Genomic DNA, 53,555 nt, shown 5'->3' on the forward strand with positions numbered 1-53,555 from the left:
CCCCCCATGGCCTCCTCTGTCCCAGGCAATGGGATCTTCCCAAGTTCCTCTCTCTCCATATCGGGGTTCATCATCCCTCCTCGGCCGCCGATAGCCATTTCCCCTCGCGCCCCCGCCATGGTGGTTTATGAATCCCCCATGGCCGGTCCACTGGGTCGGGCCTCCGCGACGCTGAATCATCCTCTCTTTCTTCCTGAAGTCTCTCCTTCTTTCATGCTCTTCTCGCCTGATGGACCTCTGCCCATGCCAACCATTTTACCCACATTTGATATATCTGATAATAGCATTGAAGATAAATTTTCACACTACGATTGACAATCTCTGTCTATTCATCCGTCTAAGGATGATAAGCATTGCTCCTTTTTAGACAGTTTGTTATGCCGGTCCAGCCTGGACCGGCTCAACTTGGACCGGCCCAGCCGGTCCAGGTTTACTCGCGGCGGAAGCGGCACAGGGAATAGGCGGAAGAGAGAATTGGGGTTGGGGTGGGGTCCACTTGCTTTTCAAACTTGGTTTAAGTGTTTTTGGAGGGAGATGGAAGGGTAGAGAAGTCCTTTTGCTTTTAATTTGAATTAGATTGTATTAATAGGGAGTTATGAGGGGATTAGGGTTTCACCTGGATTTTGAAAAGAGTTTTGTGTTCTAGGTTTTCTTGCTTGGGCTCTCGGCGTTGCCGGAGATTGTGGGAGAGTTGTTCTTCCTCTCGAATTGAAGAACATTGTATCTTGCTTTGGTTTTGATCGTCTACTAGTGGGATACAATTGTTTGCTATTGTTTTCCAAACGTTTTCTCCCTATTCTCTCAAATTTTCCACTGTTTGGTGGCTGTTTTCTATTGAAAACAGTGGAATATTTGTGTTTTGGCGAAGATCCGATAGGAATCACTTGGAATAATCAAGTGGTACCTATCACAGTCCCATGGTGAGATTATTTTGGAACTATTTTGATTCCTCTTTAAAGAGTTGAGAGACCAAAATGATTATTTAATATAGTTGGGGACTGCTTTGATCTTTCATAAAGAGTCAAGAGATCATTTTGATCATTTTCTCAATTACATGTGTTTAATCAACTTAGGTTCGGGTGCTTTGCAATTAATTTTTTTTTTTAATTCTCGTACAACAGTACAACATTGTCGCATTATGTTTCTGAGCATTGCGGCATTGTATAATTTGCTTAAAATAAGATAGAGAGTGGTATTACGAAGCTCCAGACCCTGGCGCTGCGATGCTATTAGGCAGACTGGAGATCTAGTGGAGGGCCTCAGCGCTCCAAATCTGGCATTTAGGCGCTACGAGGTGGGCTGGGTAGTTTTCTTTCTTATTTTTCATTAAGGGTTGCATCCCTTGGTGTTAGGTTTGTTTTCTCTTTGTTTGTTCTTGTGAGAGAATAGTGCAAGGGTGAAGAGAGACAAGGAGAAAGCGAAAGATGAGGTATTTATACTATTTCTCTGAAATTTTTATAGTGAAGTTCTTGGTGTAGTGTAGCTCCGTGTTTTTTTCCGCTTTCATATTTTTCCACAGAAAATCCTGGCGTAATTTTTTCTACTGCATTTTTTCTTTCTTATTTGTGTTCGCTGCGTGGTTTACTCCCCAATAGTTGGATCCATGCTTGATCTACTCCTACTAGTCAAATCCATGCCTCTATCACCGAATCTACTTCTCAACTATTAGATCTAGTCTTTGCTATCAAATTAAGCTCTCAACAACTAGGTCTACACTTCCACCACCATAGCTATTAATTAAGTTATTTATAATTTTTGTTTTTTCAAAAAGTATCTATTCTTTAGTTATTTATATTTTATTGGGTTTCGAGTATCAAACACATACGCGGTACCTACAAAACTGGGTATGATATTTATTTATTTTCACTACCAATCAGTTTTTGGTATTGTGGTACAATTTCCGGCCTTATGCATTATCATTGTAGATACTCCCATCCTAAAAAAAAATAACTTCTCTTCTTCATCATTATCTATTGAAATTGCGATTGATTTCTATCAAATCAGCAACAATCTGATTTCTTTTCTATGCACAAAATTTTTTGCCTAAGCGGTTTTCTTGACTTTTAATTATCATTAGAAAGCTAAAATATTGTCACTTGAATTGTATTTTAACTGTTTTTTATTCTCATTATACATAATAAAAATAATGATTTAGGATTAATAGATTTCTTTCCCACTAAAATTGTACGTTTGTTATGTTGATTGATCATATCTAAATCTATTAAATATTTTGGATATGTATTAGAAATTATTGACCCTAGAATGTTCTTCATATCATAAACTGCTTGAAAACGCATCACTTGTGAATCTTTCAATTTATTCAAATTTATTCTATAATCAGCCGGTAAATTAGGCAACTAGCAAAATTGTACAACTCAAAATTCTAAGACATGGTCTACTAAAATTATATTTCTTGCACTTATATGCTTCTTTGGATTGCGAATTTATGAATAAACAATTCCTTCTAACTGCAAGCCATCCTTATCCAATGCTTCTCAAATTAAAAGGTGGTTTCCTTTGTTCTTCCGGGGATGTTTGCATGGTAATGCTGTAATGAAGTTACTGAGGAATTGTGACGGATGTACATAGTTATGAAGGAAAGGAAAGGATGTCTACCTTTCTTATAGGCTGCTTCAAAATAAATTTCTCCTGAAGTTAGGTTAATGATTTAAGACTGTGAGGTCCGCTAGGATACTGGATAATGTATTGCAGTAAGAATTTTAATGACTGAGTCAACTAATCAAACAAAATATTCTCAAATTAGGAATCAATGAGCAATACAAACAATAGATATTTCAGATCATCCTTTTGAATTGATGGTTAGGATCTTATATTTGACAGTTTTTGGCTAGTGGATTTGAACCGGGAATGATATGCGCTAGGTTACTGTACTGTAAAAAAATATTGAGTTGTCATGTCAATGTACTTTAATAGCTATTAAGAATAATAAGACTAGTGAGTATATAATTAAAAAGCCTATTAAGTAGAAATCCTAGCTTTTTTGTCTGAAAAGTTGCTCCCATTATTAAATGGAAAATGTGCACATGTTTTTTTTTTTTTTTTCAATGTTGTTATGCTGTCCACATACCACCGGTGATGATCACTTTTAGCATTTTGTTAACTTATATAACGCATTGTCAACTTTTTCATTTATTTAGACCGTTATGTTTCCTGTTGTAGAGCAGGCCAGCTGTCATTTCTATTTTCACCATTTTCATATAGTGAAATTTTCATTTTTATTTCATTGTACTAACATACATTTTAGCTGAATATAACTAGGATGCTTGAGCATGTAGTATTTCTAATCGCCATTTGTACTTAAACCGATAGGTCAACTAATTTAGATTCATGGAGTCCTGAGCAGCTGCGGATGATGGCTTTTGGGGGCAACAATCGCGCACAAGTTTTCTTCAAGTAGACATGGTTTTACAGATGGTGGTAAAAATGAGGCAAAGTATGCATCAAGGGATGCTGAATTATATCGGCAAATACTTTCTAAAGAAGTTGCTAAAATCATGGCAGAAGATTCCATGTTACCTTCATCATCAGTTACGGCAGCATCGGTACATGAGACTGCCAATGGTTTTAGGAAGCTTAAGGTTGCCCATATGTTGGAGCAAAATCCAGAGGACAAGCATGAAGTTCCAGAGATTACTTATCCACCTAAAGCAACTCAGTCACCAGTGACCAGATTTGTTAAAAGGCCAATTAGCGCTAAAAAGTTGGAATCAAGAGTGGTGGCCTTGGTGTAAGAAAACTTACCACAAAGGTAAGATGTTTGCCTTTTTCCTTTGTGGAAGTTCAACGAATAAAGTGTGAACTATTCATGTATGCGTATTAGTAGATTTGGGTTTCCATGACTCTTCTATCCTTTTTACTTTGAGAGGATCCCAAAGAATTCTGTTGAATTTTTCTCTTTCTTCTTTCACCATAGACATCCATTTTGCTGGGCCTCCACTCATTGCTTCGTAATTTTTTGGCTGAAATATCATAAAATTTTTTTAATCTACTTGTACGGATGATGGGAAAAGCTGCTTATACTCAGTAAATGCTTTTGGTTGCAGCAAAATGAAAGTCTGTACGACCAGAAGCCTGAAAAGCTAGAGTCTGCAGCATCATCCATGGGTAGTTTTACCAAAACAACTGGATTATCCTTGTCCTCTTTATTAGAATATGTTGAAAACATGCTTACTGCTGAAACCATTTCTGAAGACCCCAAAGTAATTGGACATGTAGCCCCTCCAAAATCTTCAAGTTTCTTTGAAGAATTTGGAATGGATGGTGAATATCAGAAAAAACTAAACTCTACTTCATCAAAAATTGAGGTATATTTTATTTCTTTGATCGTTTAGTAATTTTTGTTCTTCATATAAGATTTTTAGGCATGTTTTTTTGTCATTATACTTAGATTCAGGCATTAATATAATGCACTTAATAAATAGGAGCCAATAATCTTACATGTAAATGATTTGAAGGGCTCTTATGGTAGTTGTTGCAATGTATTGCATCAGAAGCCACAATTGAGGAGTTGAGGTGCTTGCTGTTGTTGTAATGGGTTCCAAAACTTTCTCTTTGAGCCGCAATAGTGGAATTAAGATCTAAAAAGAGAGGTATAGAAATTAGAAACCTACAAAATAAATCAAAATTAAAAGTTCGACTTTTTGCACTAACATAAATAGACAACATATTAAATAAAAACTTTGTTAATAAGGATAACCTATAAAGAAAAATAATAATAATAACATTATGGTTAGGCATCTTAAATTGTTCCAAATACTTTTTCATTGCATCAGAATCATCATCCATTGATTCTATCCAAAATTCATTGTAATACCTTCTCAATATATGTTTTCAATGAACTTGCATGAAAATAAACTTCCATTTTATTTTGCAACCAGTGTTGAAATGTTAAAAAGGTAAGTTTAATTGTTGTAGTCGAAATAGGTTGACTTAAGATAACCGAATCAATCGATAAATGAGAGGATATTGATTGATTTTTTTCATCTTCTCAACATTTGACATAGATATAAAATTGCAGAGAGATTTTAAAAATTTTGATTTTGACGAGCTTCAATTTTAATATGCTTCAATGAAATCTTTTTTTTTTATCTGTAGTCCTTAGAGTAAAACTTACAAGGTGACAAATTCATCAATTTTAAATGATTGTTAGTCATCTCGAGGATCTATGATTGAACAAAGAATCAACAGTTTTACAACATATTTTTCATTTCTTATAATTGTGTACTTGAAGTACATATGAAAATATTAACTTCATAATGATGTTACATTGTAACAGTGTCCTTTCTATGAGGAGGGCCTCCTTGACATCCTAAGTAAGGGGCATTCATATTTTGGTTTTAACTAAATAACACCATTATTTGGAGCAAAGAATTCGCCCTCTCTCTTAACTTTTGAAGGAGCTATTTAGTTACTGATACCAAATTGCATTGCATTAAAGATGTCATTTGACTTTATTTGTAATACTTGACAAAGAGCATTAATAATTTTTAAAATATTTATCATATGATGCAAATTAACAATAAAGCAAAGTGAAGTCATTACATCATAAGCTCTACTAGCTTCACTTTGACTTGAGGAGTTTTTTTTCTTAATTTTTTTGTAAAATAATATAAGTAGCATCATACATGCTAACTAAATTATGGAGAGATTTCAAATGTGACTCCCAATATATATCTCCGACATACTTTAAGGTGCCTATTTGATTTATATTTATTAATCTCTAGATTATCAATATGATCATTGATATAATTTTAATTAATTGAGTAATTTCTAAATTGGGCCCAAATGCAATGTTAAATAGGCAAGGGTTCCCACATCATAGCTGGATGTGGGCAAATAAGCTAGCCCATGAAACTAAAATTATGATGTGAACTTGTAATCTAGGTTCTCTTATAGGCAAATTAATGGAATTAATAGATGTTATAATTCATAGGAAGATAAATATTCTATGCATCCAGGAAACTAAATGGGTTAGAGGAAGTCTAAGGAGATTGATAGTTTATGATTTAAACTATAGTATTCTAGAAGAAGTCATATTAGAAATAGTGTATGTGTGATTATAGATAAGAGTTTGAAGGATGAAGATCAAAAAGTACTTTTATGTAAAGAAGATATTTAACAAAGGTGGATGACATATTTTGCTAAACTTTTCAATGAATATTATGAGAATGTGATTGACTTTAGAAACCATAACATCCTAAATGAAAATAAAAATTTTTGTTTTTATCGACGTATTTGTAATATCGAAGTTAAAGAGGCTTTAAAGAAAATGAAGTGTGGAAAACTATTGGACCTAATGATATTCCAATAGATGTGTGGAAATGCTTAGAAGATGAAGGAATTTCTTGGCTTACTAAACTTTTTAATATTATTTTGAAGACAAAAAAAATGTCAGATGAGTGGAGAATGAGTGTGTTGATTCCCATTTTTAAGAATAAAGGTGATGCACAATATTGTGTGAATTATAGAGGAATTAAGTTAATGTGTCATACTTTAAAACTATGGGAAAGAGTTATGGAGCACGGCTTGCGGCATGTCACTAATATTTCTCAAAATTAATTTGGATTCATGTTAGGTAGGTCTACTATGGAAGTTATACATTTATTGAGATGTTTCATGGAGAAGTATAGAGAGAATAAGGAGAATCTACATATGATTTTTATTAATTTAGATAAAGCATATGATAAAGTTCCAAGAGAAGTGCTATGGAGAGTTCTACATATGAAGGGGGTTAATAATGCTTATATTCAAGTCATTAAGGATATGTATGCAGGAGCTTTTACTTGTGTTCAAACACATGGTGGTTTGACCAACTATTTTCCAATTTCAGTTGGATTACATCTACTTTTATTTGGCTCATCTCTCATTCAAAATGCTCTTCCAAAATATCTACCTTCTTGGTCGCCATCAAAATTTTGAATTTTGATCCAAAAATCATCGAGGTTCCTTCCTCTGGATGAATTTTTGCCTCTAAAATTTCAAAAAATCAGCCACCGATGGTCCCAAGACTTGCACTGATACCAATTGATAGGAAATACTTGAGTATTTCAAGTAAACTCTAAGTAGATTGATGAAAACAGCGAGAAAATCTCAATATCTCCAATGAAAACAATCTAAAACAGTAGATAGTATTATAGGAACCGAAACAAAAGCAATAACAAGCAAAAATATAATTGATACTCAATTCGAGAGGAGGATTATTCTCTCCCAATCTCTAGACGATGAATCTAGAGCCCAAAACACCCAAAAGAACTCCAAGAGATTACCATAATAAGCATAACCCTAACCCTAGACAACTCCTCATATTTAATACAAAACTTCCCTAATTTCAAATCCCGAATTCAAAATTTCTCTTACTCTCCTAGCCACCCCTTACTTCCTTCCCTATTGGATTGCCTAGTGGGCCTACTAGGCTTGGGCGGTAGTTTTCCCCTCTAAGGGGTTCCGCCTCCTGTAGCAGAGAACTGGCCCTGTAAGGGTCGGTTGAGGTTGGGCCGGTTTAGCCTGAACCGGACTAACATATTCCAACCCATCATAACCCATAATCATAGTGGTCATACTAAGTTGAATCACGATGATGATTTGCTCAAGTTTTATATTATCCAGTTTTTTACAATACAAAATCATTAATTTATTAAATTATAGTAATAATAAAATTGAAGTTGTCATCCAATATTCAGATATATATATATATAAACAATTCATTCAAATAGTCATGGACGATAATCATAGTTTTTCAATAAATCAATAAAATATATTGATCTCACGCTTATAAAAAGATTCATCCATAACACCAAAAGTGTTATCTTTATTAGCATAAATCATGATCCAACTTTACTAGGTTTTACGCTTCCCTCACTACCAAAAAATGGGGCTACTGCAGCACTATTTTGGACCTATCCCAGTGGTTTTAACCCCTACTATTTTTCTTGCAGCGGTTCTAAAACCGCTACATATCCGCTGCAATTGCAATACGCTGCAATGACATTCCGCAGCAGTTCAAGGACCGGCGGGGTAGAATTGCTGACTGTAGCAGCGGTTATAACCGGTGCAAATCTCTAGAATAGTGCCAGTTATAACCGCTACAAGTAATGAAAAAAAAAACGATATCCAGTATGGTGGCGGTTTTAACCGGTACGATTCTGGAATGTAGTAGCGGTTAAAACCGTTACTAAGTTCCATAATTTTTTTCTTTTTAAAAGCGAAACCCGAATGTCCACCGAAAACAAATATAATACATTCACCAAACCGAAACCGAAACCCACATAAATAGGAGATGTAACTGAAACAAAAATACTAGTGAAATCATAGAGATTCACAACAACAACAAGATAATATTGAACTATATATATAATTGAGTCACATGACTCAAACAAGAGAACATGAAAAACTTTGACATAAGATGAAAGAAGTGCGCTTCTATGCTTTTATTTATACTACAAACTTTAAAAATTAATTGAAATAGTTGGTCCTAAACGGTAGAAGAATTATATAAACACAAACAAACCAAATTGAGAGATAAAATCAATGGAGTTGTCCATTATTCATTGAAAAGTTTGATTCTATGAGTTTGATCAAGGGCGGAACTACTGAGCTTAGGGGGGGCAATTGCCCCTCAAAAAAAAAAAAAAATTTTAAAGAGATAAAAACAAAAAAAAAAACAATATAAGATGAGTAAAAAAAATTGCCCTCCTAAATTTTTTTTTTGCCCCCCTAAAAAACTCTTTTGTTCTAATTTGCCCTAAAATATATATATTTTTTCACTTTTAGTTAATATATTCTCTTTAATATTTTTCATGATATTTAATTACACCTTTTTTTTCTTGCTAATTTTTTTTAAAATTTTTTCGTAATATATAATATATAATTTTTTTTGTTTTTTTTGCTCCCCTCAAAATTGAAAGTTGGTTCACCCCTGAGTTGATATTGATACCATGCTAAGAGTTTGCATAATTGGAAATAGTAGGCATAATGAATTGACTTGCTGTCAACAAGGGCTTTAGGAATATTGATAATGTATCTTATATTATTTTCTCTTTAAATAAAAAACTATGATAATTTGATTGTTTAATGAATAAATTTCTTTCAAAAAGAAATAATATGAACATATTCTTAAAAAAACAGTAATTTATTTTTGAGAAATTAAATTGGAAATAAAAACATCCAAATGTAAAAAATAACAAATAAAAACTAAAGATAAGAACAGATTTGTGGTTTGCCCCCTAAAAAACAAATAACAAATGTAGAATCATCTCTGCTTAAATTTCCAAATCCGCCTAAAAAAATACTTCAAATGCTTGTCTGGAGTATGTTGATTAGAATGAGAAGAAGAAGAAGAGGAAGAAGAAGAGGAGACACAGTCGCGTGAGGAGAATACCGAGAGTTTGATCCTCTCCGAGATCCGCTTGAGTCGCGCGCAGGAGGGAGAAGAGAGATCGGAGACGAACTCCCACTTGAGTCGCGCGTAGAAGGAGAAGAGGGATCGGCGGAGATGAACTTGGAATGCTCTGCTCGAGTCGCGCGCAGGAGGATTAGGGCTTTAGCGGAGAATTAGTTTCGCGCGCATGAATTTAGGGCTTTATGTTAAAAGAGGATTGGCATCGGTTAAAAGCACCCGTTAAAACCGGTGCTAAAAGAGACTTTTAGAAGCGGTTCTAAAACCGCTCCTAACAAGTGGTGCGAAAAATCTACTTTTCTAGTAGTGCCTAAAAGCAACACTCATAGATAAAGTAGGAGTGAGCAATAATGGCATATTAGATTATTTGAAACCTACAACTGTATTTAAAACACAATTAAAAAATAATACCTATCTTATTAATCTGCATCAGGAACAATAAATATGTGAGTAAATTTAAATGCTATTACTCATGTGCAAGTATTGTGTACAAAATGAAGTTCATGACTAAAGTAAATCATATAGTACTCAGTGTATGAAAGGAAAAGTAATATATGTGCTAGTATAATATCATTTGGATAATAGAATATGCTTCAAGTACATTATAAGTATCAAAATTAGTATCAATAGTAGTCTATGTTAGGAGTAACAAAAAAAATCTCTCTTTAACATGTAAGCATGAGTAAAATAATATAATATGAAATAAAATTTAAATATCTATTTTAGAACATTTTAAATTTTTTTTGCCCTTTAAAACTCCACTTCTATCATTCCTCTAATTGTTCATATTTCATTCGCCCCTTATACCTCAGTTTCCCCTTATATCACCATTTATTTACAATTGTTCATGCATCTCGCTGGCACAATTTTATAATGATTTTGGTTTATGTATTTGTATATCTACATTCGGGTGCATATAAAGTACAACAAACCAATCACCTTCATTTCCCCCCCTTTTTCTTCGCTTTGCATGATATTTTTGATACATATGTATAGAAATATTAATAGTTTCAACGTATACGAACATTATTGAACATGTTTAGAAATTTATAAAAATCTCAATATACACTACTACTATATACAACAAAGTAGTAGTGTTTACATAGTAAATTAAACATACATAAATTGTAAAAGGTGAATCATAATAAATTTACTTGTCCTTTATTTTATACTAGTATGCTAAGATGAAATTTTAGGATAATTCCTTACAACTCAAATTTAGACATGTGATTCAAAAAATAAAAAATGCCTTGTAAAAATTCAACATGATTTTGTCAATATATGTAGAATACATGAGAATAACATATTAAAAGTTATACTCTAAAAATTTTTAAAATATCGAGATATCTTAAAATTTGTAGGTTTTAATCAAATTAAAATTGAGAGATCACACAAAGAGGAAAATTAATGAAAACAAAAGTAGGGTAATTGTAGCTTTCCTCGAGGTGAATAGTTTTTCCAACAAGCTCATCTGGCGGAAATGACCCTAGGCTCTCAAACCCTAACTCTTTCTCTCGTCTCTTCCTTTCCATCCTTCGCCCTTCTCCATGGTATAAGAGATATAAAATAAGCTAAATTGAGAGCTCTAGAAAAGTATTTGGGCTTTATTAAAAGATTAATAACTTTGGTATTTTGTTATTATAGAAAATGTTTACTTTTAAGCTTAAAATTCATATAAAATTTACTATTCTTGTTTAGATATTTAAAAATTATGAAAAAATAATTATAAAATAATTCATTATGTCTAAAATGCTCTGGTAAAATAGTTTGCAAAGTGGATACTAAATGATTATAGAAAACTCACTTATACTAATATATGTCAATTTCTTAAAAAGTTTTACGCTTCATTTGGGATAGCTTTCTTAATGCTTTCCAAAAAAGCTTTTTAATTAAAAAATTTCTTGAATTAGAAATTTTTGTACAAGAAAGTTATTTTAGAAAGCAATAAAAAAGCTGTCCCAAACAAAGCCTCAGTTGAATAAACATCTTCCTATTTTCATACATACAATGCTCATAATAAATAGGAAAAAAAATTTGTAAACTAAAGTTACAATCCTCTATAATGCGATGAACATGGTTTGTACATTGGACTTGTAATAGATTCAGAAAAAAATATTTGAAGGTTGTAGGTTAAATTTTAACTTATAGAAATTCAATTGATTGTATCATTGTTTCTTAGTCAAATGGTTATAAAATTATTCAAAGACAAATAAATTGATGATACATTTTAATAGACATATCATATTATCATATTAATTAAACATGTATTAATGTAAATATACAAGCAAACAGACACTGGAGAGTATTATGGTGGGTTCTTGAATTTTATTGCACCTATTGACCAAATTTATGTTGTTCATTTAAGATTGGCCTACGTCCACTAGGTGATGAGGAACAAATATCCACTATCACATATGGATGAGTTCAAAATAATAATGTTATGCATCAAATAGTCTTCATAGAAAGCTAACAAGGATGAAACTGAAGATTTGACCAAAAAGCTAAGCCAACCTTCACCCTAGTTTAACTCAAATTATTTTCTTTATCTTTTTCATTTGTTGACACATAGTATACAAGTTTAAGCCTGAAACAAATCAAATAGTTTTCTTAGCTAACCTCAACCAATTTGATTAGCCCCTATTAAAGGCTTGCCTTAGTTTAAGCCCCAGCCAAATAAGTATTCACATTGTTTGAACTTAAAATTAAGGATTATGCCTTGGTAAGTCTGGGCAAGACCTTCCTCTCTAAATTCTTCATATAAAAATTATGCCTTCAAGATTTGGACTATTTTCTCTCTCTTTATTTATGTGTGTGTAGGATTTTCATGTAAGCTAAAGATGTATTTATCAATTTCTATTGTTTTTCCCAGCCCTGTTGTTGATGCTTTACAAGATATTATATTATCTATGCTTTTTTCTTTGTTTAGTTCCTGAAAATATTATTTTGAACTTGGCTTCTTATAGAAATCAATTTGTTGTTTCTTATAGAAAATAGAAATCTTTTGACACGAAACTTCTAGAATTACTTTTTTTCTTTTAAATCTTCCTTCACCTACATGATGAGACACGATACACTTCCAGGAAAGCAATGAAGCAAGACTGAAATTTTCTAATGCAAAGTCTATTTCATCGGCACAATTTTTTGGAGAGCAGAATAACAAAATTGATAAGGAGGATCAGATCGTTTTGCAGAAATTCACGGTATGTCCTTTTTGGTTTTTTTTTGTGTGCTTATTATGAGACTATGAGTGCATTATATTTATTTTTAAAACTATCTTAAAAAAAAAAAGATACTATGAGTGTAAACTGGCGGCATTTTATATTGAGAACAAATAACCTCATAAGCTGGGTAGGCGAAACCATACACGTCACCTTTTAAAGAGGGTGTTAACCTTCAAGGCTTCAACCTTCTACTTTCATTTTGATCTATGATGAACAGCATAATTTTATTTTATTAAAGCTACGCTGGATGAAAGTGAAGTAATGTTTTTATATAAATTTTTTATTCAAGCTGCGAACAAGCGTTTAAACTTGAAACTCCCTTTTGGTTTCATTTCACTCATTTCCCGGTCCAAAAACAGCCTGAGATTTCATGTCATGTTTTTTTTTTTATCATGTCTAATTAGTATACTCACAGTTATTTTTGACTAGGAGCGTACATAAGTCAAGTTGAGCTTGTGCTACTTTCGGCTTGAGCTTGTACTTGGTTAATTAATTGTGCTCAAGCTTAAGCTCCAACTTAATTATAGAGTTCGAGCCGGCTCATTTAGTATGAAAGAGAAAATAATTTTGATTTATATAGATGTGATAAAATTATAGAATGAATGAAAAATTAGATAATAAATAATAAGAAATCAAAGAAGTGAGGTATAATTTCAAATATTTTTCAACAATATACTTAAACTTTTGAATTCCGATTTATTTTAAGTGTATTTTATATTAATTTTTTTTAACGAGCTGGCTAACAAGCTAACAAGTCGAATCAAGGAAAGCTTAAACTTGGCTTATTAGTTCATCAAGCTCAGTTTACTAGACATTTATCGAGGCATGCCTAAGTTGGCTCATGAGCCAGTTACACCCGTAAATTTGGCCATATCGAACATTGGGATAAAGTCAAGGCTATAAATGGGCGAATTAAGGTAATTATTGCCCTTCTTAAACTTGTTTATGTATTTTATCATCAATTTAGAGTTAGGGCTACAAATGAATCAATACACTCGAGAAGCAACTTGTAGCTTGACTTGATTAGAGCTCATTCATGATCATTTAATTACCTAATAGAACAAGCTTCAACACTTGTAAAAATATTAGATTAATAAGTGAACAAACTTGAATAACTTGATGTTTGATTCATTTCTGATTATAAACTATATCATTTAAAGTTTATGAACAAGCTCATTATAAAGCTTGATTAAGGCTCAATACTATGCTCATTTTAAGACCCAACTATAAATTTATACAATTTGTGATTATGTGAGTCTTATTCTTTTCTATATTAGATAGCTTTTGTTCATGAACCCAATCCACTTGTTTATGCCAGTTAAAATACTTGTTCTTTAGTAGAACATTCAATTAAAGTCTCATTTTCGTATTCAATAGGCTGCTCATTAATTGGTTTGATAAGGTTTGTTCAGATAACTAATAAACTGCTCAATAGTGTTGCTTGTTAATAGGCTTGATAAAGCTTGTTTGATTAGTTAACGAGCTAAGCTTAAATCATGTTCAAATAATCATAATTTTAAACGAATCGAGCTTGAATACTATTACAAATACTCGAATCAAGCTCGAGCTCGAGCTCGGTTTTGGCAAACAACTCCAAGCTTAAGCCAGTTCCTACTTGCCTCAACTCGGCTTGGTTCATTTGAAGCCTATTTGGAGCTTGAGCTTGACTATAACCCGAGTATAGTAATCCTAATCAAATTTATTTATTTATTTTATTGACCTTGACCTCTTAGTGAGCTTCAATCAAGCTTTATATAATATGTGGTGTGCTCATATTTACACCTAAAACCTACGTATATAGCACTAACGTAAAGACAATTATTCAAAAGAAATTTGCATATTTTAACTTGTATTTTCTTGATACTTGATATTTATATATTAATAAAAAAAAGTAGAGTTATTATAATAATTTGATTATAATGAGTGCCCATTAATGAGCATGTGAGTTGTTAAATTAGTTCAATTCGCATAAATAGGCCTTTAATGAGTGTCGGCCTCTTCATCTATTATATTGTTGCATTTACAAATCTAAATAAATGCCTGACAAGGAGGATTAGCTGATACTATCATTTAACATATTTGTGTATTGGGTGCAACATCCATTTCTAGTGCAGATATTTTTGGGCATGGTGGTGGCGATTCTCATCTAGATCTGGCTGCAGCTGACCTTATCAATCGGCTCTCCTTCCAGGTGATAAAAACAGTTCTTATATTCTTTTAGACAGTTTTGGCTATAGAATTTTCCTTTTTTTCTCCATGTTGGTCATTTTTCGTTTCAAAAACCAGTCTTGTTGAGTCACAGTCAACATAGTAATACAAAATGTCAAATTCAGAATCTTATTTCTAGCTTTCTGATGTTTTGTTTGGACGGCTTTCTTTCTGTTTCTTAAAGCAATTTTTTAGTACAAAAATATTTAATTTTGTACTGGAGAACTGTTTTAAAAAACATAAAGAAAGCCGTCCCAAAATAAAGCTTAAACTGCTAAAGGATTTATTTAAGATCTTTGTTATTCCTTTAGGCATCTCAAGATATATCTTCTCTTAAGAACATGGATGATGAGACTGGAAAGAAGCTGACTTCTCTAGCTTCTAATTTTATGAGTAACTTGCAAGATAGAATCCTTTGAGAATTCAAATGTAAATTCGCTTTATATTATTTTTCTTAAGAGTCGCTATTTATTGAATTGTTTATTTCAAAATCATTGATTTTCAAAAGTGAGAGTTCTTTTAAAAAATTTGTTGAAGTTGCCTCCTCTATTCCTCTCACGATGGCATTGGTTAATCTTCATGATTGATCTGCATCTGCTCTTTTCCCTTGTGTTTGTTTTGTTGGAACTGCAATCAAACCGGTGGAGAGCTAGCGCATTCTAGTGGTAATGAAAGTAATATTGTTTATATGTACTTTTATGTAAAATGTGCATATGTATAATTTGCTTAGCACAAGTCGTCACACCAAATTTGATTCTTTTAATGAGGGCTCCAATTTGGGTTTAGCTAAACTTAAAATCTTCAAATTTGAGTAAATAGGTTTGTAATTTAGGTAAATAAGAAGCAACTCATCATGGTCTGTTGGTTGGGAATTTTGATTATTGATTTAGAAGTCTTGAGTTCGAGTCTCGCATATGTGATATGTGTGAGTTTGTTTTAATTGGTCTGAATGTTCCAAAAAAATAAAATAATAAATAAGCTTTTATTTTGGGAAATTAAAGTTAGTGCTTGATATATCATGCAAAAATTATCTTGATCGGGCACAAATCTCGAGGCAAATCAAATTGGAAGCTTCAAAAATTAAATTTGGGATCATCTGAACTCCGATTTCAGCAAAATTATAGTCGAACTGAACGTCTCGGAAATACGAATCCAAAGACACCAAATTTGACTCAATCCGAGCCCAAATGAGTCCAAATTAAGGACCCAAAGCACTCTTGGAAAGTTCAACCATAATTTGAGTTACCAAACGGTTTCCAAACATAACCTGCTTATAGTTGAATCGAGCGGCTCAACGAGACGAATCCAACAAGCCCAAGATCTCCAAATTCTGACATCATTTAGACCTCTAAATGTTTGACGAACAATACAAGATCAAGGTATTCAATATCGACCGTCCATCCAATCACTCCCCATTTACCCTTGATCTCTCACCTATTTACGGGCCATGCCACTCCAAAAATCTATAAATATACCTCTCATTTCACCTGAAAGGGGACCCAAGCAAAAAGAAGAAGAAGAGATGAAAAAGAACTAAAAAGAAGAAGAATATGAGAGAAGAAACTCCTCCTCGACCATCGCCGGAATTCTGCCCAACTTCCAAATGACGCCGGAATTCTGCTTGACTTCCAAGTGACGCCGAAATTCTGCCCGACTTCCAAGCGACGTCGAAATTCTGCCCGACTTCCAAACGATGCCAGAATTCTATCCGACTTCTAAGCGATGCTGGAATTCTATCTGATCTCCAAGTAACGTCGGAACTCCGCCCGACGTTGTAACTGGATTTCAATTCAGAAGTGATTCATTGTAATATGATCGTCCTAAATTTTAAGGATGAGTCAGCCTCTTGTATCTCAAGCAAACACTAGTGAAACTTTTTTAACTGGGCCTGACCCCGTAGTTTTTTCCCTTTCTAGGGTTTCCACATAAAAATCCTTGTATTTTTATTTATCTTCTGTTTGTGTGCTGGATATCCGTACAACGCTGAGACTGATACTTTCTTACTCCATCGCCGCACATATTCTATCCCGCAACAGTGCTCAAACACACATAATACATAAGTGAGACTCGAACCCAAAATCTCTCAGCTCGGAGCTAAACTTCCAACCAAGAAACCAATGAGAGCTTGGATGGATAAATAAGCTCAAAAGAAAAAGAAATGGAAGCCTTATGAAAGATTTGGTTGATGGAGAGATGGTGGGGATGGTCCACAGAGGGCTCGCTGGCATTCACTTCTCTTCTGTGCTGGTTGAGCTCATGACGTGTTTAAGTTGTGCTTTTTCTGGAGAGCATATTGGCCAACCTGCACTATTTTTGCCTTCACCTAATTATTAGCCATTAATAATGTAGAGGCGACACTTTTTTGTTTCATTAAGTCAAATTATCACATAAATTTAGGTTTTTGTTTTTTTTTTTCAAAAGCCAAGCAATACAAATTATGAATAATTTGCGCAAAAAAAAAAAAAATCTTTATTCGATTGAAATCGGAAGAGTATTGAAGCAATTTGTGGAGAGAACAATTAGGAGAAGATATATTAATTAACTAAAATCTAATTAATCATAATGAGCTTAAACATTTTTTGCATTTATTTTGATATAAATACAGTATAAAAGTTAATTAATTTTTCAAATAGTACATATGTATCAAAATAAATTAAAAAATTAAAATTCATATTACTCATCCTTAATTACCAAAACTTGATCAGAATATTAAAACTAAATTTTCCCCATTATGCAATCAGCGCGTAACTGTAATAAACCACTAATCTCATTAATTAAAAAAAAAAGTTCAGAAAAAGGTTAGAATATCGTCATATAAATTGTACCATGATAGATCTTAAAGATTATTCGATTTATTTTTGTATTAGTGATTTATATTAATTTCAAAATGAATTAAACTATTTTCTTTAGCATAGGATTTAATATTTGTTTATCTATTTATTACTTCATTGAAATCACCCTTCATGATTTTTATTTATTTATTTTAAAAGCTACTATTATTTGAAATTTTTTATTTTATATGCCTTTTAATATCCTAAATTGAAAAAAAATATATCGGCTATTTTTTTTTTCTTAAAGGAAAATATACCCAAAAGTTTTATATTATTTAAGACAATCATCCATCTTGTATTCATGAACTGTATTTTGAAACCCATATCGAGGAAAGAATAATCCAAATTTGTTCAAATTTGTAGTTTAAATTGAAAATTAATTTAAACTCGATTCGAACACATTTGAAACAAGTTTAAACTTAGGTTAGTGAAGCAATGGAGTTGGCATATCATGACTCAAAATTTCATGACTAGAGATCGCTAGGGGCTCACGAATAGCACCGACGATCGGATGCTCATCGGCATCTTGGGATCAAAGAAACTCATTGGTGATATCATGCGTGAAGATAAATAATTACACAACATAACGGTGGAATATGAGAAGATTCTCGGAAGAGTATTGAAGCAATTTGTGGAGAGAACAATTAGGAGAAGATATATTAATTAACTAAAATCTAATTAATCATAATGAGCTTAAACATTTTTTGCATTTATTTTGATATAAATACAGTATAAAAGTTAATTAATTTTTCAAATAGTACATATATATCAAAATAAATTAAAAAATTAAAATTCATATTACTCATCCTTAATTACCAAAACTTGATCAGAATATTAAAACTAAATTTCTCCATTCTGCAATCAGCGCGTAACTGTAATAAACCACTAATCTCATTAATTAAAAAAAAAATTCAGAAAAAGGTTAGAATATCGTCATATAAATTGTACCATGATAGATCTTAAAGATTATTCGATTTATTTTTGTATTCGTGATGTATATGAATAATTTGTATTATATTAATTTCAAAATGAATTCAACTATTTTCTTTAGCATTGGATTTTATATTTGTTTATCTATTTACTTTATTGAAATCATCCTTCATGATTTTTATTTATTTATTTTAAAAGCTTCTATTATTTGAAATTTTTGATTTTATATGCCTTTTAATATCCTGAATTAAAAAAAAAATATCGGCTATTTTTTTCTTGAAGGAAAATATACCCAAAAGTTTTATATTATTTAAGACAATCATCCATCTTTTTTATTAAGCATTTCACATTTATAAAAAAAGAGGTAATTTGATCCAAAATAAATATTTGAGCATATTCAATAAAATATATTTTGATGTACAGTAATATTTTCTTTTTTCCATATAAATATAATTTAAGATCGCATTATTATTCAAATTTCTTTTTAAAATGTGAATAAAAGTATCATTATGTAACAATTTTTTTGTAGTTTATAATCACATTTTTCAAGAGTGTAATTATAGAGGTTGTAGCTAAAATATTTATGATTAAATATGACTCATTTAGCCACATTTTTTTATAAGAAAGAAGATATTTTTAGTTAGCCGTAAAATCACTAATCATATTAATTTTCCAATGGTGAACTATAACACAAGAGAATGTGAATAAAGATATTATTTGTTAAATTGCATGAAATATATAATAATTAACAAAAATATTTGTCAGTAATCCAAAAATTTTTAAAGATTTTGGGTGATAATTATGTCTATATTTTATTAAATATAAGCGGATTTTATCCATAAAAAGTTTAGCCTAACTTACCCATCATGTTCATAATTTAATCCCTTATTTTATGAATTATTTTGGGGTGAGATTGAAAGGGACGGTGCAAGCATGGGTGGATTCTCCTTGTAGTCAGGGTGAGCTATTATTCTGTGCAAACATCAGATGGTTCTCCCGTCCGGTTAAGTGCTCGGTACCGAGCTCTCTTACCGAGCTCGGTATCGAGCGCTGTATATTTTTTAGGTGACATTGCATATTTTTAGTAATCTCTGGACGCCCTATGGACTCCGCACAGAATAATAAATCTGTAGCCATGGTGGGGGAAGTGAATTAGAGGTTACTATGGCTAGCCATGAATCTTCATGACCTTTTTTAGTACAACATTCCCAATGCATGTGTGCATTCTACATCATATATTTATATTATGATACAAAAATATGAGCAGATAAAATCATGAAATAATTATATATGAACTACAAACTCATTACATATATGTGGTTCATGCTTCCTAGCATTTATTATTTATTTACTTATTACATGCATATTTATTAGGCAGCATAAAGAGAATATTGAACTTAAAATTTATGCATATATCATCTTTCATATTGGTTGACACATCTCTAAAATATTTATTCGATCAGCATTAATCTTGTTGTGGATTGGAATATTAATGGCGATAGAGAAATATAAAGTTTAATGTCCTAGCTTTATATGAATATTCAATACACAGACAAATAAATAGTTGGGGTGTAGCATTCATAAGAGACACTAGAGTTTTTACGTAGAAACCTCTAAAAATAGAAAAATGAAGGGACCTTACCCAGTTTAAATGAATCAACTAGAATTTGCATTTGATTACAAATGAGGCTCTTCCTAGGGAGAAAGGTCGTGGCTCGATGTAACAAATATACATCATATAGAGTGTATGACATGGTGGAAGTTAGAAGAATTAGTGTTGATATTTTCGTTTGGTCGGCAGGACCATAGTCGATGAGTGATGTAGGTCAAAAGGACCGTAGTAGAGCAACAGAGGTCAGAAAGATCATAGTTGGCGGATGATGGAGGTCAGAAAGATCATAGTTGGGTGACAGATGTTAGAAAGATCGTAGTCGGGTGATAGTGATCAAGGAGATAGTAGTCTATAGATGGTAGTCGAAGAGATTGTAGTCGATAGGAGACGGAGGTTGGAGAGACCGTATTTAGCGAGCGATGAAGGTCAAAATGACCGTAGTCGGGCGATGGTGGTTTGAAGGACCTTATCGACGGGCGATGATGGTCAGAAATAGCATTGTCTGGTGATGGAGGTCAAAAAGACCAAAGCCATGTGATAGTGATTAGAAGGATCATAGTCAAATGAAGTTAGTCGGGAGGAAATCAGGTGACAATCGGTGGTCGGGCATAAGTCCGACGATAATTGGTGATCAGGCGGAAGTCCGACGATGGTTGATGGATGGGTGAAAGTATGGTGATGGTCGATGGCTAAGCGTAAATCCTGCGTTAGTTGTTGGCCAGATAGAAGTCTGACGATGGTCGATGGTCGGGCTTAAATTCCACGTTAATTGGTGGTCGAGGCGAAAGTCTTATGACGGTCAATGGTCGGGCGGTGGTTAAGAAGTCTAGTGTCAAGAGAACTCTAAATTCTCTTCCATTCCTCTCTTCATTCTCTTCCTCCCTTCCTCCATCGTCCTCCCTCTTCCTCCCCTCAATCAAGATTGAGGGGTCTATTTATAATTTTTTGGGAGTGGTATGACGAGTAAATAGGGAGAATATCAAGGATATGTTGGGAGTGTTTTGAATGGACGACCGATATAGACTCCATTGATCATGGACCCATTTATCGAGCATTTAAGTGCCTTAATGAGGTTAGAATTTGACGATCTTGTGCTCGTTGGATTTTTCTTGTCCAGCCGCTTGATTTAATTGTAAGCATGTCACATTTGGATGTCATTTGTTTATCTAACTTATGGTTTGAACTGTCTATATATCAACTATATGTTTGCTAAAATTAGAATTTGGATGATACTGTATTTAATTTCAAAAGTTTTAAATTCAGATTTGCCTCGAAGGCAATGTTTAAATTGTAAACTTCCAAAATTAGACTCAATATCATTTTGTAATAAATGATTAATATGAATAATGGATTATTGAAAGCCACTTGTTCAAATAAATGATTAATATGAATAATGAAAATATATGATTGTCAGATAATGATTGATTGATTTGATTAATAGATAATATACGAAAGGATAAAAACACCACATTAAAACTGGATGATTTTTTTTATCTAAAATATTGACTACTATTATTTTTAATTTCTTTTCATTTTTTTTTAATTTCTTTCTTATTTTCAATAATTGACAACAGTCATTTACAACCATATAATTGACATCAAGAGCTGATTCATTGCATTATAGGAATTAAATAAACAATGAAAATGTAATTCACATTACTATATTAGTCAATATTTATAATCTATTTCTCAGATTTCAAAACGATATGTGCAATAGCCTTCATAGGCTACAAAAGAATATAAGTAAATTAGATGAACATAAAGAAAAATAAACTAGTAGTACATAAAAAAAACTATATATGCTATATGGATCCTCATATCATTGGATTCTTATATTTTTCTCAAAAATTATATAAAATCACGTAATGAGCATATATCCCGATAATAACTAAAATATTACAACTAAAATCAATGAAAGAAAAAAGAGAAACAATATATTATAAATTATAAAAGAAATATATGAATCAATATATGATATATGTATCAGTCACATGTGCCAAAATAAGTCATTTTGTCTTTATTATACAATCAATTTTATTCAACCATATCATTCTATCATTCTAGTTAGTCCATAAATGATAAAATATATTCTTGTATAAATGAGCAGAATGCTTGAGGCTTATATTCAAGAAATGAAATTTTTTAAAATTTATTGTTCACACAATTTTTTTATTATTTTTGAAAAATTAAAGCGAAGAAAAAGACCTAGCTAACTAGCTAATAACATATGTAATTTTTTTTCTGGAATAAAGAAGAAAAAATTACAATAAGTGACTCGAATCTATGCTTTCAAAGAAATAATCCTCAACAACATGGCAAATTATTACGTCAGGTGTCCGGATTCATCCGGACACTAATCCAGACGCGCCACATCACCCAAGTACATCGGGCCCCAATGTCTTTAGGTGACGTGGTGCGTCTAGATTGGATGTCCGAACGTCCGATGACCGGAAGTAATAATTCGCCCAACAACAGAGCCCTGAATCCTCTTACATCAACCCATGTACTTTGCCATGCATTCATGGCCAGCATACTAAGTGCCTGAATGTACATTACCAGCTTTGATCATGAGCTCGACACAATGGCTCCGTTATATGAAATATTTTATGTATTTTATGAGAAATTATTTTGTGCATATACTGGATCGTTCGGAGGCGAATCAGAATACGCCACATCATCAGGTACATGGCGATATACAACACAGATATACACGGAAAAAAAAGTTGCATGACCTGTCCTGATTTGCCTCTGGATGACGTCCGGTGTTCACATAAAATAATTTGTCCTACTTTATACCTTTAATTTGTTTCATTCCTATTGATCACAATACGAAATTCTTTTAATTTCGAAGACAAAGTTAATGGCCACTTACTTTAAATTCCACCGATACATCATGTCTGTCACCATATATATAATTATCTAAATTTCTCCAAAGTGGGTCCAATCCATGTGGCCTTTGTTGAAAATTGTTTTTGTTGTTGATGATGACTACAGTGCATTTATCACAGTATTTTGTTTGCAGTTCAAAAATGTTAAATAAGGAAATACTATAGGAAAGATTTCATGGCGGCCCTTTCGTTCAGAAAATGTTCTAAAAATTCGTAGGTAATGTCTGCCAGAACTATGTCGCTGGAAATCCGTCAGGAAAATTATCAGAACTATTTCGTCGGAAATTCATCAGAAATTTCTTTTAAAATCAGTGTTTTTTGGGTAGTGAATTATGAACTCCAACATTATATAATTAACGATTCAAAGTCCGAGCTCTTTGCATTTTGCATAAAGGGTTGAGAGTCTGGCGTTTGGTGAAAGCTCTTAGTTTTGGGTTATTTAATTTTTCCAAAAGATAGATCAGCTGCTCACTGACCAGTTGAAATCAGAGAAGAGAAAAGAAGAAAAAGGACAGGAGATATATATACTACAAAAAAAAAGGTTTTCGCAACACTAAATTTAAGCTTTCCCGGCGGTTATAACCCCCACTAAATTTCTTGCAGGGGTTCTAAAACTGCTAGAAAACCATCGTATTTGCTCTCCGCTGCAAAGATCTTCCATGGCGGTTTAAGACCGCTGGGGTAGATTTGTTATACAAGCGGTTTTAACAGCCAAAAAAAGCTATAATTTAAAAAAAAACAATATTTCTGTTGTTTTTGATTCTCACCGAATTAATATATAGACCATGTTTCAACAAAGTTAGAGCTGCTCACTATGCAACATTCTGATAAGAATTAATAGGAAGAAGAATAAATGACTTTTTCTAAAGCAACCTTCTAACTCTTATATTTATACTTTATTTAGAATAACTTTTTAATTGTTTTCTAATACAGTTTTTTAATGCATAAATTTTTTAAACTATAATTTTTTTACTAGAAAACTGCTTTAAAAATTCAATAAGAAAGAAAGCCATCTCAAACTAGATTAATTATTAAATGCGGACGCCGAATGTTATCCGGAGACCAATCAGAATGTGTCACATCACCTCTTTGCTCGGTGCTACTCAGTACCACTCGGTACCTCGACTCGGTACTGCTGATGTGACGGGTTCTGATTGGTCTCCGGACAGTGTTCTAAGTCCGGCCTCCCTACGAATTAATTTCTCCTCAACCTAAGCCTTAATACCATAAAAGCTTAAATTTTAAAAATCCTGAAACTTTGTACTGGAGCATGACAAACATCGTTCGTATAAGGTGACGTAATTTAAGTGGATAATGTGAATGCTTCCTGTAAAACTTAGGCTCCCTGCCTCCATCATAGTTCATAAAGTTTTTTTCTGATCCAGCTTGTATAGTATTTCGATCATGCATGATCTCCTCAAGATAAGCCAAAAGGATATATATGTATCATGATGAAGCAGTTGCAGCTAGTAATTTCAAACATTCCTTCTTTATGAGAGATTATTAGGTGCGGAGTGCGGACGGGGAGAACCGTCCGCACAAATCTTATTCCGCGCTAGGTACCAACACTCGATACACGTTGGATACCGCTGGGTACCGCTAGGTATCCATATTTATAAGAATGATACACACTCCACACCTAATAATTTTTCCTTCTTTATAGAGTCTCCACCAGCTGGAAGTGCAAAGATTCCTTCGTGCTGATCCAAGCAAAGGTCATGAGAAAACAATGGGTAACATGCATGCAAAAATGGGATGTGCGTTACAGCAGAAGCGCAGAAATAAAGGTGAGGGAGGAGGAATAGCTACGCGCCTACGCGTAGGGATTTCTTTTTGAGAGATTTTTTTTTTCTTTAGAAAAATATATTGATAAATGCTTTATTTGTTCACTGATCAAATTATTTTATATATTTTCTGTGCTCTTTTTATGATAATTGATATGTCATAGTAAAATTATTTTCATCGGGCATGAATCTCAATACAAATATGAGTAGGAAGTTTTCAAAATTAAATTAGAGATCATTCGAGTTATGATTTCAACAAGCTTATAGTTGAATTGAGCATCTCAAGGAGTCAAACCCAACACCACCAAATTTGATCTAATCCGAGCCCTTATGGGTCCAAATCAAATAACCACAAAGCATATTGGGAAGCTTCAGAGTATAATTGTATGATAAAATGGTATCCAAATGGTACATGCTTATAGTCAAATCGAGCTGCTCAACAAGACAAATTTAATGAGCTTAAGATCGTAAAATTCTTACATTATTAAGCACTTAAATGCTTGATAAACGATCCAAGATCGAGGGAGTTCATATATATCGATCGTCTATTGAAACAATACTCCCAACTTGTCATTTATCTTATACCTATTTACGAGGCATGTCATTCCAAAAAAATTATAGATAGACTCAGAATTTTTCACTTGAAAGAAAAGAAGCAGGAGAAAGAGGATAAGAGCTATGGATCTTGAAGAATCCTAGAGCTCCTACCAAGCACCAATACTGCCGATGAATTTGCGCCACTAGGCCACCGCTAATGAACCTCTGGCCGACAATGACCGCCTATACCCTCCATATGGAATCCACTAACGGTCCCTCTAACCTTCGTCATCCGTCGACTACAATCCCTTCGACCTCCACCGCCCGCCAACTATGATCCTTCCAACCTTCGTTGTCGCCCGTCGACTACGCAGTGCCCCTCTGATCGCCACCATGGCCTGCCGACTATTGTCCAATCTAACAACCATCGCTTGTCAATTATGACCCCTCTGACCTTCATCGATCCCCGACTATGATCCTTCCTAACACCGTAGCCCGACTACGACCTCTTTGACCTTTTTCGCTCGCCGATTACAGTCACTCCGACCTTCACCACCTAATTGCGATAATTCCAACTACAATTGTCCGACTATATTCCTTTCAACCATCATTGCTGGACTACAGTCCTTCCGGCCTCCCACTGGCTACGGTCCCTCTTACCACCATCCCTTGAGTACGGTCCTTTCGACCTGTGTTGCTCGTTGAATACCATCCCTCCGACCCCCATCATTAAACTATAATTCTTCTTACCTCTGTCACTTGCTAACTATGATCCATTCGACTTTTGTTGCATGACAACAACCCTACCAGCTAAACGAGCAGACCAACATTCTCTTAAGAGCAACTATGATATCATTTTCCAACTATGTAATGTGAGGTACATAATGTATATTTGTTATTGAGCCAATGCCCTCCTCCGAGGAGAGGCATTATGTAAAAATATTTGTGTCTCATATTAGTTTCACACCCCTCTCTGTTATATGTGTGTGTTGGATTTTCGTTTAATGATCAAATGTTAAACTCTTTATCTCTCTACTGTCGTAAATGTTTCAAATCACAACAATAATATTGACTTACAATTCTCTGTCTTATAATTATTTAAGAACGTGTTGATATGTGACGAGTGCAATGCATTGACATAAAATCTCATGCTGGCTTACAATGATAATGTGGCACATAGTATTCACTACTCGATCGCCAAGCAACCGCTTACAACGTATGTGGGATATGCCCATGGTGCTATTATTCTTACATGCAGCCCATGCATTATGTAAAATTGACCGATCATATATAGCTCTTATAAAAAAATCACGAAGCTCATTTTGATCTCTTAGGTGAACTGAACTTCATGACAATATTAACCTTATAATGACATGAAAGGTGGTTTGATTCTAATCCAATTGAGTCCAAATCATGCACATAAATATAGTTGAAAACTTCAAAATATTAATTTAATGAATTACAAACGATAACCAAATCTTAAATGCTTATAAATAAATCGTACAGCTCCACAAAATGAATCATTCAATTATGAGATCATTAGAGTAATTAAATGTTGAATAATCAATCCATTATTAAGGATTCAATAAGAGTTTTTTGATGGAATGTTATGATTTTTTATCAGATTGACAAAAAAAAATACAAAATGCTTATAGTCTATAGCAGTTTCATCCGGTGTTCGACGTCGTCGACGTATCACAACTACTCATTGCCATTGTCTGACTGATGTCGTCTAACCTTTTTATTTGTCCATCGTCTTTGGCTATTACAGTCCATTGATCCCCATCATCCAAACGTCATTGTCCAACCATCATCATCTGACTACTGTATTTAATATCATTGTCTTCGAACCAATTTTGCATGATTGATATAGTATGCTATTACCCATATAATACTTCTCTCATAATATAAACTGCAACTACTTGAGATCAAGCAAATGCTCCAAACTTTGGTCCTTGTAGGTAAAATGAATTTTCATAATTTTAAAAATATAGTAAATTATTTCTACTTTGATCAAATTTCATGATTTTTTATATTTCTGAAATTTTTGAAACTTATTTTTTAAATGAGTTTTAAAATATAGAAAAATTCAAATATTTTAATCGATTTAAATTATCATTATTTTTCATTTTTTTGTTGTTGCCATCAAAAAAATAGTGACTCAAATAAAAAAATATTATACCCGACCAAAACTTGCCCCATGGGCACACCACAATGCCTAACCATTCCATTTAAGCCAATTCAAGCAGTAAGAGCATATCTTTAGAGCTCCACTAAGCGGCTCTCAACTCTATAAATACCCAGCTCAACTCGCCTCCATTGTCCCAAGCTCAACAGCATCCACAAAGTCCTTCTCATGGCTTCTTCTAGGGTTCTTGTAGTTCCATTACTACTGCTTCTATGCTTGGTAGCCTGCTCTTCAGCGGCCAGGACCCTCTTTACACTAGAAGGACTACCCTACGGAACCGGCCATGGTGTTGGCGGCGGTTACGGTGCCGGTGGCGGAGCTGCTGGTGGAGGTGGAGGGGGCGGAGGCTCCGGCGGGGGATATGGATCCGCCGGAGAGCAATATGGCCCTGGCTATGGCATTAGCATTGGTGACCATGGCTCTGGCTATGGCGGAGGGAGCGGCGGCGGCTCAGGTGGTGGCTACGGTGGCGTGCCGGCACACGGTGGAGGGTCGGGTGGCGGTGGAGGAATCGGAGGTGGTGGTGGGTACGGCGCCGGTGGCGATCATGGAATTGGCTATGGTGGCGGAGGAGGAAGCGGAGGGGGAGGTGGTTATGGAGCCGGCGGCGATCACGGTGTTGGCTATGGAAGTGGAGGAGGGACCGGTGGGGGAGGCGGATATGGAGCTGGCAGCGATCACGGTGTCGGCTATGGGAGTGGAGGAGGTGCCGGTGAGGGCGGTGGGTACGGCGCCGGTGGCGACCATGGCGGAGGCTATGGAGGCGGAGGTGGTCATGGCGGCGGTGGCGGAAGCGGATATGGAGGGGAAAACGGAGGTGGAAATGGAAGTGGAGGAGGCTCAGGTGGCGGTGGTGGGTATGGTGGTGGCGCCGGCGGCGAACATGGAGGTGGGTATGGTGGTGGGGGTGGGAGCGGTGGTGGAGGGGGATATGGAGTTGGAGGAGATCATGGAGGAGGTTATGGCGGTGGTGGCGGCTCCGGAGGTGGAGCTGGTGGTGGCGGACACAGTGGTTCCGGCGGCGGCGGACTTGGCGGGGGCTATGGCGGCGGTGCGGGCGGCGGATATGGTGCTGCTGAGAAATACGCACCATGAGAAGCAAAAATTTCATAACTGAGGCTCCGTAGCTTCCACTACGTAATATTATTTCCGTAATGATATGCATTGTGCTCTATATATCTATGGTTTTATCGTCTCTGAAATATTATAATTACGTACCTTTGAGGAACTCCTAATTCGAGGCGTAACGGAGTTCCATATGGCTTTATGATTTTTATGATCATTTACTAATATAAGTCTCCTTTCTTAATATATTTAATGACTTGATCTGTTTTTTAATCACTACTATAATAGTATTTCATCTATAAACTTTACATATGATCTACATAAAATATTTGATAGAATTTCATTATAGTCGTGGGAGAATTGATCTAAGGTCTTTTAGTTGCACTACCAAAACTCTTGGTATGAGAAAGCACAACATAGCAGTGGTTTTTAAATTATCATTAAGGCTTCGTTTGGGACAATTTTATTTCTGCATCTTAAAGTAATTTTTTAGTATAAAAAATTCTATTTTTAAAATAGAAAGCTGTTTAAGAAAATAATATTATTAAATATTAAAACTTGCGGCAGTTTAAGGCTTAGTTTGAAACGGCTTTTTTATTTCTTCTTAAAATAGCTTTTTAGTTTAAAAATTAAAATTTTTATACTAAAAATCTACTTTAAGAAGAAGTAGAAAAGCCGTCCAAAACGAAATCTAAGATTCCATTTGGGACAACTTTTCTTAGGCTTCGTTTGGGATGGCTTTTTCATTGCTTCTGAAAACATAATTTTAGTTTAAAAATTAAAAAAATTTAAACTAAAACTCCCTTTTAAGAAGCAAGGAAAAAGCCGTCCCAAACGAAGCCTTAATGCTTTCTAAAGTAATTTTTTAGTTTTAAAATTTCAAGTTCAAAATGATTTATACTAACAAGTTGCTTTATAAAGTAGTAAGAAAACTATCCCAAGTAAAATTTAAATCATTATTTTGTTCAATATAGTGGTTTACGTTGTAACTAGACAACTCTTATAAAAAATATTTCGCAGCGAAAATCAAATACAGTGATATTTTGGTGGTTTGTAATTCATTGTAAGTATTTTTTTCAGCGATTTTAACAGCTGCTATAACTACAATTAAGCGCTCCAAAATCTCTAATTACTTGGTAGTGCTATGAAATCATTTATTTTAGAGGCATGCTATATATGCCCATGGGGAAGTCAATGTTTAAAAAGAGGTTGATTTTCTTGTTTATTATGTCCCCAAATTATCTGTAAAGAAAATAAAACGAATTTAATTTCGTATCTCCTTTGGGCTTAAATATCAAGAAATACTTATTATATATTTTGTCTTTTAACTAACGTATATTATTTATTAAATCTTTTTAATTAATTTGAAACTTTTAACTATGAGAGGGGAAGTGGAGTTAGGCTTGAGATGAAATAGACTTCTCAACATATTATGGCTTCGTTGGGAAATTTTTTAATTAAAAATGTATTAAGCGTCTAAATATGTGAAAAAAAATTAAAATTAAGCAAAGTCGATTTATACCTTAGTCAAACTATTGACGTAGCTTGATGACTTGGCAGGGTGTAAACTGCCTAATAAACGGGCCACTTTGACCTTGCTAAATGCAATCCAGTCAACCCCCCCTTTTTTTTTTTTTTGCAAATTTTTTGTGTTCTAGTGAGGTAAAATGAAATGTTGTTATTTTTGTGAGAAATTTTTTTTTTCATTTCTTTTATCGACATAGAAAGATGTTATGTTGGAAGTAATTTAGTAAATCTTGGCATTTTTGTTAGAAGTATTTTGGAAAAACAAAATTATGTTAGAATTAATTTTGTTTGAAGCGTTTTTGTTCTAATGATATAGAATTTCTTGTAAAAAAAATTTGATGGAGAATTTCTTTTAAAAATATTTCCCTAAAAGAAATGAAGAAAATTTTGTGAAATTTAATCAAAAAAATTTTGTTCTAGTGATGTTGATTTGTTATAGTGATGGACAATTTGTTATAAAAAAATCACTAAAATTAAATATATTTTTATTCAAATTGCTTTTCATGTCATTTTTATATTTTTAGAACCTAAATTTAATTTAATTTTTTTGTAGTAATGAGCATGATGTGTACGATTTGACCAATTTGTAGTAGCGAAATGGTCAACATTTAAATGAAAGTTTTAACTCGCACTGAAAATCTAGCCAGCTAGTCGTATCAAAAAAATTTCTGCTTGCACCTCCATTAGCATATGAATATATAATAGTAGGTTAATAAATACTCCTATAGAATATGAAGCCAAACTAATGAAATGTATGATGAAGAGGAAATAATTTATGTAGCACTTTTTAAAAAGTCCACTTAGCTTGCATTTTTGCGCTTGTTTGCATCATAAGGCTTGGTATTCAACTATTCATTATGTTATTGGACTTGTTAGTCACTACACAAAGAGTCCAACAAACACCTACTTAAATATCTTTAAGAGACCTTACACTCTATCAAAGGTACAAATGACTTTCACTTACTCCCTTATCTAACGATTTCAACCTTGTAGGATATAATGACAATGACTGAGCCAGAGACATGGATGATAGAGTACCATTGGGTTTGTGTTTTTCATGGCAGACATTGCTTTCACCTAGATGCAAAAGGGATAATTGATTGTTACTCTTTCTATTTTTAAAGTCTATGCAGTCATAATCTCATGTGTTTGTCATGTAATTTGACTTTGAAACTTGTTAAAGGAATAAATTTATCATAATATCAAGAGACAATAAAGATTCATATCGAGAGCAAGTCAACAATAGTGCCAGCTAAAAAAATAATTTTTAATCATAGAAACATGCACATCAATACATACTAGCACTACATTAGAGAATCCATCACAAGAAAAAAATATAAGTAGTGCATGTGAAGTTGCAAAATCAAGTAATAGATATTTTCATCAAATTACTTAAGGTTTTTTCATGTACAATGCTAGATTTAATAATTTCTAGATTTTTTTTCATTTTGATTCCAAAAATTGCAAGTTCTACTTTGGAAAAACCTTCATCACTAATACCTTCACTTTCTTCTCTTTTTTTTTTGGGACATTTAGGTCATTTAAGGCAAACTCACACACACAACGCATACGCATAGACTCGAATCTTGGACCTCTTAGTTGGAAGCCTAAGCTCTCAACCAATAGGCCAAGGAGAGTTGTGTACTTTCTTCTCATTCAATTGCATTAAAAGAATCTATAAAATACAAGCCGTACAATTATTATTAAAGAAATTCATATTTATTAATTAATTATAAATAATAGCACTACTATAAAATTAATATCATTATTATGAACTATTTCTTTAATTAATACATGAGTTATAAAAGGAGAGTAAAGTGACAAATGGCGTGAAAGGAGCTATATTGATTATTGATCTAAAACACGAAAATAGCATATTGGAAATACTTCCAACATAAAGTAAATTTAGGAAAGAAGAGAAGTGTAAGAGAAAATACGAGAAAACTAAAAGCAAGGATGTTGTTTTCATGGAGGACTTTGAGAGGCAAATATGTTTTAGAAGTTTTACTTTTCAAAAGATAAGATATTATTCTCCTGCCTTAGAATTCATGTAGTTTTTATCTTGCATGATGTTTTAGAAGATGACTGTGATGGAGAATAATGAAGAAAGAGAAGAGTACTGGCTACATTACAAGATAACCTATAGACTACATCCACGTTACCTATACAGAAATTACAAATACAGAAATATTTATTTAGTATGCTCTAATATACCCTTGCAAACTGATGGTGCTTGAGTAACCGTTAGTTTGGGTCGTAGTTGATGAAACCTTGGTGTAGAGAGATTTGGTGAAGTTGTCGGTCACTTGATCAATCGTACTGATAGGAAGAAGACGAATACTTTGAGTTTGCATGTGATTCTATATGAATTTCTGATCTATTTCAATATGCTTCGTACGCACATGAAAGCATGATTATTGGTTAAAGCTATTGCAGAGGTGTTGTAACAGTACATATATGTAGGAGAGTTTTATGGTATGCCAAATTATGTTAGAAGTCTTCAAATCCAAATGATATCCTAAGTTAAAGCTACAAGTGTACGATATTCAGATTCTGTTGAAGATCTAGACACGGTATGTTACTTTTTAACGGTCCATGAGATAATCGTTTCTCCCATAAAAGAACAGTAACCCGATGTTGATTTCTGAGATATAGGATTGCCGGCCCAGTCAGCATCTGAAAAGGATTTAAGGACAAGATTAATTTTAGTAATAGGTATACCATAGTCAAGCGTATCTTTAATGTAGCGTAGAAGTCTTTTGAGTAGAAAGAAATGTTGAGGGAGTGGATTGTGAATATGCTGAGATGATAAGTTGACGCTATAGGCAATATCCAGACGAGTAAGCGTCAAATATTGAAGAGATCCTATAAGTCGTCTGTAGATAGCAGGATTGGTAAGTATAGAGTCTTCCTTAAAGGTAACTGGGAGCTTTGTACATGTTGGATTTGATAGAGAATTGCAAATCGTGAGTTTTGCATGTTGGAGAATATATTTAGCATATTTTGTTGAGATAGAAAATATTGCTATTTGATGTGAGCTATTTTTATGCCGAGAAATTCATTTGCCTCTCCAAGATGTTTCATTATAAATTTATTGTCTAGTTGATCCAAGATTTTTGTGATGCCGTCTTGATTATTGTCTATTATTAGGATATCGTCAACATACATGAGTAAGAATATTTGAATATTTGATTGACGAAGGATTATAAGAGATTGATCTGATTGATTATGCGATAATCCCAATGACACCAGATATGAAGTAAATGTATGGTTGTATCATATAAACTGTTTGAAAAAGAGTTCCATGTAGAAAAGCATTTGCGACATCCAATTGCTGAACTGGCCAGTTATTATATAGTGCAATTGTCAAAAGTATATGAATTGTAAGTAATTTAGCAACTAGGTTGAATGTCTCTGAATAGTCCATGTCATATTCTTGATGATTTTCCTATGCGACTAGATGAGCTTTGTGAGTGGCAACCGAACCATTAGCGTGAATTTTTGTACGACATGTCCACCTGCAACCTAAAACAGATTAGTCAGAAGGTGGTTTGACAAGACTCAATGTTCCTTGCTTTTGGAGTGCAAGGAACTCATTTGCCATGGCTTTACACCATTCAAGGTGTTTCATGCCTTCTGTGTATGATGTAGGATCAAGAATTGAATCATGAGTATTTTGATGGTGAAACAGATTTAATATGATAGTAGGTTTACCCATCTTTTGCCTAGTAACCAACAGATGTGACGGTATGAGAGTTTGAGAGGGTAATAGAGGTGGCCCTGATTGAGTGAGAAGGTGAGAAGGTGAGAAGGTGATATGGTTTTATAATTGATGTGAACGAAGGACTTTATATTTTAGTTGAGTATATATATATTAATTTGTTGATTTAGGCTCTGTTTGTGACATTTTTCTTACTACTTAAAAAAAAACATTTTAGTTTTGTTGCATTCTGAAATATTTGTGGTTGTAGAGAGATATAAAGTTTAGCGTCCTAGATTTGTATGAAAATTTATCACATAGACATAATAGAGAATATGGGTGCAACATTCATAAGAGACACCAATATTTTTACATAGAAAATCCTGAAAAAGGGAAAAATTACAGGTCTTGCCTAGCTTGAATGAATCCACTAATGTTTGTAGTTACTTACAAATGATGCTCTTCCACATAGTAGGATAATGGTTTAATATAGTAAATACACATTATATAAAACATATTAAACATAACAATTGTACGTAAGAGAGTGTTGACATGTTTGTTTAGTTGGTAGGATCATAATCGGCAGGTGATAATGATCGGAAGGACTGTAGTAGATGTCGAAAGTGGTCGAAGAGACAGTTGTTGATGGACATTGATTGTTGTCCGAAGGATCATAATCGGTGCGTGGAGGTGGTTGGATGGACCGTAGTTGACGAACGATGGTGGTCGGAGGGACTGTAGTCAGTGAGTGACAGTGGTCGACAAGAATCGGCTGTAGCAGAGTCGGATGATGGGAGCAAGAGAGCTATTTAGTTTTCTCCTTTTTTCCTATGCTCCGGCTCCCCTCATGTGAAGAATGAGGGGTTATTTATAATTTGTTGGGAGTGACATTAGTAGTAAATATGGAGAAAATCAAGAGTAGGTTGAGAATGTTCCATCAGACAACTGATATTGTCTCCCTTTGTTATAAAGTATTTATAAAGCATTTAAGTGCCTTAATGATATCAGAATTAAGTGATCTTGGGCTTGCTGGATTTGTCTTGTCGAGCCGCTTGATTCGACTATAAGCATGACATATTTGAGTATCATATAGTCATCCAATTAATGCTTTGAAACTTCCAAGAATGCTTTGATCTTTTGGTTTGCGCTCATTTGGGCTCGGATTGAACTGAATTTTATGTCATTGGGTTTGTCTAATTGAGATGTTTAATTTGGCTATAAGTTTGTTAAAATCGGAGTTCAAATGTTCTCGAATTTTAATTTAAAAGTTTAGAATACAAGATTGCTTTGAGATTCGTGCCTGATCAAAACTACTTTTGGTGATGTATCATTATAAATTTTTATACAAACAAACTGCCTTAAAAAGCAGTAAAAAGTAGTCTCAAACAAAACCTTAATATGTCTCTATATATGATTATGATGATATGATTTTGAAGGAAAGACTAAGTGTTTATGGTGATATGAATGTTGATAAATAAAAAAAATGAATTATGTTTTTCTAATATTACTCGACCCCATCTTTGTGTAATCTACTAAAAAGCAAAGATTATGTAAGCTAGGATGTGAAGCTGGTGAAAGACCTCACTACGGAGATTGGAGACATTCGATGATTAAAAATGTTACAAATATCAAAAGGCCTTAATTTAAATATTTCTATCTTTTGAGTTTGAACCACATGATTAATTATTCTACGTACGTAGATGCCGAACTTCGTCCGGAGACAAATTAGAATGCGTCACGTCATCCCTTTGTTGTGTACCGTGGTTCGGCATTGCTTGATGCCGCTCGTTTCCACTGACGTGGCTGCACCTGATTCATCTTCGGACATAGAGCTACGCCCGGCCTTCACACAAAATAATTTCTCGAACCATACAGAGATTGTTGAGCACAGATTGAGCAATAGCGAATTACCCACCTAAAACAAAGCAGATTTGTGTTATAGAATGAATAATAAATCGTTAATATATGTCACTTAAATTTGATAATCTTAGATAAATAAGTATCTCCGTTAACTACTCTGGCAGATCCTTTCACAAATAATTCTCTACCTTAGACCGGATGAATATTTATTTTTAGATTAGTAGCTGAACAAATTACACTAGCCCAAACAAAAGTTATAAGCAGGACAAATCCGTAAAATACATTAATGGAGGGGGGTGGGGTGAAATAAAATCGAAAAAAAAATAAGAATGCAGAAAACCACACGATACCAAGTCGGAAATGCGAAGGCGATCAGTGACAAATCCCATTTCCCAATTAACTAATCCATTGCTGAAGAGACGAAGATCCGAATCTGATCAAGGAATGTGATGTCCTGCGGCCTATCCTTCCGCTTAACGTACCCAATCGCCTCATCGGAACTATAAGCGCAGAATCCCTTCTCCCCATTCCTCTTCCACATCTCCTCGCCAAAGCTCCGATGCGCGAAGTAAGCTTCCGCCTCCACGACCAACCCCGTTTCCTCCTCCCCCTCGCCGCCGGTCAGGAGATGAACAATGATGGGGAGTCTCTCGTAGTGACCATGGGAGATGCCCTCGAGCTCGTCCAGGCGAGAGACCGCACGGCGGGAGACGGCGTAGAGCTCGCCGCTGACGCGCTCGCCAGAGCCGGGAATATTGATGAGGAAGGGGACGCCGTAAGGACCGCATACGAGGGGGAATCGATCGGCGGTATGGCCGTTGCCGAGGAAGGCAGCATCGCCGGCTAGGATCATATCGTGAATCAGCCCGTGGTTGGAGAATCCTCGTTTCAGCGTACCGTAAGTAAAGATTATCGCTCGATCTTTGTCAGCTATTGTTGCCCCCATCCTTAATCTCTTTCCTTGATGTTAGATTGCCGTCGGCTATCCTATACCTTTGATGGATGCAGAGCTTTTATTTTATTTTTGGAGGTTTCGGGTAAGGGTGGAGATTTATGAAAGGTGGGGATTTAAATTAGCGGGGGTGGAAGGGACATGATTGCAAAAGCCTATCAAGCTACGGCTGGAAATACGTCCACTAACTTGAATATTTTTTGTCGTTCAGTGGCTATGATCAATGCCTTCGTAGAAAATTTTGGGTAAAACTGCGTTGGTTGGTCCCACTTTCCAAGCCTGGGTCAATTATTGATTGCCCGCTTGTTTAGGGATTTATTTGCACCGTTTAAGCTAATCGTAGGGTTGGGTTTATGGCTATTTTTTATCATTTTATTTTTTATGTTACTATTCTTTCTTTCTTTCTTTCTTTTTTTTTTTTTTTTTTTTTTTTTTTTTTTTGGAGAAAATTTAGTAATTGAGGCTCAATCTCATTGATTATAAAATAAGTTACAGTTGTAAGATCAGAGAGAGTTGCAAAAATCCTATACAATGAGGATAACATCTTAGTAATCTAATGAAAAAGAAAACTCCTATATGAGTAAGAAGGCAGAGAAAGGAGATCAAATACAAGTGACCGGGCTCGAGTTCGGAACATTGCAAATTAAATGATTACAAATACTCATCCCACGGTTATTGAGAACGATCTGGTGGAAATTGGAGAGTATTGAAGATCAAAAGGAGATTTATCTTGCTTGTGTGTGAAGAAATTTTCATGCAAGATGGATAGAGATCTCATCATTGTCTAGCAAGAAATCTCAAATAGAATGGATCTTGGTAAAAGCAGTAAAAAAATAACTCCAAAAATGAATCATAAAACCATGGTCTATATTTAATAGTATTTTTTTAATCCAAAAACCTTTGAATTCACAGCCTTTGAATTTTGTATAATATAGGTGAAAATGGCAATATTATTGACAAATCTCCTGTCATGTATTTCACATTATATGTGATAAACTAGGTAAAAGAAATTTTAATAATATTAGAGGTTGCCATCATATCATAGATATAAGAGAGAGCATGATAGAGGTTGGTCTAAATAGAAAAAAGGAGCTCCAGAGCAAGCATATAGTGGAAGATAGAAAATGAATGAGCAATGAGAAAACATGTGATTTTTAAGTTCATGAAGATCATTGCAGAAACTACAAACCAATTGAACCTTGATGCTATGAGCATGAAGCATAGCCTCACTTCATAGTCCATTCATCATGTAAATATAGGCAAAATATGATTCTCTTAAAGCATAGAGTTCAAGCCAGGTATACGAATGCTAGTCCACTTTCACAACATTAATGTAGAATGCTTTAAGAAAATCTTTAAAAGAAGGGTTAGATTACCATCCCACACCAAAGAGTCCCTGCTCTCAAAAGTGAGGTTTATCAAAGCAATGGTGTTAAATATTGCAGTGTAATCCCAATTGCAATTGACAATAATTGTGCTTAGGGGAGAATTAGAAAGTAGGTGTAGAGAAGAAAAACTCCCATATCAAAGTGTTTCACATGGGTCTCAAAATATGATAATGCAGTGATCATTACTACTAATGTATGAAATTTAGCCGTAAAAAAGGAAGCAACTTCATTAAGTTTTTTTTCTCCAAAAAGGGAAGTCTTGAGCATGAGAATTTTTTCATAAAGAGTAGTGTTTAGCACACCACCATTTAGAGGTAAGTCCTGATGACTTTGAAAATCTTCAAAAGAGTGCATACATACATACATACATATCTTTGAATGATGTTCATAGGTGGAGATATTTTTGGAGGTTTTAGTTTTGAATGATGATCAGAACATCTGCATAAATCATATATGAGAAATCATGGTTCTCAAGAGTAACATCAACATAATCACTTGAGACAATTTACCAATCAAAGAGATTATAAAGAGCTTGCATCACAACGTAGAAGAGGTATGTATATAGATAACATCATTATTTAAGTCCATAAGTGGAATTAATGAAACCTACCAAGGAACAATTGATACAAATATAGTGGGCATCCTCAATACAAACTCTAATCCAATCAATAAAAAAGGGGAACGCTTTTCTTACTCAATTTGTAGAGGAGGAAGTACCTAATAGTGTGAAATGCCTTTATGATATATGACTTAGCATAAAATAACATCTCCATATCTTTTATTATATAATTCATGTAGAATCTCATAAGCTAGAATAATATTCAACAACAACAACAACAACATCAAGCCTTTATCCCACTACGTGGGGACGGCTACATGAATCCTTTTTCTCCATTGTGTCCTATTAAAAGTCAAATTCTCGTTTAAATCTAATAAAGAAAGGTCATTCCTATAAGCTAGAATAATATTATCAATGAATATTTTATTTTGAAGAAAACCCTCTTGATTAGGGTGAATAATTAAAGGCACAACAAATTTTAGGCGGTTGGCAAGAATTTTAATCACAATATCATATAATGTGTTGTATAGAGATTTATGTTTGAAATATGAAAAAGTGTAGAAATATTAGTTCTTGGGAATTAGTGCAATGCTCATGGCCTTCATATTTCTAGTTTTTTTTTTGTATGCAAAATGTGGTGATCAATTGAGTAGACTTCACTTCCAATGACCTCCAAAAATTTAGCCAAGAATTCAAAAGCAAACCATCAGACTAAGGATCCATATTCGTAGTAGTATAGAACATTACATTTTAGTATCTTCATTGTTGCTTGGTGCATCAAAATTAGCTAGAGGGTTAAGAGGTATAGTATTGCCCACAGAAAGATCAAAAGAAGGATTGCTAGAGGTGTTTCTAGTGTTGAAGAGATCCTTAAAGTGGAGAATGACATTATTAACAATGCCTGGAGAAAAGCACAGTTCCATAAGAGGTGAAAGTTTCTCTAATGAAGTTATAATTCTTCCTTCCCTTTAGCTTACCATATAAGAATTGGAGGTCGTCATCCTCACGCTTCACAAGAAAGCCATTCAGCCTTGGCCCTTCGAATTTTCCTAAATACCCAAAAGTAAGAATTAATAAGTTTATCACTAATAGCTTTATCCTTCGAATTAATGAGAGGATCTTGAGGTTGCAAATCCAACAGTTGATTGGTGTACATTAGTTTTGTAATTCTCATATCCCTTTAAGAAGTCGAGAAAAATATGAGACTGCATTTAAAAGACCAAGATGTAGTTCTTTATATATATATATTATATATATAGAAATAATTTTAATAGTAGCAGACATATTGGCATCTAAAATCTTTAAAAATAAGGTTCGGAGTTAATTGTAAAGGTTTCATTACTCTGTCTTCTATTAACGTTCCTTGATAGTTGCATTGCTTTTGAAATTTTTGTATTCTTCCAGGTTCAAAATAATTGATCGTCGTTATAGTTCTGAAGTATCTGATAGATTGTTGAAGAGAATTAGAGAAATAATAGATTCTGAAACTGTGATGATTAAAGTAAATGACTTTTCTGATAGGATACACTAGTAGAAATAGAAGAAAACTGGGCTGAATTTGGAATTTCAGCAAATTGCAAATAGAAATAGAAAAGAAAACTTGTATCCAAACACTTCAGAAACCTTTGAATTGATGAAAGATGGATGAACACAGACAAGATACAATCGATCTTTAATTTGAGAGGAAGATCCGGCTCTCCCAATCTCTAGACAAACAGCGAAGAACACACTAAATTCAGCAAAAACATTCGATACCTAACCCTAAGGAAAACATTCTGCTTAAGGCATACAAGAAAAAATGAAATTGCTAAACATCTCCTACTTTCAAATTTCCCTCCTAAACCTCATTAATTTGTTCTTCAATGTCGTCGGTTTGATCCCACGCTTGGGAGGCGGAACCTGTTTGGGCGGAACTAGAGCCGGTCCATTACGGATCGGCTAGCTTGTCCTCAAGGTGGAAAGATGAAAACTTATGCTTCACTCTTTCGTATTGCTCCCAAGTGGCATCATAGTTAGGACGTTCTTCCATTAGACCAACACCTCTTTGATCCCTCATTTGCCCTGTTGTACCCCTTTTAACTCTAGCGGTTCTAATACCACCTACAGATCCTCTGTTAGTGTCACCAATAACTCTAAACTAGTTGCATGATCCTTAATAACTCTTCTCAATTGTGAGACATGAAATACTAGATGTATATTAGCAGTTTGGGGTAACTTCAATCGGTAAGCCACATCTCTGATCCTCTCCCAATATCTCGTAAGGGACAATACATTTGAGCCAGCTTTTCATTTTTCATGTTGGTTATCGTCCTTTGTCTGTCTGTATGAAGCTTCAAATATACCATTTCTTCCATCACAAACTGGATGTCCTTTTTATACCCATCTGCCTGTTTATTCATGATCAACTGAGCCCTTATCAAATTCCTTTTTAATTCCTCCAGCACCCTATCCCACTACTCCAAGTATTGTTCCACAGAAGAAAATGGTGTGCTACTGATGTAGTGGATCGGTAGAAGAATTGGATATGCTAGAAGAAATATAGAACAAGGAACCAACTCAAGCTTAAAAGCTTCAAAATATCATAAAATTCATCTATTTTCCAAGTAGAGTTACAATAATACATTTTTAAAGAGAAGGAATTAAAAACAATTATAAAGCAATGTTCTAGATAGTTGTAGCAGAGATCCAACGGTGGCTGAGAACAGGTTTGAAAAGGTATTCGAGCATCTTAAGTGGAGTTAGGAGCCGTATTCTCTATAATAAAAAATGTAACTAGCATGGTGGAAAGCAAAACATCTAATAGAAAGGTAATAAGTGATATGTCATTCCTAAGGTATATTATAGTTAAGATGCTCCGCATCAACAACTTTGCCCAAAATGCACTAGGTGAGGTGGATTCCTTCCATATAACACTTTAAAAGGAGTCATCTAGATGCAAAATGATATGAAGTGTCGTATCGATATTCTGCCCATAATAGCCACTTGGCCCACAATCGAGGGGTCTCTGAAACGAAGCATCATAGGTAAGCCTCCAAGCTACTATCAATCATCTCCATCTACCCGTCTGTTTGAGGGTGGTAAGCAGTGCTCCTCTTCAGTATTGTCCCCTGCAGCCTCAATAACTTCCTCCAAAAATGGCTGGGGAACATTTTATCTCGGTCGGACACTATAGACTCCAGTATCCCATGCAGTCTGACCACCTCATTGTTGAATGCTGCTGCCAGTGTCACTGTCACTGTTGTGTAGGATTGTCGTAGGAGAATGAAGTGGGCATACTTGCTTAATCTGTTAGTTACTACCAAAATCACTGTAAACCCTCCAAATCAAGGTAGCCTATCTATAAATTCAATGGTAAGTTCCTCCCACACCTTATCCAGTAAAGCTAGGGGTTGAAGTAACCACTCCCTCCCTCCGCAGAGCTATAGTCATGTAGTTGATTCGTTAGCATATATCACATCTAACTACCATCTCTTTCACATCCTTGTGCATCCCCTTCTAATATAAATCAGCTATCAATCTCCTATATGTCTTTTGCACACTAGAATGATCCCCAACAACACTTCCATGAAACTCTTGCAGCATGTGTGGAATATGGACCGAAGTTTGAGGCAACACAAATCTTCCTTGGTATAGAAGTCTCTCCCCCTCTAGGGATTAGCCAGGGTGGCTATTCTCATCCCTCATTAAATCTTCTCTAATACTTCCTAGCTCCTCATTATGCGCTCCTCATTAAGCACTCCTCTTTAATAGCCCCCAATCCAGCATTAGTCATATCGATATGGCTAACTACTGAAGCTCTCTCATGTATCTGGACAAGGCATCAGCCGCATTGTTATCTAACTCTGGCCTATACTGCATCTCAAAGTTATAATCCATCAACTTTGACAACCACCTCTGATGCTCCTCGGTCACCGTTCTTTGCTCTATCAGGTACTTCAAGCTCCTCTGGTCTGTTCTGATAATGAAATGTCGACCAATTAAGTATGGCTGTAATTTCTGAATAGCCATCAACTCTCTCTCATAGACTGACTTCAGTCTAGCCCTGACTGTCAACACCTGGCTGAAGTAAGTTATGGGCCTATGATTCTGCATGAGCACTACCTTTAAACCATACTCTGATGCGTCGGTCTCTATCACAAAAATTTGGCTGAAATTCTGTGGGGCCATCACGGGTACCATCGTCATGGCATTCTTCAGTCTTTCAAAGGCTTGGGTAGCCGCCTCTCCCCACAAAAAATCATCCTTCTTCAGCTGCTAAGTCAAGGGATAGACTATGATCTTGTATCCCCTTGTGAATCTTTTGTAGTACCCCATCAACCCTAGGATCCTCTTAGATATCTCATATTCCTAGGTAGATGTCATTTCAACATTGCTTCAATCTTGGCCTGATCAGCAGCCATCACTTCCCGAGATACCACATGCCCCAAGTATTCCACATTGTCATGTACAAAACAACACTTCTTCATGTTGGCTTTCAGATGGTGCATTCTAACACTTCTAAGACCACCCTCAAGTGCTCCATATGCTCCTCATCTGATCTGCTGTACACCAGAATGTCATCAAAGAAAACTAATACAAAACTCTTGAGGTATGGTCGGAACACCTTGCTCATGAGGGATTGGAATGTAGCAGGGGCATTGGTGAGGCCAAAAGACATCACTAGGAACTCATAATGCCCCTCATGAGTCCTAAATACAATTAACGGAATATCCTCCTCTCTCATCCTGATTTGATGATAGCTTGACTTCAGATCAATCTTTGTGAACACTATTGCTTCACACAACTCATCTATCACTGGAATGGGGAGCTTGTCTGGAACAATCTCCTTGTTCAAGGCCCTATAGTTAACACAAAATATCTAATTGTCATCCTTCTTCTTGACCAGCAAGACTAGGCTAGAAAAAGGGCTTACACTCGACTTGATGCTCATTGCCTTCAACATCTCTTTGACTAGTTTATCAATATCATCTTTTTAAATCTGAGGGTAGTGGTATGGCCTGACACTAACCGGGGACCCCCGCCCCCACCCCCCCTCTCAAGGTGATGGTCTTGCTCTCTTGGTGGTGGTAATCTTTAGAGGTGGCTGAAAAATCTCACTAACTTCTAAAGCTAAGTTAAGGGTCTAGACCAACTGACTTCTAATGCCAATTGTGCGAAATTTCTAAGAGTAGGCATATTTAATAAAATATTGATCATAATATATCTTAAAATTTGTTGAATTTAATTTGAAATAACTATAATACATGAGCAATCAATTAAAATTTATATTACACTAAATTTTAAATAAATTTAAATTCATTCTAATTTAAAAATAGATCAAAATATTTTGACCCGGTGTTTTTTTTATATATGTAATTTATATTTATTTATTTTGATCATGTAAACCTCTACATAGTCCAAAGCTAAATATGATACATAAAATTCAAATTTTTTTAATATGCAGAAAATGTCAAAGATTTTCGAACTTTTAATCATAGTGAAAATTACACTCGCCTAAAGTAAATCCCTATATACTCCGTTTGCGCTGGAGTCTCTCACTAAACAATTTCCATATTTGTTCTTACTTGATAGGATGAAATTCATGGCGGCTGGTGGTATAAGATCTCTTCCCCATCAATAATACCCTAACGACCTTCCTTTCTTGAGTTTTTGTCAATTTGGATTCGTGTCTTTTGCAATGATGTACCTTAAAGGTTCAATAAGAGCCAATTCTATAACATAAGCCAGAGTTTTCGGCTCCATTTCCCAAAATATGATGTTTTGATCCAGTTAAATTCCACGTTTTCAGGATGGTCATTACCTGTTTTAGACGACAATCTATTTTTCTATTTTAGCCAAATGTTGATGTAGGCAATTCACAAGTGAGTACATTTCTAACTTGTTCAGTTTTAAAAATGATTATTATTTTTGTTGCATTTATGAATTTCTTGATATTCGCTAGACACCCAGTTCGGAATTCTTCACTGATCTCTATTACTAGTTTTCAGAAAATTATAGTAATTCCTGCGCTTTTAGCAAGATTTACATATAAAACTCTGTTCAAGATGTTCTATCTAATATTTATGGGGTTCTTGTTAGTTTTTAAGGCGTACACTGGATTTTGTATTTATCCATCTACCTCATCATCATTAAGCCCTATCACAATTATTTGGGCTATGCATTGTAAGTCCATATTCTTCCCTCAGTTCTGTTGAGTGTTACATGAATTGCTAATTATGTATTCACAATGCTTTTTGTACCTTTTTTAAACATTGTTCAGGGCAGCCTGATGACGGTGAAAATCAAGCATACAAGGGAAATAAAGAAGAGCCATAGGCAACAAGGGAAAAATAGCTACTAAGATTTGCAGTAATGTATTACATTGTAATTGATGTTAATCTCCTCAAACATTCGTATAGCTATTACATTGTATATATACTAGAGAATGAGAAGGTTTGTTAGTGGAGCAGAGTTTTGTTATTCATTAACAGGTGTGATTTGGTCTGTTTGTTGTATCTGAATATGGCTAAGGAGATTTTGATATAGGAGGTGCCTGTACCATATGCATTTACCAGAAGGGGAGATTAGTAGTAGTCTATGATTGGATCATCAACTATTCTCGTAGCTTGAGGAGTTGAGTTGTGGAGAGAGGTTAGTGAAAAGATCGACTGTTTGATCTTTGGAGTTGACTTGGAAAACTGTGACTTCATTGGAGAGTATATACTCTTGGATAAAAAGGTAGCCATTATCAGTATATTTGGTTCGTGCATGAAAAAATGGATTATTCGTGAGCATTGTAGTAGAGATAATGGAAAAGAAGGGTAGGATGAGATGTTGGGATGTTGAATTCCTTAAGAAGACAACAGAGCCAAATAATGCTAGTTGCAATGATGACGAGAGCATGATATTCAATTTTTGTTGATAAGCACGTGACGGTTTGCTGTTACTTCACACTCTCTAGGAAATGACTGTATTACCACGATAGAAACAAAAGTCAATAGTGTTTTTTTGACCATGGGGATCCCTTGCCCAAATCGAATGTAAGTAGGAGTGAGTGCTAAGGATTCTTTTTGATTTGACAAATAGTAGATAATAGTGCCTATGTTATTGCGAATAATACTTTTGAAAAGTTGAAAATGACTTTTTAGAGGATGATGCATGTGTTGATAGAATTGATTGACCGCAAAGGGAATATCAAGCACACCCAATCATGATATACTTCAACGAATTGGCTGGTTGGCTATATTGATTGGGCTTGTGAGAGTTGCACTCGGAAAATGCATGGAGGGTATAGGATTGTAAATAGACTAACATTCAGCCATACAGTGATTTCTAAGGAATTTCATTGCATATTTTGCTTGATTGAGAAGAAAGTCTGAGATGTAGGAATAATCTGAATTCCCAGAAAGTAGGAAACAAGACCAAGTTACTTCATTTTGAACTCTTGATTCAACTTTTAAATAATGACTAAGATAGCAAAGGGATTATTTCCGGTAATAAGAATGTCATCTACATGTATGGTAATAGAAATAAAGACTTGATTTTGATGATAAGTAAAAAACGATGGATTAACTGTGCTTGCTTTAAAGACTAGTCAAATAAATTAACTAGAGTCTAGATAAAGTAGAAAATCATTATCGTGGTGTTATTTTGAGTCCCTACAGAGCATTGTGAAGTAAACAAACATGATGAGGATATCGAAAATCGAAAAAGCCGGAGGGTTGAGTAATGTGGATAGCTTCATTGAGTTTGCCGTGAAGAAATGCGTCGGATACGTCAAGTTGAATGACTTTCCAATTCTGTTGCAGTGCAATGGTTAGCAAAATTCTAATAGAAGGCATCTTGACAACTTGATTAATAGTCTCATTGTAATCAATCCCTTGCTCTTATTTGGACCCCTAAGCAACTAGATGAGCTTTGTAGCATGCAACAGTGCCATTCAAATTTAATTCAGTTTTGAAAATCTACATATAGTTGAGAATATGATGGGGAGAGGAAGAAATAAGTGTCCAGATGCCTTGTTGCTGCATATAGCTTGGAATTCATCAAAAATAGCATTACTTGAGTATAGAAAGTGGGTTCAAAGGTGTTATTTAGAGTTTGTTGCAAATCGAAAATATATTTGGGCTTCAGAGATCCTATTTTGAATCTAGTTTGAATTGAATGAGTTGGAGGAGCAAGTGGAACACAGGAGAATGGTGGGGAAGTTGAGTTGCGTGGGGAAACAAAGACAACATCCCAATTGAGAGGAAGTGGTAGTGGATGGTGAAGCAAAAACATAGGATGTGGGTGCTAGAGTAAATGTATAGTTTGAAGGAGCAGCTTTGGTTTGCAGTTTGGACAAAACATAGGACGTGAGAAGTGGAGTGAGTGGTGGGATGGTAGTTGGCTGCACCTAAAGAAATGTGGTGCTGTTTGATGAAAAAGAAAATTATGCTCATAAAAAAACATGTTCGAAAAAAATAATCTTGCGAGTGACTGACTTGTAGCACTAACAACCTTTGTGAGATGAATTATAGCCTATGAACACACATGGTAGAGAGTACGACACAAGTATATGGAGATTTAGTCATTCTTATTAATGATGTGATAAGTTTAACAATAAATTTTAAAATTTTTGTCAATACAAAGTAACTATTAATTTTGTAATCACATGGGTATAAGCTTTCATTGTCACCCTCATATATATATATATATATATATATATATATATATATATATATATAAGTTGGAGAAGTGTCCCGATGGAGCCCACAACTTTAATTGCATTATAATATTTAAATCACAAATGAACAGCACTAAAGCATATGAAAAATGTGTCCCACTGAAGGAACTCCTAATTTCAACTTCTTCTTTGGCTGTAATCACCCACCAATCATCAGGATTCTTTGACAATTTGTGAAATCTTTGAGAGCTGATTCCTTTCAACCTCGTCAAAGATGGACATCGCCGCTGGACTTTAGAGCATCCATCTCCAATCAAGCTTTATCTCCAACTCTTCTTCTATACGCGAAGGGATGAAAAAGGTTTGGCCTCAATTCCGCTCATGCTCTGCGCTTATGGTAAATTCTAGGCACTTGTATCTTGTCTCACTAAAAATGGCGGGCTTTGGTGGCATATATGTTCCACTCCGATAGTCACCATCGAAATCTCGGAGATGGAGATTGACTCTGTGAGATGAAGTGTAGCCTATGAACACACAAGGTAGAGAACACGACAAAAGTGTATTTTGAGATGAAGTGTAGCCTATGAAAAAACATGTTAGAGAACACGACACAAGTATATACTGTAATATCAAAAATCTGCTCCAGGATCGTCCAGGACGATCTGAATCGTCCTGGGACGATCAGTGGAAATTTTGCTCCAGAATTTGCCCAGTTTTGCTCCAGGTGATTTCTGTACATATCGTCCAGGCCGATCGGCACTGTAGAAAATATTGGCCTGAGAATAGTTCTGGGAACCGTCCAGGACGATCCAAAGCCATTCGGCCAGATCAAAAGATATAACGATGTGAGAGCTTCAGGATAGATTATTCCCAACACAAGTTTTCCAATCTTCAATTGCTCGATACTTGCATTTTTTCTATTTTACATGGATATGTATATATATATATATTCTTTTTTTCTTCTCCTATCTTTATTTTTTATACTTTATATATATATACACACACTCATGGGGAACAGAAGACGAAAGCGGTGCTAGCGGACGGGGTGGACTCAAATCATAGGCGGAATGGACAGTGTGCTAGGGAGTGAAATCAAATAGGATGAGGGAGTTGGGTCGGAGTTATGGGAGTAGACGCGGGTCACATGCAGGAGGTCGAGCCGGAGGCTGGTGGCGTGCAGCGGTCGGGACAAAGTGTGGATGAGAAGGGGAGCCTGGCCGTGGGATGTTGAAGCACGCTTGGGCTTCGGGACAAAGGCGCGTGTATGGAGGGAGATCGAGCGAGAGATGAGGGGGTTCGACTCCTATTCTTATGTGCAGCTTCAATTGGAGACGCACGACAAGTAGGGATACGAGTTAGGGAGAGACCATCTGAACTAATGGAGTTTCTTTTATGCGGTTGAGTTCGAATGAATAGAGGGAGCGAGTGGTTGTTTGCTTTTGTATTGTGAGTGGAAATTACATGAGGAGCAAAATGTTGTGTCATTTGGGAGCGAACCATGCGTGAGGTGGGGTTAGTGGTCAAGATTATCACATATAGAGATTTCACAATGGAGACACACAAGCGGAAAAGTCACTATTGAAGTCACGAAAAGGAGTCTCACATCTTCAGCTCCACTAGTCTTTTTTTTTTTTGGGTACTTTGGAATTGCAACAAGGAGACAAAATATGAGAAGTGTTAATGGTGAGTCTTAATTATTTGATATTGTTTAAAGACTTAAGTGTTAGGATAGTATGCAAAATATAATAGATTCAAATGTGATGCATGCAACTTCCTAAAAAAAAGAAACAAAAACCTCAAATCTATGGGACTATTTGTTATCCAATTTTAGGCGTGATTTAGATTTAGCTTAAATACTACCAAATATAATTTTTGGGATTCTAAATTCTATTGTACTGATAATTCATGTTTCACTGTTTCAGTTTTGTTCTTGGTTAAATTCAAAATTTGTTAGATTTCATCATTCAGAATTTTTAATACATTTAAGGATTTGTCTTCTCTCAAATCTTAAATCCTGAAATAGATAGTTAAACAATTTATCAAGATTTAACAAGATTAGATTTAATTATTTTTATGGTAAACAATTTTCAAGCTTTAATCCTCTCAAAATTGACTAATTCTGGATTTAAAGGATATAATAAATCCTACTTCTAACCAAACACAATAAGTCACATTGTCCTTTATTCCTCTTAACCACAAGAAGAAGCTTGCTTACGAGATGTTGGGAATGCTTTCTGAGGCTAGCCTTACCTTGTCTCTTTCTCATTTTGGCTAGAAGTTATTAGGTTCTTCTACTACAACAACAACATCAAGCCTTTATCCCACTTTCTCTTCCACTAAAATCCTTCCTCCGTGTGCTCACGTGTAGTTCATCTTTTTCTCAATCTATTGCATTTCTTTTTACTAATGAGGAAGACATGCAACTTGCTTTTTGAAGATGAATCAATTTCTTTGTTAATTATTTTTGGGTTCCTATTGTTAATAAAGTCTCTTTTGGTTTCCTAACTATGATGGATCTCAAAACAAAAAACAAAAAACCCTCTGAGATAGGTTTATTGAGAGCTTTCATCATTGCACAGTTGAATTCCGGACATTCATTGATTAAATTGCAAAAAAAAAAAAAGATCTAATAATTCGTTCATGTTTTCTAGATTTGTTTACTATGCCAAAAGTTTAGCTATAAAAGTGCTTTGATTTATACATATTTTTATGTGAAATAAGAGGTTTCAATTTCATTTCCCCGTATGCTCTTACATCTCCTTAATTATGCAATCTAATACTCTTTGAGTGGTATATTTGGCAAAACTTCTAGTATTCATGCTGCTATTGCTAATTTGTCTCATTCTTTATCAGCTCGGATGTTATTTATTTAACATGGATCTGACGCATAGTTTTTATTAGAAAGTGTAGACTGGCTCTGATCATAATTGTTTTGGCAACATATAATTTTTGAAAATATACTTTTATGTTATCATCATTGCAAGACACATGTTTATGAAATCTCCACTTCTCATTGTTTACTGAATTAATGAGAAGTACTAGTCCCATTGATAAGGGTAAAAAAGTTGTGGTCCAAAATGTCTCAATAAATAAGCTGTCTACTCCATCATCATCATTAGTTTATCCCAGCGATTTAGGGCTGTGCGTACTACTACAAGACCTAATGATTTTGCTAAAAAAAGTGTGTATTCCCCAACACTCTTCCTTTTCAAGCAACTGATATTATGGTTTAAGAAGATCAAAGAACAGGGGATCTTTTGAGAACTCTACTCATTGACCTTGGATAGAAGTGGACACTAGTGTGAGGTTGGGGTGGTTTAACCTCATCTAAACGCTGGCATGAATGCTGATGAGAAACATGTTTCTTAAATACTAATGGTAGTTTACAGCGTTAGAATGGTGATGATATTTTCTTATGAATATTGAAGCAGTGCCTGCTTTATCAGCCTCTTCAGAAGCATTTTAACAAATCTGTCATAATAAACACTATTATATCTTTCCACTGTGGGCTCCAAAAATTTCGCATTGTCGGCCTCTCTGAGCCATCTCTTTCTATTTGGTGGGGAGAGTTTTAACGGGTTTAAATTTTGGGTGAATTTTTATAAAGCAGTTTGGGTCTTTAGATAAGACACTACGATGATTTTCTATAGGCGTAAGCCTCTATAGTTAATTACCTTTCCTGATAACGAGAGAAAACTTCCGATTAAGGCTAGTCATGAGATGGGCATTGAGTACCCAACATATAATAACAACTTTAAGATTTGAATTTGGTTTTATGATTAAGAACTTATTACCATAAACTTAAAATAGGTGATGGGGGGACTGAAGATGAGCCTGATCAAGATCCCATAGTTTCGTTATCCCATGCTGTCATGATCTATGGTCTACTTAGTCAGAGGAGATAGACGAACTAACCTGACATAAGGCATCTTATCAACGCCATGTGTTACTTTGTCCAATAATACCTTGTAGACCTGGGGTGGTGTTTGCCAAAGAGGATAGATTTGAATCTACCTTAGATAACAGAGAGCATTATGCCTATCGAATATACCATATGAATTATTACTCAAGGGTTTAACGTCATTAGGGAACATATGGGCTTTGGCCGTAAGCGTAATATAAGTGTCATTTTGCGACAAAATCATTCGATCAGAGGGCACGTGCCACATCCCTGCTGACAAGAGACTATTTGAGGATGAATCTTAGTGATACACCCGACATGACATTTGTTCTTTGTGAGCTGAAGTTAATTTCAAATTTACTACACTCGATAAACAGTTACAGAAAGTGGATGGGTTTTAGTTGTAAATTTTCAGGTGATAGATTTCATTTTAAGAATTCTGATTTTTATTGGTTTTAAGATTTGACCCATTTGATTGAGATTTTATGTCAGCGCGGCCATAATCGGGGTGACGTTGAAGTCACTTTAAACTTTTGTATTTTGTAGCAATTTAGGAGGCTTCTTATAATTCAGGTCATGTCAACTAGTCATTTCAAGGAGGATAAGACTTGAAATATTTGACCCGTGTTGTATTCTTGGACCATCGGATTTAAGAATCAAATGTGACTATCGGAGCACATGCGGGTCGTGTTTTTAGCATATAAGTTGGAACTATTATGAAAGTATCGTCTTTTGTCCTCTTGTACAAGTGTTGCGAATCCGGTGGTGTATTGGGAATGTTTGTTTAATAGGTACTAGGAGGTCGTGTTTTTACTTGTTAGTGAATTGCATTGATCGCTACGATCCCCTATTATATCATATAGGTTAGTTGTGTGCACTACAGATTCCTTGATCCTCCTATAGGCTAGTTTGATACGAGCTCCTTGTCCCCTCCTGTAGACTAATCATTGTGGATACCACGAATTCTCTGCTCTACTCATAGGAGAATTGTAGTATTGTTCTTGCATAATATTCATTTCAAGATGCTCATTAATGACAATTGTACCGTAGGAGATAAATTGCTATGTTTTTATGGAAAGGGATAGGACAATCCATATGAATTAATTAAAATATTAAATGTAGTTACATCAAGTCAATGCTGAGGCTAAATATACTACTTTTCCATTTCACTTATTCTTCGGCCATCTCCATACGTAGATATCATATAGATAAAGATGAATATGTGTTTTGGAGAATTAGTCCTTTGGCTTAAAAGAATGAATCTATGTTTTAGAAGTGTAGTCCTTTGGCTCGTAGAAGTAAATCTAATACAAGGAAGCGTATATATATGATTAAGATTTCTCACATTGCTAGCCTCATTGTTGCCTTCCCTTATGAGCTAAGTCCATAAAAATCTCTTTGCTTCACCACATATAAATTCAGTTTAAGAGGTTATCTCCAATAAGCTTTCATTGTAAGTTCTTTTTTTCCTTCACATTACAACATTCATTACTACTTTCATCTTATAAGAGATGGAAAAAACCCACCTTCTCCTTAAAACAGCATTGGTTCTTTTGATGCTTACATCCAACTGGAGAATTTAGCAATCGAACACAAAATTACTTTAAGAAGAGGATTGAGGTGACAATGATAATAGCTTTTGAAAGAAGAATGGTGTCATGGAAAACACTCTGATGACGCATATACCTCTAAACTTTTGTATTCCATAATTGACCGGAAAGCAAGCCAAAGGAACTATACCACCAACATAATTTCAAGCATTTTTCTTGCTGTCTTTATTAAGATCTGGATGTAATTTGTTAGGTGTAATGGAAAGATCCGACCACTGATTAGGGATAACAAGAAAGTATTCAGAAACTGCTTTCCTAAAATGCTTATATTTTTTGGGTGAAATCATTGTTGGAGAGACGTTATTTGGTTCATCCAAAATACATGAAGGCTTTGGTTGATGCTTCAAGATGCTTATCCAATGTATAGCGCCTTATAAAATCAATCATTCATATAGATGATTCATGCTTCATTTCATCTACACCAACTTGTTTCCCACAAAATTGGATATGTCGGTATGATTTCGGTCAAAATTCTAATCAAGAAGTAATTTGTTATTTCCATTTGCATCAAGATTATATTTTAATCTCAACGGTTAAATAGTTTTGTTACAGTTTATTCAAATAAAATATTTGTCATAACCGACGCATTTGTTATCTTCTTTTTTACTCTACAGGTGCTTGGTTGGCACTTGCACACAAGGAGAATGGTGTAGTTCTCTTTATTTTTGTTTATTAATTAGACTTACACATGATTAATTTTATTATATATATATATATATATATATATATATATAT

General features: G+C 34.6%; 1 protein-coding gene, 1 long non-coding RNA gene and 1 pseudogene across 2 annotated transcripts; 2 read left to right on the forward strand and 1 right to left on the reverse strand.

Moving 5' to 3' along the window:
* LOC110116476 overlaps nt 1–15,338 on the forward strand; it is a 24,069-nt pseudogene extending 8,731 nt beyond the window's left edge.
* Nucleotides 15,339–35,532: 20,194 nt separating this feature from the next.
* LOC110116482 (putative gamma-glutamylcyclotransferase At3g02910) lies at nt 35,533–37,022 on the reverse strand. The gene is made up of 2 exons (XM_020850049.2): nt 36,117–37,022; nt 35,533–35,821 (listed from the first exon to the last, which is right to left on the reverse strand). The coding sequence occupies exon 1, from the start codon at nt 36,710–36,712 to the stop codon at nt 36,167–36,169; it is 546 nt and encodes a 181-aa protein (XP_020705708.1). The 5' UTR covers nt 36,713–37,022; the 3' UTR covers nt 35,533–35,821; nt 36,117–36,166.
* Nucleotides 36,527–45,105, forward strand: LOC114579448. The gene is made up of 2 exons (XR_003700423.1): nt 36,527–36,664; nt 44,925–45,105. It is a non-coding gene; the product is annotated as an uncharacterized LOC114579448 (long non-coding RNA).
* Nucleotides 45,106–53,555: the final 8,450 nt, after the last annotated feature.

The sequence above is a fragment of the Dendrobium catenatum genome, unplaced genomic scaffold (genome assembly GCF_001605985.2).
Source record: "Dendrobium catenatum unplaced genomic scaffold, ASM160598v2 fragScaff_scaffold_390, whole genome shotgun sequence".
Classification (NCBI taxonomy): domain Eukaryota; kingdom Viridiplantae; phylum Streptophyta; class Magnoliopsida; order Asparagales; family Orchidaceae; genus Dendrobium; species Dendrobium catenatum.

What these genes read in the sequence shown, in the direction of transcription:
- LOC110116482 (XM_020850049.2), bottom strand. Translation starts at nt 36,712, where the DNA reads ATGGGGGCAACAATAGCTGACAAAGATCGAGCGATAATCTTTACTTAC.